Below are 72,089 nucleotides of genomic sequence, written 5' to 3'. Positions count from 1 at the left end.
CTCATCCATACTCATGTCAATTTTTCAATCAACTAGCATTAGGACTTTGAGATGTCACAGGCCAAATGGAATGAATGTATGAAGAAAGGGAATAAGATGAAGTGGGAGGGGAATGAATCAAAACACAAATTGGTCAAAGGAGGACTTTTACCAAATTAATATCATCCATTCATTTTGGGAGATGGAATGTACATTCCATCAATCCCCTAAATCCAATGATATTAATTTGACAAAGTCAAATCAACCTTGACCAAGGCCCAACAACAAGAGTCAAACATAAACAAATCATCACAATTGGTCAACAAATTTATTTGGCATTTATTCAAATTAAAAAAAAACTAAAATAGTCCATTTAAATTAAATATGGTTTGTCCAATTCCTAAAATCTCATCAAAACACCAAAGAAATGGCCATGAGATTTATCATAGTTCAAACAAAGTCAAAGGACCTTGGAGAAAAATTTTCATACTTTTCGGACAGTTAAAAATATTTTTAAACAATTAAAAACAAATGCAAAATCAATTAATTCATGAAAAATATTAATAATGATCCAAAAAATAATTTTAATTCAAAATATGAAAGAGAAAAATATTTGAAATTGTTTGGTGAAAGTCCCATATTTTTTTGGATCAATATTGAATTTAATATGAATTATTGAAAATAATACAATTAAAATGAAAATTAAAATATCAGAAAAAACGTGGACCACTTGATCTCCCTCATTAATTGAGGTGACAGATCAAGTGGCCAGAAACGCGTTATCCACGATGGACATGAGTCTGCGCGCCACAACCTTGGTATTTAACAGGGACGGTCGTGATTAAAACAAAACAAGAGGATCTTGTGGCTGTGAGACATGCCAGCGCATGGCCGGAGTTATAGCTCCGGTCTTCTTCTCCGTTGGACCTCACCGGACTGGTCCACCATCAACAATCACCAAAATTAAAAACAAGGACATGATTTCAAAGTAAAATTGGCAATGAGCTCGAATCTGACCTCAATTCACTCTAACTCCAAGTATATTGAGAGATACATGGATTTGAAATTTGAGGTACATGAATTGAGTTGCTTCGATTTGGCCTCAAAGCAACTCAATCTTCTTGCCTACATTGGTAGGACTCCAGACAACCAAAGAATCAATAAAATTGAGCAAGAATTTGAGAGAATCGAAGAGATCAATTTTTTTGGAAAATACCTTCAATTGAGGTCTGGATTCAACTGATCTTGATCTTGCTTGTGCTTGATCTCACTTCACTTGCTTGTAGAAGAAGGATTGGATGCTTACAAGGCTGTGGATTCCTAGAGATTTGAATTTCAAAACAGTGGAAATTCAGCCTCAAATTCAAATGAGTTTCTCAGGTTTATCCTTTGCAAAGTGAGGGTTTTAGATGGGGGATCAAAGCTGGCGCGAATGTCTGTTGATTGCTGAGCATAAGAGGCTCTATTTATAGCTGAAACCATTGATATTTTCACACTTGAAATCACTTTCCAAATTTGGTCATTGGTGATGCATGGGTGCATGGGCGCGCATAGGCCTATAAAATCATTGCCATAAGTCCACAAATGAATGTTAGATCGTCTGAATTCAGCTTGGATTGCAAGGCAAGTGTGCATTTAGATTTGAAGTTTGATCTTTGCCAAGTGATGTCACCATGTTCATGCCTTGTGCAGCATATGCATTCTTTGTCCAAAATGGATGAATTTAAGCTCTTTGGAAAGGTGAGATCAAGAGGAACAACTTTCATGTTCAACACTTTTTCATTTGGAGCTTGGAACTTGGAGAAATTTGAGGTGGAAGTTTGGAAATTTTTGACATATCAATTTTTTTTAAGTGTCAAGCCATATGTCTCAATATTCCACCTTGCTTAACTTTTTATATGAGCTTCAAATGATAAAAGTGTCTTCATCAAAGTTGTATCTATATCAAATACATTAAAAATGGTAACCAATTTCATGTCATTTGGATTTAAAATGATAGAGTTATGCATTTTTGAAGTTTGTAAAAATCACTTGATCAATGGTATATGTCAAAAGTGACCTATAATCTATCCTCATATCACATGCTCAAAAAAGTTGAATTAGCTCCCACTCCAAACATAAAAGTTTAAGTAGACACATTGAATTTGATTGTGAAACTTGGAAATATTTCATATCATAAAAATTGAGCAAGTTATGGCCTTGGGAAGTTGACTTTCAAATTAGGGTTTAGACAAAATGACCTATAATATTTCAGCATAGAAAATGATTTTCCAAGAAAAAATAGCTCTAGGTCTAAACATGAAAGTTGTTTTTAATGTCATTTAGAGTAAGTTTACTCTTGGGATCATTTTCATATGGTTAAAATTGTAGGAGATAGGGTCTAGGGAGACCTAGTTTTGATCAGATGAATTCATCTGGCCAACCACCATCAACCAACTTGCTAACTTCCAATCCTCTTAACTTTCTTGACTCATGGTAGATCATATATGCATAAGATGATTAATTTTTAAGTGTCCCTTGAGAAATTTGATCAATTGTTGAGATAGCTTGTTGGAGAAGTTACTCAAGATACCCAGTCAAACTAGGGTTTCCAAGGCAAATCACCTTCAAACTCTTGAAGAAAACTTGATCAATATAACATGTAGAGAATATTGGGACTCATATATGATGTTCATAACCATTCTTTAATCAATTCTTGGTTGTGCTCTTTGTTCATGAGGGTCTCAAACCCTAGATGTGAACGTGATGAATCAATGGAATCATGCCCTTCCTACAAAAGAGTTAGACAAATGCAAAAGCATATTTTTGGTATTTTGGTTAGTGAAATGATAAAATACAAGTATGATACAACCACAAAGTGCTTGGTGATCTCTCCCAAAATAAACCCAATGAAGAGGGGTAATGAGGATGCCAAGGTATGATCCCAATGCTAATGCTTAGGATGGAATTGCATGAGGGATATTAGGGTCAAAATTGGGGTCTTACAATACTGAATAAAGTATTTCAAATGCTATAGATCTTTATAGTAGAAAGTTTAACAAAGATTTGAAGAGTTTGGACAGAAAATGGAGGACAAATGTTGAAGACAAAGTGCCAGACAACTTTAAGAACATTGGTCCCTAACACAAGAGAGAAGATGAACCTAACAAAGGCAAAAGGATTCAATGTCAAGAATGTGAAGGTTTTGGTCACATTAAAGGTGAATGCCCTATAATTTTAAAGAAACAAAAAAGGGGTATGTCAATCACTTGGTCTGATTCTGATGATGAGAGTGTAGAAGAAATAGCTAACAAGGTGATGACTTTTACTAGAAAATATGAATATGGTAGTGATTCAAGTGATGAAGAAATCGATGATGAAGAATTAACTAAACCATATAGGCTGTTGTACACTTAGTGGAAGGAAGCATTCATGGTTGTAGAGAAAGAAAAGTAAACTAAATGCTCTTATTTTGGAAAAAGAGAAAATTTTAACCATTGCAGGTTTGGAAGAGGAAGTTACCTTGTTAAAGTCCAAAGTTAATAATATGATAGAGTTTGTACATATGTTGAACAATGGTTATAAAGCTCTTGATGAAATCCTGGAAGTTAGAAAGATGTCTAATGATGTGAAGGGAATAAGATTTGACTACATCTCCATGAGAAAAGAAGAAAAATTTCCCACTAATAAGTTTGCCCCCTTTAGAAGAAAATTGAGGTTATGATGTTAGACCACATGTCTCAACATCCTGCTCAACATATGTACCCTCAGTACAGAAGAAACAAGAACTCATCATGGAGATGTCACTATTGTGGAAGATATGGTCATATAAAGCCTTATTTCTATAGACTGTATGAATATCCTTAGCCCTATAGTCAACCAAGGTTCAACAGAAATAAAGGCAAGAAAACTCAAGCAAGGAAAGTGTTGAAACCCAAAGAATCGATAACTTGTCTCATAGCTCACACATCTCTTAGATTTTTCTCAAGAGAATATTGGTACTTTGATAGTGGATGTTCCAGGAACATGACTGGAGAAAAGAACTATCTAGAAGAGTTAAAATCATACTCCAATAGTTATGTTACCTTAGGTGATGGAGCAAGAGTAAAAATCAATGGTATAGGCAAACTGGTCTATCCAGGTCTTCCTAGCTTTGATGATGTGCTGCTGGTAGAAGGATTAATTGCAAACTTGATCAACATAAGTCAACTATGTGATCAAGGTTTGAATATGTGTTTCAACAAATCAGAATGCATTGTTTCCAGCAAAGATCAAGAAGTATTAATAACAAGATCAAGATCCAAAGATAACTTTTATTTGCGAGCATCTCAAAATAAAAGTCAGCCATCTACATGTTTGATATCCAAGGTAGACGAGATCAAGCTATGGCACCAAAACTTGGTCATCTTAATCTCAAGAGTATGATAAAGATTATCTATAAATATGCTATCTTGGGATTTCCAAAGCTCAAGATTGAAGAAGGAAAAATATATGGCGAATGTCAAATAGGCAAGAAAACCAAGATCTCCCACAAGAAGCTCCATCATCTTACCACCTCAAAAGTTCTAGAGTTACATCACACAAGTCTGATGGGGCTTATGCAGGTAGAAAGCCTGGGTGGGAAAAAATATGTCTTTGTGTGTGTGGATGATTTTTCAAGGTACACTTAGGTCAAATTTATTAAAGAAAAATCTGACACTTTTGATGTCTTCAAAGAGCTATGTTAATAGCTTCAAAGAGAAAAAGGGAGTGTGATAGTAACAATAAGAAGTAATCATGGAAAAGAGTTTGAAAACTCTAAATTCTCTGAGTTTTGTTCCTCTGAAGGGATTGATCATGAATTCTTAGCACCTATCTGACCTCAATAGAATGGACTTGTTAAGAGAAAGAATAGAACCTTGCAAGATTCAGCTAAAGTAATGTTGCATGCCAAGAACCTACCTTACTATTTTTGGGATGAAGCAATGAACACATCTTGTCACATTCATAATCGTGTGACCATAATATTTGGAACCAAAGTAACTCAATATGAGTCGTAGAAAGGGAAAAAACCAATTGTCAAATATTTTCATGTATTTGGTATCAAGAGCTTTATCATGACAGATCGTGAGCAAATAAGAAAGACGGATCCCAAGAGTGATGAAGAATTTTTCCTAGGATAGTCCATAAATATAAGAGAATAAATAGTATATAACAAATTGTTAGATACCCAAAAGTGCTTATTTGAGCTATCAAATATGGGCATCTTTCACTCCATTTCCTTGCTAAAGTGTTCGAAACCACCTTTGTTTTAGATGAATTGCAATACAATGATAAACGATCTTGGTACCTTTGATTTGTGTGTTATTGTGCAGGAATTAGGCATGAAATAATAGAAAATGAAGCCACAAGAAAGTTGGCAAAGGGACCAAAAAAAGGATGCATTCATCAGCTTGCTCACTAGGCGAGGGCTGTGGCAAAGAGCTCGCTAGGCGAGGACCCAGCGAGAACCCAGCGAAGAGCTCCAGTATTTTACAGTAGCAAACATCAACAAACTCGCTAGGCGAGCAGCCAGCGAAGGGTGTAGCGAACACGTCTAGACTTGGTCAAAAGCGCAACCAGCACTCACTCGCTAGGCGAGCCATTAGCGAGCTCCTAACGAATCATTAAATGAGGCGTGGGGAAGATTCAAATCCATGCTTAGGAAATGTAAAGGGCATGATTTTGATGAATTAACTCAAATCCATATTTTCAAAAATGGACTTCAACCAAATTGCAAGACTTTGTTGGATGCTACCTCGGGTGGTTCTTTATTGTCTAAAAACGCCGAAGAAGCTACATATATCATAAATCGAATGGCTCTAAATGATCTCCAAAGTCAAAGTAGAGGCAACTCTTTGAAGAAGCCGGGAGTGCTTGAACTTGGGACGAACGATGCCATTCTTGCCCAAAACAAACTCATTTCACAACAAGTGGAACTCTTAATGCAACAAATAAAAGAGTTGAGAGAACCTTCAAAAGCTAAACAAATAGCTTGTTGTGAGCTTTGCAAAGGTGAGCATGACACCGGATTTTGTCCACCTCCTGGGTTCGAAGAGGTAAACTACATGGCGAACCAACGAGACTACCAACCGAGACAACAACAACAACAACCTTATCAACCACATCCTCAAAATCAACAACAACACTTCCAAGGGAATCAAGGGTTCCAACCTAGGAGTAACTATTACCATAACCAAGGTTATGGGGGTGGTTCTTCTAGCCGTCAAAACCCTCCCCAAAATCCTTATCAACCTCAACAACCGCCGGTCGTAACTTCAAAGTTAGAAGAGACATTGACACAATTTATGCAAATGTCAATGGCTAATCAAAAGAGCAACGATGCGGCAATCAAAAATCTCGAGACTCAAGTTGGACAACTTGCTAAGCAACTAGCGGAACAACAAAAACTCGGTCCATCTTTTTTGGCGAACACGCAAACAAATCCTAAGGAGCATTGTAAAGCCATCACGACGAGAAGTGGGAGGGAGTTGATTAGTGAGAATAAAAAAAGAGATGAGAGTGAACAAAGAGAGGAAAAGAAAAAAAATGAGGAGGAAATATTGGAGGATAATATTGATGGTGAAGTGGGGGAGTGGAGTGAGGAGGAAGTTGAAAAGAACGAAAAGAATGGTGAAGTTGAAAAGAAAGAAAGTGTGGAAATTGAGAAAAATAAGAGTGATGAAGTAATGGTGGAGGAAGTGAAAAAGAAAAGAGCGAGAAGTTCTAGAGTTGCTAAAGGAAAGGAGGTAGTGAGCGCTACTCCAATCCAAAACCTTCCTTATCCACATGCTCCATCTAAAAGGGAGAATGAACGACATTACGCCCGGTTCATGGATATTTTTAAACAACTGCAAATCAACATTCCATTTGCCGAAGCATTGGAGCAAATGCCCAAGTATGCCAAATTCATGAAGGACATACTTACAAAAAAACGGAGGTATACGGAACCGGAGACCATTGTCCTAGATGCGAGCTGTAGTGCAATCATTCAAAGGACGCTTCCGAAAAAAGAGGTTGATTCGGGACGAGTTACTTTGCTGGTTAAAATTGGTGATATCTATGTCGGAAAAGGACTAATTGATTTGGGGTCAAGCATTAATCTTATACCATTGTCTATTGTAAAGAGGCTTGGCAACATTGAAATTAAGTCCATCCGGATGACGTTGCAATTGGCCGATAAGTCGACTACACATCCTCATGGCGTAGCCCAAGATGTTTTGGTTAAAGTCGAGAAATTATTTTTCCCGGTCGATTTTATTGTTATTGATATGGAAGAGGATGATGATGCTCCGCTCATTCTGGGCCGACCATTCATGAAAATCGCGCGCATGATGATAGACGTTGACGATGGTTTGATGAAGGTGAGAGTCCAAAATGAAGAAGTTACTTTCAATCTATTCGAAGCAATGAAGTATTCAAAAGATAGAAGTGATAGCTTTCGCATCGATGTGATCGAAGAGGCAATTTTGGAGGTTTCTAAGCATATTCATGAGATATCTCCTATGGAGTTAGCTCTTGATGACTCATTTGAAGTTTTCACAGTTGAAGAAGAGCAAGCTCTTGATGAATGCTTAAGGGAACTTGATAGTGTAAATGAACTACAACTGTGGGAAGTTGAGGAGGAAGACTTGAAGAAGGAGGTTGATGACGAAAAAGCGCCTATTGAATTGAAAATGTTACCTTCTACTTTGAAGTATGTATTCCTAGATGAGACCGAAGCAAAGCCGGTCATCATAAGCAAACTTTTGTCAAATGATGAAGAAGCCCGTTTGATCAATGTGCTGGAAAAAAATCAAGAAGCCATGGGTTGGACTCTTTCCGATCTCCAAGGAATTAGTCCTTCCTATTGCATGCACAAGATCTTAATGGAAGAGGATTTTAAGCTGGTAGCTCAACCACAACGCCGCTTAAATCCTACTATGAAGGAGGTTGTTAGAAAGGAAGTTGTCAAGTTGTTGGATGCGGGAATGATTTACCCGATTTCGGATAGTCCATGGGTTAGTCCTGTGCATGTGGTTCCGAAGAAAGGTGGAATTACCGTGACCCGAAATGACAAGGATGAGTTGATCCCTACTAAAGTTGCAACGGGGTGGCGAATGTGTATTGATTATAGGCGGTTGAATACCGCAACTCGAAAAGATCATTTTCCACTCCCGTTCATGGATCAAATGCTCGAAAGACTCTCGGGGCAACAATACTATTGTTTCTTGGATGGCTATTCCGGGTATAACCAAATTGCGGTTGACCCGACCGATCATGAAAAGACGGCTTTCACATGTCCGTTTGGAATTTTCGCATACCAAAAAATGCCCTTTGGGTTGTGCAATGCACCGACAACTTTCCAAAGATGTGTGCAAGCCATTTTTGCCGACCTTATTAAGAAAACAATGGAAGTCTTCATGGATGACTTCTCGGTATTTGGTGGTTCCTTTAGTTTATGCTTGGAAAACTTGAAAACGGTGCTTGAAAGATGTGTGAAGACCAATCTTGTGCTCAATTGGGAGAAGTGCCACTTCATGGTGACCGAGGGGATAGTGCTTAGCCATAAAGTCTCTTCAAGAGGGCTTGAAGTTGATCGTGCTAAGGTTGAAGTGATTGAAAAGTTACCTCCTCCGGTGAATGTGAAGGGAATCCGAAGCTTTTTGGGGCACGCCGGGTTCTATCGGCGCTTTATCAAAGACTTCTCAAAGGTAGCTAAGCCTTTGAGAAATTTGCTAGCTAAGGACCAGGTATTTCTCTTAACCGATGAACGTTTGCAAGCTTTTGAGACTTTGAAAGAAAAAATGGTTACCGGTCCAATTATAGTCGCTCCAAATTGGAATTTAAATTTTGAGCTAATGTGTGATGCGAGCGACTATGCAATCGGAGCGGTATTAGGCCAAAGAAAAGAGAAAAAATTTCATGCGATATATTACGCAAGTAAAGTTCTTAATGAGGCTCAAATTAACTATGCCACCACTGAAAAAGAATTACTTGCGATAGTGTATGCGCTTGAAAAGTTTAGGTCTTACCTTATAGGGTCTAAAGTCGTAGTGTATACCGACTACTCGGCGATTAAATATTTGCTCACCAAACCAGATTCGAAGCAAAGGCTCATCCGTTGGATCCTCTTGTTGCAAGAATTTGATGTTGAAATCAAAGACAAGAAAGGATCGGAAAATTTGGTGGCGGATCATTTATCTCGCTTAGTTAATGTGGAGGTTACCGCTTCAGAGAAGGAAATCCGGGAAGAGTTTCCTGATGAATTTTTTTTCAAAATTCAAGTTAGGCCGTGGTTTGCAGACTTTGCGAACCACAAGGCTAGTGGTTTTGTGCCTCCCGACCTAACTTCGAACCAAAAAAGGAAGTTTCTTTCGGATGCCAAGTATTACGTATGGGATGACCCGTGCTTGTTTAAGTTGGGTAGTGATAACCTTTTAAGGAGATGCGTTACTGGCGATGAAGCCCAGAGCATCCTTTGGCATTGTCACAACTCGCCTTACGGCGGACACTATAATGGGGTGAGAACGGCCACTAAAATCCTTCAGTCAGGATTTTATTGGCCCACTATTTTCAAAGACGCACATACCCATGCGCAAAGTTGTGATAGTTGCCAGAGAAGCGGTGGGATTGGTAAGAGAGACGAGATGCCTCTCCAAAACATCCAAGAGGTCGAAGTATTTGATTGTTGGGGCATCGATTTTGTAGGACCATTCCCACCCTCTTATGGTAACGAGTATATGCTTGTCGCAGTTGATTACGTTTCTAAGTGGGTTGAGGCGATTGCCTCACCTCGGGCGGATGCGAAAACGGTAATAATTTTTTTGAAGAAAAACATATTTTCCCGTTTCGGAACCCCCCGAGTGTTGATAAGTGACGGAGGGTCACACTTTTGTAATGCACCGTTGGAAAGCATTTTAAAACATTACGGTGTATCACACAGAGTGGCAACTCCGTATCACCCACAGGCGAATGGCCAAGCCGAGGTCTCTAATCGTGAGATTAAGAGAATTCTCGAAAAAACTGTGTCAAATTCGAATAAGAGTGGTCACAAAAATTGGATGAAGCGTTATGAGCATACCGTACCGCCTTTAAAGCTCCAATTGGGCTCACTCCTTTTCAATTGGTGTTTGGTAAAACTTGCCATTTGTCGGTCGAATTGGAGCACAAAGCCTTATGGGCTCTGAAATTTTTAAATTTTGAAAAGGATTTGGTCGGTGAGAAAAGGAAGGTGCAACTGCTCGAGTTGGAAGAGATGCGCAATGCCGCATATCACTCAAGTTGGTTGTACAAAGAGAAGGTAAAAAAATATCATGACAAAAAGCTTCGAAAGAAAGAATTTGTGCCCGGACAGTTGGTCCTATTGTTCAATTCCAGGTTGAAGTTATTCCCCGGAAAGTTGAAATCAAAATGGTCCGGGCCATTTCGGGTAAAAGAAGTTAGGGAGTACGGAGCTATTGTCATTGAGGACATGGAAAAGAAGGAGAGTTGGACCGTTAATGGCCAACGTTTGAAGGTTTATCTCGGCGGTCATATGGATCGCAAGAGCTGTGCTATTTCTTTGGATGCTCCTCTGTGAGCATCGCACCGTCGAGCTTATCCGACGTTAAACAAGCGCTTGTTGGGAGGCACCCCAACATTGTAAGTATTTACAGTTTTTCTGTGGTGTCGTATTGGGATTCCAATTGTTAAACCTTGCTGAATGTCCCAGGAATGCTATTTAAAAAAAAAGCAAATGTTGTCATGCTCGCTAGATGCTCGCTAGGCGAAGCAGCAGCGAGTGCTGCGTGGCAGCACTCATTTAATTCTCAGCAGGCCACTCTTTTGGGGCCCAAGTACCATTTTTCTTTTTATCACTCTGAACTGCAGAACTCACACACACTCTCACTTTCCATCTCACTCACAACCCCACCTGTTACATTGCAACCTTCATTGTCCATTCTAACTTCTACAGATCTCAAACCAGGTTTGCTCCTTCTCATTACTTTATGATTTCACATTGTAAATTTCTGAAGTATATGTCATTTAGGGTGAATTTGGGGGAATGAGTGCATTAGGTTTTGCATGTGGGTGTAGATTTGCATGTACCTTAGAACGATGCCTTTCTTGATAAATCATTTTGTTCTGAAATAGATACCATGAGACCTTGGGTTTTGCCAAAATTTCAGTGTAAACATGGCAGAACCCAAAAACCCGTAAGATTCTCTAGCAACTCGCTAGGCGTAACAGTGGCGAGCATTCGCTGCCACTTCGCTAGGCGAACCTGTAGCGAAGCTTCGCTAGGTTCTCGCTAGGCGAAGCAGCAACGACCATGACAGTAGTTGGAATTCTGGTTTTGCTTTCTAATCTGTTTTGTGTTTGTGTTGTTTCCTCTCTATGTCTTTGTAGATGGAATCCAGGTCCGGAGCTTCGAAAAAGAGAAAGGGCAGGAACACTTCCCGTCCCGTACCAATACAATTCGACACCGACAAATTTGTCGGGCCAAAGCAAGCACCAAGATATGTTGCTTTGGAAAAGCGAAAGATTTTGCCGGAAAAGAGATTTATAATCAACCCTGAAGGCACGAACCGTACATTCGCCGGGTTGATTAACAGCAAAAAGTGGGACCGGTTAATATCCCCCCTGGAGCATTACGACATCGCAACAGTGTGTGAGTTCTACGCGAACGCACTGCCGAACGACGACGAGCCATTCACATGGACGTCTAGAGTGTCCGGCCGTCCTGTTGCGTTCGATCGGGATGCAATTAACCGTGTCCTGGGTGAACCGCTCCATCTGGGAGCCAATGAGAGAGACACCTACCACCAAGATTTAAGGCTTCACCGGGATACCGATTCGATTTCTGCTGCCCTGCTTTTGGAAGGGAAATCAGTTGAGCTGAACCCATCTGGGGTTCCGATGAGATACCATAGGGAGGACATGATTCCCTTGGCTCAACTGATCCTTTTGTTGGTTCTTACAAACATCAAACCCAAGTCTCATACTTCTACCGTGCCGATCCCAGTGGCACACTTGGTACACAGCATCCTCACGAATATCCAGATTGATGTGGCGAGGATTATTGCTTTGGAGTTGAAGCCCGTGATTGAAAGCGGGCTAAAGTCGGGGGCACGAGTGAATTGTCCCCTGGCTTTCCCTTGTCTAATCATGGCTTTGTGCCAACGAGCGAGGGTGAGGCTACCCTCCAAGGGTTAAGTAAGGATCCCGCCGGCCATTGATGACCGATACGTGGCCAAGTACTGCAAACCGAAGAATGTAAGAAGTAGTTCAGCTGCTGAGGTTACCGGGGCTTCTGATGGTCCTGGTACTTTTACTCTAGGATCCGATCCTTTCCAGCAGGCTGTCTGTAACTACAACTGGGATTGGATGGCGGCAACTCAGCGCGCCATGCTCGATATGCACGATTATATGCAGCTGTTACAATTGCAGATGCGCGACCCCTCCGGTGAGCATTCTATGATGTCACGTGAGCAGTTTCTGCAGCACACTAGCTGGCCTGTGGACAGGCCTGTGTTTGGAGAGGGGGCGGGTGTTGGTGCTTCTTCTGGTGCTGCTGAAGATGATGATGATGATGATGATGAGGCTACCGGTTCTGAAGCCGGTAGTGATGAGGGTTATGAGTCCTTGGAGGGCTAAGTTTATTTTATTTTTCATATTATGTTGTATTTCTATTGTGTTTTCAGATTTGTGTATTTTGATTTTGGTTATGTACTTTTGGGGTGTTTCGTCCCCCATGAACAATTTTAAATTTTGAAGTAATGTTATTATTTATGTTTTAAATTTCGTTTGTTTTAATAAATTTTTGGTTGGTTGAGTGTCAAACCTTCTAGATTGGTTGCTCCTCAAAGAAGTATCCAATGAAGGTGCATCCGAGCTTGGATGGCAATGATAAAAATAAACAAGTGAATAATGCTAAGGTACATGGTTACCTCCGGCTAGAATTTTAGAATGCATTAAGTGAAGGAGAATTGCGGTCCAAAACGCAGCGGAAATTAAAATTTTCTCCTTTAGAGATCCTTACGAATGGTCATGATCAGTGATAGAATATTTACCTCTTATGACGATTGAAACCTTTGGTGCAGATCTCTTGTGACGATCAAAACTTTGATGCAGATCCACGAAGCGATCACGAACGTTGAACGATGACAACGTCTCTACTCAGTCCACACGAACGGGTTCCTTCAATCTCAGTGCTAGCTGGTATGAATGAAGGCTTTGAGTGAGAGAGAGAGAGTGAGAGAAAACGAAAATAATGCAACCGCAAAATGAATGCTTCTGCACAAGGGTTCTATTTATAGAACCACTTGTGTGGGCTTCAAGCTAAAAGGCCCACTTAAGTGTATTTTGGCCCATATCTTATAATATGCCCAAAATCACTTAAGCCCATGGTACCTTACCATATTTCATATTCTACTCAAGTACAATGTACCTTACGATGTTCTATAATTCACTTAAGGGCACCGTACCTTACGGTATTCCTTAGTTACTCTATCTCTCATCAATCCGTCCTTTGTGTGTGACCCTGTAGGTTTTCGTGACGTTGGCAATTATATTAAATCACGCATTTAACATAATAAACAGTGAGCGGTATCTAGCAACACATCACTGCTACCCAAGACACGAAAATATCATGTGATCTGACAAAACCTTCTGTGATAATACTTATGTGTATAATTACCCTTTTGCCCTTATGTCTATATTGAACACAAGGCATAGACCGTGTCATCCTTGTCCAGTTGAATATTGGGCCCATAGACATTTATCCTGTTATGCAGGATGGGAAAATTTCATCTAGGTCACTCATGTCCCTCAGCATGCTTCGTGGAGTACCCATCAACTGTCTTTATGGTTATCCAGTTACGGACAACGTTGGATCAGCAATAAAGCACTCGACTCCACATCTAGGGTCCATAGTGGTTTCAGGTCGAAGAGTGGTATACACCATTATCACCATGAGAATAACTTATGACACTTTGCATAACTTTCTATATAGTATTCTCATAGCGGGTCAATCCGGTATAAATATTACTCCTAACATTCATACCTATGTTTAAGACTTGATAACTCTTTATCCATGATCCATGAGATGTGATCATCAGTCTACAAACATAATAGTCTTAATGCTTTAATGTTATCCCACTTCACACTAAAGCTCGACTACGGATACTTTAAGAATAGTGTCCTTATGTTTAATGTGTTCTCATGATTAAGTCACACTTAATACATTAAACGGACTATCTATTCCAGGGACTTTATTAATCAACCATAATAAAGAAAATGCCTTTTATTATTAATAAATAATTCGATACAAGTACCAAAAAGTATTGGCCTCGAGGGCTTACACCAATAATCTCCCACTAGCACTAGAGCCAATCAGGCATACCCCGTATGCCCATTGATCTAGTATGGCCATCATGCTTCTGCTGCGCAAGAGGCTTTGTCAGTGGGCCAGCTATATTGTCAAGTGTAGGTACTTTACATATTTTCACATCTCCTCTATCTATTATCTCTCGAATGAGATGATAACGCCTGAGTATGTATTTGGATCGTCGGTGAGATCTAGGCTCCTTAGCTTGTGCGATAGCACCATTGTTATCATAATAGAGACCAATGGGATCCACAATGCTAGGGACTATGCCAAGTTCAATAATGAAATTTTTATCCAAACAACTCTCTTTTCTGCATTTGAGGTAGCAATATACTCGGCCTCGGTTGTAGAATCAGCAACTGTATCTTGCTTTGAACTTTTCAAGCTCACATCGCCACCATTTAAGCAAAACATATAACCATTGGAATCATTCATATTAAAGCGTCTCAGCACCTTGTCTATGTACTCTGACTTAGGCCAAGCATTTTATGATCTATCTCTATAGATTCTGATTCCTAATATATAGGTTGCTTCACTTAGGTCCTTCGTAGAAAAGCATTTCCCCACCCAAGACTTTACTTGTTGCAGGGTAGGGATATCGTTTCCAATAAGTAATATGTCATCTACATATAATACCAGGAATACGATCATGCTCCCACTAACCTTCTTGTAGACACAAGGCTCATCTTCGTTCTTGATGAATCCATATTGTTTTACTGTTTCATCAAAACGAAGATTCCATGAGTAGGTCACAGGCTCATCTTGATCCATGAGTAATACATCACCTTGATCCATATATCTCAGGTAGGTGACGTATCCTGCCTGACATACGCTGGTCTTGTTCTACTTGAGCAGGTTGCTCTTACACAACTACTTGTGTTTCCTGCTCTAATTCCTCCATAGGTGTATCAATGCTTTGTGATTCTTGAATTTCTTCAAGCTCTACTTTCCTCCCACTGGTTCCTTTTGAAATAAAATCCCTTTCCAGGAAAACTCCAGTTCGAGCGACAAACACTTTGCCCTCAGAAGGATTGTAGAAATAATACCCTCTTGTTTCTTTAGGATACCCCACAAATAAGCAATTTTCAGATTTGGGCTCAAGCTTAGTTAAAATTTGTCGTTTCACATAAACCTCGCAACCCTAAATCTTTATGTAAGACATATGTGGTTTCTTACCACTCCATATCTCATATGGTGTCTTCTCAACCCTTTTGGATGGAACACGGTTAAGTGTGTAAGCTGCTGTCAATAGTGCATGTCCCCAAAAGGACTTTGGAAGATCGGCGTGACTCATCATGGATCGGACCATGTCCAACAGGGTTCGATTTCTTCTCTCAGACACACCATTCCATTAGGGTGTTCCAGGAGGAGTGAGTTGGGATAGAATCCCACACTCTTTCAGATGGTCATCAAACTCTAGGCTTAAATATTCACCACCTCGATCTGATCGAAGAGTTTTAATATTCTTACCTAGTTGATTTTGTACTTCATTCTTGAATTCCTTGAACTTTTCAAAGGACTCCGATTTGAGTTTCATTAGATACACATAACTGTATTTACTGAAATCATCGGTAAATGAAGTACTGAAAACCTCCTCTGGCTGGTATGTTCAGTGGTCCACATACATCAGTATGTATGAGGGCCAAAAGATCATCAGCTCTTTCACCTTCTCCTGTGAATGGAGATTTTGTCATCTTCCAAGTACTTTGGGCAGTTTCTCTTCCAGTGTCCGGTCTTACCGCAATGGAAGCAGGTGCCTGCCTTTGCTATGCCTCCACTAGGATTCAAAGCAGCAACAGTGGGTCTGGGTTTGGCAACTTCCTTGCCTTTCCCTTTATCACCCTGCTTGGTGGGCCTTTTGTTATGTCTCTTTCCATTTCCGATCATCAGAATGGACTTTCCTTTTGACTTCAGATTCTGCTCGGCAGTTCTTAACATGGCGAGCAGTTCAGGAAGAGATTTGTCCATATCAATCATATTGAAATTTAGGACGAATTGACTGAAACTATCTGGCAACGATTTCAAGATCAAATCAGTCGCAAGTTCCTTTTCGAGGGGAAAACCCAATCTCTCAAGGTTTTCCACATACCCAATCATCTTGAGTATATGGGGACCTATAGGGGCTCCCTCAGCTAACTTGCTTTGAAAAAGGGCTTTTGAAACTTCAAGCCTTTCATGCCTTGCTTGCTCTTGATAGAGCATCTTCTTGTGTTCGATCATATCGAACGCTGTCTTGTTCTCATGTTGCTTTTGCAACTCTGAGTTCATGACATCCAGCATGAGACAAGCAGTTTCATTGGCATCATCGACATGCTTCTTATAAGCATCTCTTTCTGCCTTAGGTGCAGAACTAGGAGGTTCCTCTTCAGGAACAGGTGTCTCCAAGACATACAACTTTCTATTATGTTTGAGGACAATCCTCAGGTTTCGGTGCCAATCCAGAAAATTTGTCCCAGACAATTTTTCCTTATCAAGGATTGATCGGAAGATGTTGTTAGAGGTGTTTGCTGTCATGGTTATCTACATAAGGATTAATGAAAATATAAGTATCATGGACATATTTAATTAGGCCTTTTAATTAAATATGCTCCCACTATTTTACTCAAAACAAATGACCCTCATCATTTGATTCGGAAAATCCTGTTGGAAGATTTTCTAGTGGGTCGAGATCCATATTTCACTTCGTTCTAAGTCCGCGTAGGCGGATTACACAAAACTAGGTTATTTAGGTAGGGACTCCTTCCAATTGTATCTCAAACAACTCTCGAAAATTTCAGTTGGGTGAATAACTCCTTACTCCAATCCATCATATGGATCATTCCCAACTCTTGCTTCTAAACATATACAAGAAAATTATAATTAAGTTTGACTCATCGTTTTAGCAGTTGGATATTACAATTATCCCATCGCACCTTAACTAATACAAAACATGCACCTCGCGTAGGCGAAACCTACATTATTCGATACCAGTCTTGATGAGTGCTAAAACTTGGAAAGCAAACATATAATATTCTCATAATTTGTTTAGTTAAGTTTGACCCATTGTTTTAGCAGTTGGATATTACAATTATCCCATCGCACCTTACTAATATATAGATCATGCACCTCGCGTAGGCGAAACCTACATTATCCGATACTAGTCTTGATGAGTGCTAAAACTTGGAAAGCATAAACTTAATATTTAATTTGAGGGAATTGTAATTGTTATGATCTCACCGGCTTATTTATCATATAAATCGTCTCTCACATGCATCAACATACATTCACATGCATCAACATACATTCACATGCATCAACATACATACAAACAAAATGAAACAGTTATGGCCCCTAGCGCAATTGTTCTCCCAAGCCAATGAGAGAACCTAAGCTAACCTACTAACTATCTAAGCTTCTCCAAGCAAGATCTTCAAGGTTGTCCTCCTTTGATCTTCAAGGTTGTCCTCCTTTGATCTTCAAGGTTGTCCTCCTTTGATATTGAAATCTTCTCTTTCTTCATAACATTGTCTTCTTCTCTTTCTTCATAACTTTACAGAAGAAACTCGTTTTACATACGAGGGATTGAGATGAGAAAAGAAGTTACATTAAGAGATTAAAAGGAGAGGCACGACACGCAGGTCGTATTTAAAATCCAAAACAAAGTAAAGGAAGACTAAGGCCATAACTGATCACAACAAGGCAATAATAACAAACACATTATTATTATTAATTTTTAATTCCTTTAATTAATTAAAATCAAATTAAATTTCGGCGACCGATCACACTACGCAGAGTTGTCCAAAATTTTAATGAACAATTCATTTGAAATGGACATTGTTTTGCATCAACACAACCCTTGCGTAGTCACAAAACAGAAACCCCAAAATTTTGACTCTGTGAGTGTGACGACCGTCACAAGCATGTTACGACCGTCACAAGCTTGTTACGACCGTCACAGGCATGTTACGACCGTCACGCGGCCAGAAACAGAAATGCCTAGACTTTTGGATCTGTGAGTGTGACGACCGTCACAAGGCATGTGGCGACCGTCACGTCCAACTTGTTACGCTCGTCACATGTCCATTACGACCGTCACGCCCAGTTTGTTACGCTCGTCACGAGCTTCACGCGGCCAAAATAACAGAACTTTGAAACAGTCTTCAGACCTCTTCCAAAAAGCCCTAAATTCACAACTCTTTGACGGCACAACCCTTGCGCCGTCACTAACCCTAATGCGCCAATTTCAGACCGTCAAACACACCTCGATTGTTGATTCAGTATGATTGATCAACGAGTCATTGCTTCACCATACTAATGTCGGATTCCAAAGCAAATGACCATTGATCGCTCAAAGGAAAACAACCACTTAGTGTTTGAATGAACGAAACAGAAATAGCATATCACATATACCATACTTTGCATTAGGATTACTTATATCATATATAAGTTGATCGGTCTCAATTGCGTAACCTATGGACGACCGATGTATCGCTGCTTCACCATACTAATGTCGGTACCAAAGCATAGTCAACATCAATCATCCAACTCGTACACTCATGATGCCAAATTTAATTACCCGTTTAATTAATTGATTCATTCTGTCTTTTAATCATATTAATACAGAAACTAAACAGCTATCCGATTCATGGTTTCGTAAGTGGCTCTGATACCACTGAAGGAGAATTGCGGTCCAAAACGCAGCGGAAATTAAATTTTTCTCCTTTAGAGATCCTTACGAATGGTCATGATCAGTGATAGAATATTTACCTCTTATGACGATTGAAACCTTTGGTGCAGATCTCTTGTGACGATCAAAACTTTGATGCAGATCCACGAAGCGATCACGAACATTGAACGATGACAACGTCTCTACTCAGTCCACACGAACGGGTTCCTTCAATCACAGTGCTAGCTGGTACGAATGAAGGCTTTGAGTGAGAGAGAGAGAGTGAGAGAAAACGAAAATAATGCAACCGCAAAATGAATGCTTCTGCACAAGGGTTCTATTTATAGAACCACTTGTGTGGGCTTCAAGCTAAAAGGCCCACTTAAGTGTATTTTGGCCCATATCTTATAATATGCCCAAAATCACTTAAGCCCATGGTACCTTACCATATTTCGTATTCTACTCAAGTACAATGTACCTTACGATGTTCTATAATTCACTTAAGGGCACCGTACCTTACGGTATTCCTTAGTTACTCTATCTCTCATCAATCCGTCCTTTGTGTGTGACCCTGTAGGTTTTCGTGACGTTGGCAATTATATTAAATCACGCATTTAACATAATAAATAGTGAGCGGTATCTAGCAACACATCACTGCTACCCAAGACACGAAAATGTCATGTGATCTGACAAAACCTTCTTTGATAATACTTATGTGTATAATTACCCTTTTGCCCTTATGTCTATATTGAACACAAGGCATAGACCGTGTCATCCTTGTCCAGTTTAATATTGGGCCCATAGACATTTATCCTGTTATGCAGGATGGGCAAATTCCATCTAGGTCACTCATGTCCCTCAGCATGCTTCGTGGAGTACCCATCAACTGTCTTTATGGTTATCCAGTTACGGACAACGTTGGATCAGCAATAAAGCACTCGACTCCACATCTAGGGTCCATAGTGGTTTCAGGTCGAAGAGTGGTATACACCATTATCACCATGAGAATAACTTATGACACTTTGCATAACTTTCTATATAGTATTCTCATAGCGGGTCAATCCGGTATAAATATTACTCCTAACATTCATACCTATGTTTAAGACTTGATAACTCTTTATCCATGATCCATGAGATGTGATCATCAGTCTACAAACATAATAGTCTTAATGCTTTAATGTTATCCCACTTCACACTAAAGCTCGACTACGGATACTTTAAGAATAGTGTCCTTATGTTTAATGTGTTCTCATGATTAAGTCACACTTAATACATTAAACGGACTATCTATTCCAGGGACTTTATTAATCAACCATAATAAAGAAAATGCCTTTTATTATTAATAAATAATTTGATACAAGTACCAAAAAATATTGGCCTCTAGGGCTTACACCAACATTAAGAACTATACTCTTTTTTGTAATTGAATATTGTCTTTTTGCAACATAATTGAATGAATGTTTCATCTAGGACTTAAAACCACAAATTGTGAGGAAACCTCCATTTGTACACTTAAATGCTGGATTCTAATAAGCTTTGTTGATTCATTTGATTCATGCTTTGTCTTTTATTATTGTGAATATGTGGAAGCAATTAGAAATGATCAAGGCACTTGTTTTCTATCGAGCACAACCAGTTCCAAATACAACTTACCTGTGAGCAGAGAGAGTATTCGTTAACCCCTTTGAGCTTAAACAGTTGAATCTCAGCTTGAAATAAAGCGAGATTTCAAAAATCTTTTTTTCTTGAAACCCGGAAAATTTTGATAATTGTTCTTTTGCCGTAAAAAGTCAAGAGCATTCACTTAGGGTGAGTAAGAAATAAGTTGGGGAGAACGAAAATGAGAATCGGTAAGTGCCACAACTCTTGAAAAACCGAGCAAGCATAAAAAAAAATATATAAAATATAGAAAAGAGAAACATCTCTTTTGTAAATATGATGTGAAAGAAAGAAAAAAATAGAGAAAATGAAAATGAATGCTTGCTTGGAAGAAAAATAGTGAAAAACAAAAATTGAGTTGTGAAATAAGAGTTGTGAAGGTTTCAAATGAGAAATAAATGGAACGAAGTTGAGATGTGTGAATAATGTACAGTGAATGTCTCTTTTGCATCGGCAATTTCGTTTTCAATGGCCTTAGAAATGACCCTTGTTTGTTAACCTAACCAAGCTTCAACCGAAAAGTCCTTAGTGATCTTCGTGCTTCCACATTACCATTTATAATTGTTAGACATTGTATGAATTGAATTGATTTCTTCATTGTTTGTTGGAGAGTGAGATTATTCCCGCGGTTGCAAACGCGTAATTTCTTCAATCCTTATTCGAAGAGGAGAGATAGGGTGATTCATTCAAGATAATATTGTTGTGGATAGATACATATTTCGCATTGCTACTAAGTTTTAGTTCTTGTGTATTATTTTATTCTAACCGTTGGAAATTTGTATCTGCTGATTCGCTTGTGTTTGAGCCGTTTTATCCGATTTCGGAGAAACATTTTTCTTAATGCAAATCCTCTTTTCCTTCAAGAGGCATACTTTGCTTGAGGACAAGCAAGAATCTAGTTGGGGAGAGTTGTTAGATACCCAAAAATGCTTATTTGAGCTATCAAATATGGGCATCTTTCACTCCATTTCCTTGCTAAAGTGTTCGAAACCACCTTTGTTTTAGATGAATTGCAATACAATGATAAACGATCTTGGTACCTTTGATTTGTGTGTTATTGTGCAGGAATTAGGCATGAAATAATAGAAAATGAAGCCATAAGAAAGTTGGCAAAGGGACCAAAAAAAGGATGCATTCATCAGCTTGCTCGCTAGGCGAGGGCTGTGGCGAAGAGCTCGCTAGGCGAGCACCCAGTGAGAATCCAGCGAAGAGCTCCAGTATTTTACAGTAGCAAACATCAACAAACTCGCTAGGCGAGCAGCCAACGAAGGGTGTAGCGAACACATCCAGACTTGGTCAAAAGCGCAGCCAGCACTCACTCGCTAGGCGAGCCATTAGCGAGCTCCCAGCGAGCAATTCCAGTAGCAAAACCTCCTAAGCTCGCTGGAGCGAAGGGTGAAGCGTGGGCTTCGCCTAGCGAAGGTTTTGTTTGCCTAGCAAACATGCCAATCTGGAAAAGGATATTTCTTTGGGTGCAGGTGCCTCAGGTGCCTCATTTTGGGGCTCGCTAGGCGAGCCATTCTGCTCGCCTAGCGAGCATGACAGCTCAGTAGCAGCACTATAAGTAGCAGGGGCTACTTTTTGGAGCCATACCTTACACCTCCATACTTTTGTACTTTTGAGATATTTTTCCAGCATTGCTCTAGAGATACTTTGTGACCTAGAAATCATTTCTCTTCATCTCTTAACAATCTTTCACAAAAAGAAGGTGGATTCCCATCCAATCTCGATTATTCGACTCGGATGTTGATCAACCTTCTTCTGAAACTTGTTGACCAAGCTACCATGAAAATGAGTAGCTAAGTTCTTCATCTTGTCAAGGTTAGATGTAGATGGTCATAAGCTTTGTGTGTATATGAGATGATCTTCATTTGTAAACTCTTTAATGATGAATATATGGTGAAAACTTTGTTTTATTGAAAACTCTTTGTGTTGGTTTATGATCGAGAGATGTTTACCAACTCTTTACCTAGGTTTTCATCCAATCTTGTTTGTTAGCTAGAGATAGTAATGAATGATTTTGTTCACCATAAGGTTGAACCAAAAAGTTGTCATTTTGATAGATTGTGTTAGAGATAAACAATGGATCAAAATGGGAAAACTCACAATGTGTGTTAGAGATAAACACATTGGGGGGACTTTGTGAAATAGTTTATCATCTAAAGGAGTTTATAAGTTTTGTTGATCGAACATATACATGCAAAGTGATCGTCGAACCCTAACTTTGGCAATATTTCTCAAATATTAAAACCAAATCTTTTACCGCATTTTCTTACACTTTTATGCAAGATACCGTGACTAAAACCAAAAACCCGACACTTAAAAACTCATTCAACACAAATGTACCAAGACTATGATGAAATTAATAAATATTGTCATTGATGATACTTATAAAGATAAGAAAGAAGACGAAAATGAAGATGATGTTTCTCCTCAACAGACTGGTGCCCCAACAGATGTCCTACCCAAGGTGTTTAAAATTGAGCTTGAAAGCACAATTTATAAATATCCACAAATCAACAAGGGACCATTAAACAAAAATCAAAAGGATCATCCCATTAAAATTTCATAGGAAATTTGAATGAATAAGTTATTACCAGATCCAGAGAGATGACTGCTAACACATGTTTTATTTTAAAGATTTAACCTAAGAACATCAAGGAAGCTTTGATTGGTGAATTCTGGATCAATGTTATGCAAGAAGAACTGTGTCAGTTCAAAAAGAAAAAAGTTTGGGAATTAGTTCCTAGACCCGAAGATATGAATGTCATTGGTAACAAATGGATTTTCAAGAAAAAAATCTGATGAAAGTGGTAATGTGATAAGGAACAAGGCACATTTAGTTGCTCAAGGGCACACTCAATTAGAAGCAGTATATTTTGATGAGTCATTTGCTCCATTTTCTAGACTTGAGTCCATTAGATTATTACTTGGAATTTCCTATATGATGAAATTTATATTATATCAAATGGATGTTAAAAATGCCTTTTTGAATAGATATCTTAATGAAGAAGTTTATGTTGAACAACCAAAGGGATTCATTGTTCCTAGCTTTCTAAAACAAGTGTACAAGCTGAAGAAATCACTATATGGATTAAAGCATGCTCCAAGAGCTTGGTATGAGAGGTTAATTGAAATTGCTAATCAATAATGCGTACAATAGAAGACGAAAAGATAAAACTCTATTTGTGAAGAATGATGGAGAAAAACTCATGATAACCCATATTTATGTTGATGACATAGTCTTTGGTGGGATGTCAGACAAGATGGTGGAACATTTTGTTAAACAAATGGAGTCTGAGTTTGAGATGAGTCTTGTAAGAGAAACCACTTACTTTATAGGTCTTCAAGTATAGCAAATGGAAGATAACATTTTTATATCCCAAAGTAAGTATGCAAAGAGTATAGTGAAGAAATTTAGTCTTGACAAGGTTAACCAGAAGAGAATTCCAGCTGCAACTCATGCGAAGTTATCAAAAGATGAAAATTGAGTTTACGTAGATCAAAGTCTCTATAGAAGTATGATATGAAGTCTTTTATATCATACATCAAGCTGACATGACATCACTTTTGCTATAGGAGTATATGCAAGATACCAAGCTAAACCCAAAGCCACTCATCTGAATCAAGTGAAAAGAATCATGAAGTACATAAGTGGAACCTGTGACTATGAAATTCTATATTCTCATGATACCAATTCAATATTGGTAGGGTATTGTGATGCAGATTGGGCTGGGAGTCCTGATGATAGAAAGAGCACATCCGATAGATGTTTCTTTCTTGGCAACAATTTAATCTCATCATTCAACAAGAAGCATAATCGTGTCTTGTTATCTACTGTAGAAGCTTAATGCATTGTTGTAGGAATTAGTTGCACTCAAATACTCTGGATGAAATAAATGTTGAAGGAGTACAATGTCGAATAAATGTCATGACATTATTATGTGAGTGATATTGTGTTCTCTGATAAATTAGTGATTTCAGAGGATATGGAAGACATGGGTACTCATTTGACTTGAAAATGGTATATTGGTAGGTTTGTGGGGAACTCTTGTGCTTTTTTTAGAATGACTCGAGAACCCTATTATGCATCTAAGCAGATAGCGCCCTGAGTATCTTCGGTCTCCTTTTAGTGTATTCTTGTTGTTTTGGTGGTGATTGATTGTTGTTTTTTTTGTCTCTTAACGAAGAGATCTAACCTATGTTTTTTTTATTGTTGTTTCTGTTTCTGATATTAGTTATTTTCTCTTTTGTAGTTTAGCTATTGACTTTGTTTTGGGTAGTGTTTGTTCTTTAGTTGTATTTTCTTTCTTTCGATTCTTTTTTCTTGATTTTTAGTCCCTCTTATGCTATTATCAATCTCATTTTTTTCTCATCTAGTTTGATCTTAGTACTTTTTTTCATTATAGATAATATAATATTATATATGCCTCTAAAAAAACACTAAATAATTGGACGGTAGATAAATATAGATAATCATCATAAAATAAAACAATATCGATGCACTTATTAAAAAAAATCTTCCATTACTTTTTGTCACTTCAGAAAACCATGCACCGGGCTGTTTTCAATATGACCGTACATCTGTACCCAAAACCGGGAGCCTAAAACTTCCGTTTAACCATGTTTGGCACATTGCTCCCTGCTTCCATACTCCAAAAATGTTTATACTTAAGAAACATAACATTTCATATATTACAATCTTTTATTAATACTACTAGTTTTTAATATATTTAGAACAAGTATTTTAATGCTAGAATGTTTAGTTTACTACTAGTACTCCTTTATCTAATTAAAATATAACACGTGAAATAAAAAATTTCAAACAAGATTCAATGATTAAATATATTAATAAAAAAATACTATAAATCATTTTCTCCATTATTTATTCAATCAATAGAGTTATCCCCTATTCTGCTGTCTTTAGAATATTATTGTTTTCCTTTCTTCCACGCGCACACTCATTCCAATATCGCTTTTAATATAATATTCAAATAATTATATTAAAATCGAATAATCAAAATAACAAATAGACAACTTGGCCAAATAATTTTAACAGGAAATTAGAAAAATACCAATAATTAATTATAATCAGCCACATAAATTATAAATTTTAATTTAACTAACAAAACCCGATATTATTAAGTTGATAGTCAACTGCATGAGAACTAATACAGAAAAATATTTATAATAATTAAATAATAGTTAAATAGGACTTATATTTCTTTTCATAATTAAATTTTGACTAATCTATATAGGACTTTGATTAATCTATACAGAAAAATTGAGACGGCACTAATCAGAATTCAAACTTGATTATCATAATTATAGGTGTAAATTTTATCACCATTTTGTTTACTAATATAAAATAAAAACAAGTACATTACTACAACCAAATTATGCTAAATATTCTAAATAGGTTAAAGAACTAAACCTTAAAATAGAGTACTATATTTAATAATTAACTGATGACTCACATGTAGGTAGTTAAACTTATAAATACTAATTAAAACTTAAGCAACAAAATTAATCACCATAATGATCAACACTACGAGCTTGATAAGGTTTAGGCAATGAAACAGGGAACCCTATCCCAGAACCAGCAACAGTCCTGTTATTGTTGGCATGTTCCTGCAATGTCTTCAACTGTGTCTTGAGAAATTTAACATAATGAATAGCTTCATCCAACATTGATGCAGTATCCATCTTCGTTCCACCGGGCACCATTCTCTGGAGTATTCTTATTTTCTCGCTTATTCTTTCTCTTCTGTGTCTTGCTGCTACGCTCTGAGGATCCTTTGAGATCTTCACGTTCCTTCTCTTTGGCGGTTTTACTGATTCCGGGTCTATGTAAATCGGTTGCATCGCTGCTATTCGGAATATCATCTCCCTCATCGCGGCCATCGAGGTTCTCTTCTCAGCCGCACCGTAACGGTTCGGATTCGTAACAGCGTCGGTGTTGTTCGCGTTCGAAAACATTAACGGTGGGGTTTGTTGCTGCTGCTGAAGGATTAACGGAGTAGTGGAGTTGTTATTAGTGAAAGAGATATTGTTTGTTGATTGTAAGGGTAGTGATGAAGATGAAGATGATGACCAAGGGAATGGATTTGGAGGGTTATCGATTAAATCTGAAAGAGGACGTGTGTTATAGAAGTCTTGATCTGACGGTGGAAATTCATTGTTGTTGTTGGATGAAGAGAATTCAGGGAGTTGCATCATCATCATCAACATCATGTCAATCTGTTCCTCTGATGATGAGGAGGAAGATTTCAAATGGTTATTACAGTCCATTTTTGTGATGTGAAGAGAATAAAGATAGAAACAAAAGGTGAAGATGGAGGGAAAGGAGAAAAAGATGGACAAGTATTTAAAGGGTAACTGAAAAAACAGAGAAAAAACAGAAGATGAGCAGAGGAAAGAGAGAGAGGGAATTGATATCAGACTGTGAAGTTGGAGTGAGTGAAGGCTTGTGATAGATAGATTGGTGAGAATGAAGAGAGAATAGTGAAAAAATGAATAAAATAGTGATGTTGGGAATGGACAATAGTAAAGTCACACTTTTGAGGCGGTGACTTTTTACATGAAAATTTTGTATATATCATCTCATCATGTATGACAATAAATTATTTACCTAAATATATTAAAAAAAAATTGTAGAATAGTTTATACTCATCTTACTCAAGTTGTGTATACGGTTGTTTATTTAATGCAATTAAAGAAAAATAATAATTGAAATTTACATATGGTACAGATTAAAACAAAATCACCTGAGCAATTAAAAAAAGGAAAACCATATGGATAGGTGAAGCTTTATCCTTTCTTTTATCATCACAAAGTAGTTGAGCTTTTAATTCTAGTGGTTTATAGTTTAAGTTTCCTATTTAGGAAAGATCTTGATTCCAAATTAGAAAAGAGACTCACATGGTACTATTGATAATTGTAACAAGATTCGCTACGTGCCACTTAGTTGAAAAAGCCGTATTATTATTATTATTAATAATAATTTTAATTCTAATTCTAAAGACTAGTATTTTTTTCTATAAAGATTATCATTATCTAAATTGCATCTACTAGAATGTTATTGGGTTGCACTATTGATGTAGTTTTTATTTTTTTTATTGGATTTCAACTGACGCCGCATTAGTTTTTTTTTATTTTCTAATATATATTTTAGAAACATTAGGATACAATTTAACTTTGAAATACAACATTAAATTTGGGGTATGAGATGGAAGAGGCTCCACTCATATCATATGCACCAATGAAGTTGAAAAAAATAGCAAGAATAATTAGCTTTTCATGTGGTGCATGAATGATTTTTGCAGAGCAGAAATATTTTAGGTTATAAAATACATTGAGTGGAATTATGAGAATGCTAACTTTGCCCTAAAATTACTTTCTTCTATGAACTCCAAAGCCCCACATGCACGTGCCAGGTGTCAGAAATTTTACCATACCCTTTTAAATGAGTAGAGTCTTAGTTGGAGGTGGGGGAGCCGTTTGATGCAAAGTAAGTTGAGCGCGTCGCTAAAGGACAGTTGATCATTGATTTTTTGTAATAATGATTGGTGTAGTCTATTATCCTTTGTGTGCTGCAGCTACAGCCTAAAATATCTTGCTAGTATTCTTCCGTTGATAAAAATGGAACGCTTTTCGAGATGGATCAGAGTCTGATTGCTTCATATGGTGGATTTGTTAACGAACTTACCATGCAGCAATACTGAAACTACCTTGGATTTATTTTGAGTTTCAGCCCTATGTGGGAAAGCTATGGTGAGTTTTATAGTTTTCACCTTTTACCCTTCACCAACTTCATTTGCATTCATTGATCATCTTAGGTAAGAGTTTAAGTTTAGTTTATCATATATATTCTAACAGATTTACATCAGCTGCAGTATATCAATACTTAAGTCTAACACTGAATAATATTTTTATTTTTATTTTTATAATTAAAAAAATATTTATAAAAGATATTTTTATTTTTAAAATTATTTTTATATTGTGATTAGTCAATTTTATTATTGTATTAAATATAAAATATAGATTATTAACCATATATTTTACTTATAATTTATTAGTTAAATTTACTATTCCATTAATCATAAATTCCATAACATTAACCAAGTTCTGACTTTAAAATATGAAATATAATAGAGTTTAAAGATTGATTATTATATTTCATATTGTAATGTCAGAACATCATTAATATTATGACATTTATTGATTAATGAAGTAGTCAATTTAATTAATGAATTTTAAAGAAAATATGTGTTCATAACTTATATTTTTGTAGTTAATACAATAATAAAATTAGTTAATCATAATTTGTAAATTTATGTTATAAAAATAATTTTAAAAATAAAAATATTTTTTATACGTATTATTTTTTACTTATAAAAAAATAAAAAAGTACTATTTACCGTAAGAATAAGTGAATAGTTTTGATGCAAGTATTAGTCTACATAATATAATTATATTATGGGTATAAGAATAACATTCCTTATATTGCAACAGATATACTATGTTGACACCAACATTACACCAAATTTTAACACCATATGTGTTGTTCACCCTATTTATAAGGTGAACAATATTTTTAAAAAATAAAATAATATACTTTTATGAATAATATATGAACAGTGTAAGGTGAACAATGTTCTTACACAATGCATGGATATTGAATTTTTTGTAATAAAATAAAGTTGGTTAATAAAATATAAAAAATTGATTAACGAAATGATAAAATTGATTAATAAATGGTAAGATATTAAAAATAATTTTCAGTAATAAAATAAAGTTGATCAACAAAAAAAAATAGTTAATAAAGTGATGAAATTTGTTAATTATCGTTCAGATATTAAAAATAATATTTAATAGTAAAATAAAGTTGATTAATAATACGTAAAATATTGGTTAATGAAATTATAAAATTAATTAATCATACAATTTTATATCTGTAATTTTTAATTTCAAAAAGAATCTTTTAAAAAATATTAAGAAAATATTAAAAAAGAAATTTATTATTATAATATTTCAGTATTTACGGTAATGTAAATGTAACTTTTAGTGTTAAAATAACATTTTTGATATTGCAATAATGAGAATTTTTTACTTGAGAACCACATTTTACAAACTTTATACATTCCTATTAGAATTTATTTTAAAATAACAGATATTTAAATTAAGAAAAAAAGTGAAATTTGTCAATAGTTTCCTAGCTAATGGTTAGAAAGGAAAATTTTAATGACTAAATTTTATCTTTTTAATTTTATTGCTATTTTAATTTTTTCTAATTATATATACTCCTTTCTCTCAAAATAAAAGTTTTTTTTAATGTTAAAATACATATTAAAAAAAGTAATGAATAAATAAATAAATCTAACAATTTTATAATTTTTTATAATTATTATTGGTTATTATTCATTATCATAAATGATTTTTTTTAAAATAACCAACTATTTCAAAAATAATTCTAAAATAACAAAATTTTTAATTTTTTTTCCTCCAAAATAACCACATTTAAAAGAGGATGCGCCAGATAAACCGGCGCATCTCTTAAACATCAAGAGGAGGCGCCCAAGCCATTGGCGCCTACATTGGGCTCATCATGAGGAGGCGCCAATGCTCTTGGCGCATGCATTGACCCTCATGAGGAGGCGTCAATGCCTCTAGCGCCTGCATGGTGCCTTAAGTGGAGACACTAATGCCTCGGGCACCTGCATGTTATTGACATGTTGGGCGCCTAGCATCTTGGTGCATGCATTTTATGTCTTCTCTGTATAAATACCACGTCTTGGATGCAATATTTTTCACACAAAATCATCCCCTACTACCATATTTTCTCTAATTCAACTCCACTCTCCTTCAAGTTTTTGTGTTTTAACCATGTCTGCATACATTCAGAAGCGAATTACCGAAGTAATATTTTCCGTCGTTGCGGCTCCGATACAGATTCGTCTCTGGAACACATATACGTTTGAACGTCTTAATCGGACGTTGTATAGTTGATTAGAGGGAGAAATTAGAGATGGTGAAAGGATTAGAAGAATACAATGGTTTGTGTCCACGTTTAAGCAAAATGGAGAAGTGCACGAATTGGTGGATATTAAGACCGACCAAGATGCTCGTAGAATGATGCATTACATGTTCAAAATTGTTTTGATGGTTGTAATCGCATAGTTCTTGTATTCTAGTTGTTTTAATTGTTTGTGTTATTGTTTATGTAATAGTATTTTCATCACAGGCGTCTAATATAAAATAAATTTAGTTTTTCATATATTGCAACAGAGGTACATGTGAACTTATCTGGTTGTGCTCGTTCCAACACTAGGACAGTTATTACGATTGTGACTTGGCTGACGGCATGAACTACATAATCTAACCATTGTGTTCGTCATATCCATTTCGGTTCGAATTCGGGTGCTATTTGGGCGACCATTTTTCTTCCTTCGCATAACTTTGTTGTGCTAGACGATGTCCCCTTGATATTCTGGCCAGTAATCCTCTTTTGCCACTTTAGAAAAACTAATTTTATAAACATTTGATAGGCTGGTGACTTTGTAAACTTCAGATAGCAAGTAGGATGTATCCCTTAGAACCTTTGAGCATGCCGCAATGACATTGAAGCAGGGCGTACGAAAGGCTTGGAACTTTCCGCAGTCGCACCAACCTCTATCTAGTTCGACTCTGTACTGTCTCATCGGCATGCCCTCATTGTGATACATGGACTCGGCAACACTATACCAACCTTTAGTGCGGTCAAACATCGTGACTACATGTGTGTTTGCTTTGGCAGCTTCATGTCTAATGAATTTGATTGAAGCATCACTAAATAATTGGCCAAATTGCAACACTGAACTCCATTTGGTACGTCTGCTCTCAAATAGCGCCCCTAGCCTGAAATATGTTGCCTGCACCAAAGCGGTTATAGGTAGGTTACAGATGCCTTTGAAGACAGAACTCATTGATTCCACAAGATTTGTTGTCATGTGGCCCCAATGTTGACCGTTTTCGTATGCCCTAGTCCACTTCTCCAATGGAATACTATCGATCCACCATACTGCATCTTCGTTTGACAATCTTATTTCTTCGTGGTAGTGTTTGAAAGAAGGTTCTGATAATGTGTAACCAGCATTGACAACCTTCTTCTGCAACGTCTTATCTTTGATTTCCCGCATGAAATTCTGAGCAATATGTCTAATACAGAAGACATGCGTCGAAGGAGGATTTTGCCAGCCATTATCAATGTTATTATATGCACGGATGATTGAAGGGTGTCTACGGAGATTAAACATAAGTTACGCTGAGGTGCAACGTGCAATCAGAGATTTCTTAGGAAAGAACTCCATCCCTCAATAGTCTCCCCTTCAACTAGGGCAAAGGCGATTGGAAAAATGTTGTTGTTTCCATCTTGTGCCACTGCCATCAATAACGCTCCTTTGTATTTCTTGTACAACCATGTACCATCAATTTGTATAATTGGTTTAAAGAAAGAAAAACTTATGATGCATGGTTGATATGCCCAGAAGAGACGGTGGAATATTCCATTTCCAACAGCACACGTCCCGTCTGGTGTATACGCGGGCAACATTTCCAACTTGACAATAGTCCCTGGAGCATATTGTTTTAGAGCCAACATGTATTTTGGAAGGTGTTTGTAAGACTCCTCCCAATTGCCAAACACTTTTTCAACAGCCTTTGTCCTAGCTATCCATGCCTTCCTATATGATGAAGTGTACTCGTACTCTGCCCTAATATTCGAGATTATTGTACTCACCTTTAACGACGGATTGTCGTCAATGACAGATAATATTTCATCGCATATTAGTTGAGAGCTTAATTTCCAATGATCCTGCATTGGGTTTATCAGCATGCATGTGTGATCTGGACCCATGGATCCAATCTCCCAAGACTCGCTCCTTTTCTGGTACGAAGCTGACAACCTAAAAAGGCAGTGCTCATTCGGACAATAAATTTTGTACCTCAACGCGTTAGTTCTGTCAACTCTGAAATCAACTGATAGTTGCATGTGAAATTTTTTAATGATTTTTACACATTCCTCTTTTATGTGAAATGTGTCTCCTTGTTTCAAAGATCCTTGCATTTGCACATAAGGATTGTACCATATATCTAATGAAGGTTCATCGGAACCCAAATTCAACTTTGTCATGTGTTGGGGTGGACAATATACATGACTAGCTGGTATTGGCTCTTCTTCCTCATCAGCGTTCACCATTGAATCAACCATGATCTCGGCTTCTTCTTCTTCGTCATCTGGAACATTCACCTCAACTTGCTCGTCATTAGTTTCACAAAACACTTGTGATTGATCAATAAACTGAAAAACTTGTTGTTGATGTGGTAATATATACAACTCTATATTGTTATATCCAGATTGTTCGTGACTGACAAACAAATGCTGAACATCGTCATCATCTCGAATCTTCTTCTGATAAAACTTCACCTGGTTTTCTGCAAACCAAACCAGATTTTTATAGATGATTTGGCCCACATTACTACACTTCAATTTCTTTTCTATTCTTTGTTTCAGATGTGAAAAATTTGATCGTCGATTTATTATAAACCAAGTTACCTCTGTGTTACGAAAATAAAAACCGAACAATTGATGATCAAATATTTCACCTTCGATATGGGCACTGATCATGTAATGTTGTGAGGAAGACAGTTTTTTAAAATCTAACTTTCTTTTCTATATTGAAATTGAATGCATTGCTAAGTTGTTCATCTGCACAGACTTAAATAGCATAAACGTTGAATGCATTGATCACTCGATTCGTCTGCATAGACTTAACCATGCATGCAGTGAAAAGAATACACATGCAGTGACAAGAATGACAAGAACATACATGCACCCAAGGAATCTCTGTGGCAAGGAATCTCACAAGAGAATCCCTTCTCTAATAATCCAAACAGGCGCCCATTCCCTAGGCGCATAAAGCAACATAGGCGCCAAGAGAAAGGGCGCCCCATCTATACAAGTACTCCTAGGCGCCAAGAGGAAGGGTGCCTCTTCCTTGCATGTGACTATTCACATGCAGGCGCCAAGAGCAAGGGTGCCTCTTCCTTACATGTTAATATTTACATGCATGCGCCTAAGACTATGGATACTCTACTTTTGTCATTGCATGCAACCAATCACATGTTTCGTAGGTTGCAAACCTAGTAACTCACTCATCTATAAATAGGCTTTAAATCACAATATCAAATCATCTCCAACACTACTCATCTATACTCTTTCTTTACCATACTATTTCTCTGTCACACTCAAGCTCCGCAACATCAAATTATGTCTCTGTTGACTATGGGTGATGAACACAGAGGAACACTCGAGAATATCTCGACATTTATATGTTATCACTCTCTTTTTACTTATTCCATTTTTAAGTCATATACCTTTGATATCTATGTTTGTATTATATATTATTCCTTCTTATTGTATTTCTTACTTATGTGTTATTATGATCCAAAGCGTTTTCGATGTCGTGTACATGAGTATGTACCCCATGATCCTTTGATAGAACCATATATTAGAGGATGTGGATTTGGAAATCTCCTCAACATTGTCTCGTACTCGGTGGAATACAAGTTCATTCTTGCTTTGTTGGAGAGGTGGAGACCCGAGACTCACACATTTCACCTTCCTATCGGTGAGTGTACCAACACACTTGAGGACGTATACATGTTATTAGGTCTCCGTATAGATGGAAAGGTCGTGAATGGTAGAGTTAACCAAGACAACTCTATCTGCAACGAATTATTGGGTGCCCCTTTGTGCGACGACCAAACTGAGGGATAGTCATCCGGTCAAGCAAGGGGGCAAGGTATAAATTTAAAATACCTTAAACAATATTATGCGAGTATAATATTGTTCGAAGAATCAACCGAGTACGAGAAAATAATTAAAGCTCGGTGTTATATTATGATTTTATTTGGTAATTTTTTATTTCCAGAAAGTACAGGTGATTTAGTAAATATTATGTATTTATCTTTGTTACGCAACATTAATAAGGTAAGCACATATAGTTGGGGTTCAGTTGTGTTGGCCCATCTATATAGTGCAATGTGTAAAACTAAAAAAAATAATACTTGTACGGTTTTTTCATGTCCGTATTTGCTACAAGCATGGGGTTGGTCAAGAATGCCGTCACTCGCCCCGATAAACGAGAACTCATTCATGTTCCCGTTTGCAATAAAGTAAGTCTAACACTTTACCATTTAATTAATTATATTTTATATTAAAATTAAATGACCACTCAAACATCCCATCATCAAAACACACAACCATTGTTTAACTATAGTACGCCCTAGGAACCATTGCTTCATTTCCAAAATGATTCAATGTCCCAATTTGGGAAACTATACCGTACCCAATCCACCCAACCCCATCAACCTAACTACGATGACATGGGCATCAAACTCCATTACGGAAGCGTCGTTGGCCAGAACCCCTCTGGATATTGGGAACAAATGATGATACATCTGTCAAATACAGCTGGAACTTCCGTCGGACCTTCACACCAGCCATCATTCGATCAAGTCAACACACAAAGACCTCAAACACCTCAAGAAAATCATGGAAGACCTCGGTGACAAACTAACGCACCTGGATGTGGAACGGGGGGCGTTTCGATCGGGCTGGTCATTAAATTTTTGTCAACCCATGTAACAATTATTACCACATGAATAATTTTTTTTACATTATTCTTTTTTATTTGATAAATAAAAAAAATTAAAAATTAAAAAAAAAATTAAAAAAAATTAAAATTAAAAAAATAAAATAAAATAATACAAGGGTGTATGCGCCAGATGAATTGACGCATACACCACATGCATCATGCAAGCGCCAGAGGCATTGGCGCCTCCTCATGAGGGCCAATGCATGCGCCAAGAGCATTGGCGCCTCCTCATGAGGAGCCCAATGCAGGCGCCAATGCCTTGGTGCCTTCTCTTGATGTTTAAGGGATGCGCCGGTTCATCTGGCGCATCCTCTTCTAAATGTGGTTATTTTGGTATTTTTTTTTTGAAATAATTGTTATTTTTGAATAATTTTTTAAAAAGTTGGTTATTTTTAAAAAAATCTCATAAATGTATATATTAGGGAATAAATTGAATCAGTAAGTGGAATATGAATGGAAACCGACTTATTGTAAGAGTTGTAATAAGGTAGGACACGTATGTAAAGAAAAAAGACAACAAGATAAAAAAATGGACAACAATAACTAACAAGGTACCTGAACAAGAAGTTGATAAGGTACCAACACAACCAGAAGGTGAATTGTACGAAGTAAGAAGAAATGAACGAAAAGTAGTGGGATCCTCCAACAAAAATAGAGGAAAAGAAACATGGATAGAAGGCACATCTAACGGAGAGAAGAAATAGTAGTAGGATGCAAAAATGGATTTGAGGTTCTTGGGATGCATGTATACACTATGAAGTTTAAAGTGAGTTCAGATTAATATCTACATTGTGAAGTTCTTAACACAAATGGGGAAAGATCTCACTAGATGACTGTGATATATGCACATAACCAATTAACACAGATAAAAGATCTATGCAGGGATATCAAAAGAATTGCTACTACTATCCAAAGGTTCTTAGATGGTGGTTGGATATTTTAACAATGTTTTAAAAATAAATGATAGAACAGGAGGGAACCATGTCCAAGAAGTTAAAGTGAGAGATCTAGAAGAAATGATGGAAGAGGTAGGCTTGTATGAACATGAAACTAAAGGGGAACATTATACCTGGTTAAACAGACACCTAAATGGTACAATATACTCTCGAATTGAAAGAGCAATCATCAACAGATAATGGTTTGTTGATTTCCCAAATTGTAACATAGAAATTCTGCATGCTCATATTTTTTTATCACAACCCTCTCAAGGTTAACCTACTAGGACATAAAGTTGAGATAAGAAGAGCATTTGCCTTCAAATTTTTGAATTGTGTGGTTGACAACCCCGAGTTCATGGAGGAGGTAAAAAAGGATTAGAATAGAGATCAAAATGGTAGGCCCATGTATAATGTCTAGAGAAAATTGATTAGACTCTAACCAATATTACATAGGCTGAATAAATAGGTGACAAACACAGTAAAAAATATACCAGATATCAGGTTGCAATTGGAAAAATATCAATAGGATAGCATATGATATGTTCAACACATATCATATCAAAGAAGTTCAACATTAGACTGGAAATCTTATACAATTCACTTAGATAGAAGAACAAATTCGGGTGTAGAAGCCAAAGTTAAACTGGTCGAAGCTTGGAGATAGAAATACATCATACTTGCATGCTACCATTAAAAGGAAAAACAAAAAATCTAGAATGTACAAGCTAGAGGATCCCAATAATAACAAAGAGATTAAAAAAGAAGTCATGAGATTTTACAGAGAGTTAATTGGTACAGTTGTTCAAAGAACCAAACAGATAGATATTGTTGCTTCAAAAGATGGAGCTCAACTTCAAGATATACATAGAAATCCTTATCCAACTTGTTACTGACCAGGAGATATGGACAATCTTGAAGGGGATTGGTGATACAAAAGCACCTGGAATTGATGAGTATAATGATAAACTCTTCAAGAAAACTTGGAATATTAGTGATGGTGATGTGAAGTAAGCTATACAAGATTTCTTTCTCAACAATAGGTTGTACCCTGTAGTAAACTGTGTATTGGTAACCCTCATTCCTAAGAAGTCTGGTGAAATAACAATGAAGGATATGAGACATATAGCATGTTGCAATACTGTGTATAAAATCATATCAAAGGTCTTAACATCAAGATTGAGTAAGGTGATTAATATAGTGGTTGATGAAAGCTAATCTTCCTTTGTTCGAGGTAAAGTGATTCATGAAAATATTATCATTGCTCATGAATTATTGAGAGGGTACAATAGAAAGCATATATATCCTAGATGTACCAATCAAATGGACTTACAAAATGCCTATGATACAGTGGAATGAAGTTCTCTAGAAGGAATCATAAGAGAAATGAACTTTCCCCCTTATCTCATTAGGTGGATTATGGTATGTATTAGCTATGTATGTTATAAATACATGATTAATGGGCAATATAGTGCCTTTCTGAAAGCAAGAGGAGGCTTAAGGAAGGGGGATCTGTCATACCCTAATTTTTAACCATAACAACCCACATATCATTTGCATCCTTGCATATAAACAAGATCACATCTTTGTCCTCTCCCTCTCATATTTGGGGTTTGCCTTGTACAAGGATTGTCAAGCACCTCTTTTGTTAGTGTTTTACCTTTGTGTTTATATGTTTATTGATTATCTAACCACTAATCAAAATAGCAAAAATATGTCTTGTTTTCTTTAAGTTTATTGTGCAAGGTAGGGTTTTTCATCAAGAGCATCAAGCATGGTTCCTCAGCTAGGGTTTGTGTTGATTCCTCAAGTCAAAATGTGTTCAATAATTGATTCTCAATGGGCTATCTCTCAAAACATGACCTCTAAGGATCTCAAGCATCTTTCAAGCTCATTTTGGTCAAGAATACCTCAAAGTTTGGTTGCTTATTTCTCAAGAGAAGTCAAAGGTTCATGTGTTTATTTCCATGCCTTCTTCAACAAGTTACCTCAAACTTTGAGAAATTTAATTAAGATATATTCAAGGAAACTTATTTTGAGTTCATATGATCATCCATGCACCTTGGAATGCAAGAAAAGTTCAAGTGCACAAGTTTATTCCAAGAGGTTTGACCAAAAAGTCAATATTTTGAAGTCCAAGTTCAAAGGATCACAAACCCTTCAATTCTCAACATTTTAGAATGCTTCCTTTTGAGTAAGACTATTCTCAATATACTCTATAAATTCTCTTTACATGACAAGAGACAATTATGCTTGGAGGATCATCAAAAGTTTGAAGACATTATAGGTTATTTGTTGACTTGGTGAAATTTGACCTATTTTCAAGTGACTTTTTCTCAACTTTCAAGGATTATAACTTCTTTAATTTTTAACATTTGAGGCTTATTTTTTTTTCATAATATCATTTATGATGCCTTCTACAAGTTTGCTTCAAGGATCAAAGTTAAACTATGCTTGGAAGGCAATGAAATTCTTTGAGACATTACAGGTCATTCTCAACCATTTGGAACTTAGAATTTTCTAAGTTACATTACCAGTTTTTCGTGCCAACTTCAACATATCATAACTTTGTGCTCAAGCACCCAAGTGCAACCTTTCTTAGAATATTGTGATCTTTGATATTATGACAACAAATTGCAAGAAGAATGGGATCAAAAAGCCTCTTGAGCAAGATGCCCCATTGAGTTGAACATGGTGACTTGGAATTGAAGAAGTCACAATGATCTGAAATTTGAACTTCACTAATCTCAATTTCAAGCCAAATTACCACACGTTTGGGACCTAAACATGTTTAATCAAGTCTCCAGAAGTTAATTGACTCTTAAAACACATGATTTGGATGAGTTTCGATGGATTGAAATCACATTTTCCACACATTCTGATCAAATTCGTTTTGCACGAATTGAGCGTCATTATACACGTATTTGGATCCTAACACATTTCCTATAAATAGAGGAAGCTACAATATTCATTTCCAAGCTTTTGAGAGCCAAGAAACCCCTGCTTAAGTCTGAAATTTTTCTAGATAATTGAGCTATCGTGTTTTAAATTCCAACTTGTTTCAAACCAATTTCTTGATTCCATTAGCATCTTCAGTCTTCTCTAAAGCTTTTGTAACAATTCCCAAGCTCTAGGACCTTTTGAAGCGCTTTGACCAGATCGAGCTTTATCAACTTTTGATCATCATTTGGACAAGGTAGTTCTGAGCATCATTTGAACTCAAACAAGTTACCATAATGTAATCCTTCACTCTATGATGTTTTCCCCTAACTTATCTAGTGTTGATTGATCGTATTCATCATTTAGTTTTATTTTTCGTGGCTTTCTTGCTTTTGAAACATCTCTGAAATTCCCCATGCTCGGTTTAGATAAATGAATTTGGAGCATGAAGTTGAATTCGTGATGAGAAGGTGATCACATTGGTTGTGGTCTCGTGTTCTAAATTTGACAAACAATGAAACTCCAGTGAGGGATCACCGAGGAAGATGACCGAAGTTTATCTCAGGTCATCTGAGTTTGCTTACATGTTCGACATTTGAAATATTCTAATTGGTCCAATTTAAATGCAATCCCGTGTTTCATTTTTGCTAATTTCCTTTGTGCGTCCTAGCTCGAGCGTTGTTGGATCTGCCACATCAATTAATGAGGCCAAATCCAACGCTCTATGTTTTGTCTGATTTTATTTCTTTTTCTTTTTTCATTTTAAATTGCATTTTCTTTTAAAATTCATAGAAATTTCATTTTACATCCAAAAAATCGCAAAATAATTTTGTAAAATTCTCTTTTATTTTTCTTCATTAGATTTTTATTTTTTCATATTTTATTTTATTGATTTTCTATTTTTTATTGATTTTATATTTTCTCCTTTACTTTAATTGGTTTAAAAATACTTTTATGCATTTTAAAATTCTGAAAATTTTATTTTATGCTTCTTATTTTATTTCCAACCTTCCATAATTTTCTTAGCCATTTATTTGGTGTTTTGAAGGGCTTTATGGATTTTCTCTTTTATTTCCCTTTTAAAATTCATTTTAAAAATATTTTTGATGCATTTTATTTTAACTTTTTGCATTTTATATTTGTTTGACCTTTATTGACTTCTGTTGGCCTTGGATCTTAGTTGATTTGATCATAAGTCTCATCAAACTCAATTGATCTTGGATGTTGATGGGGTGAAAACCCTAATCCACCAAAATGGATGAGTGATTTTGATGATGACTTGATCAAGCTTTTGATCCAATTTGGGTGTGATCTCTCTCGTCCTCTTTTTCTTTATCTCTTTCTTTTCCTCTTGATCAATTGGATGACTTGTGTCCATCTTGTTCATGATGTGTGGATTGGTGCTTGATGAAATTTCATCATTTCAAATCTACCTCCTGACTGATCATGTATCATTTAAGGTACTCTGGATTGATGCATAAGTTTGCCCTAAGCATCATGAAATATGGATTAATGTAATATGACACTCTCATAGCCTTTGTGCTTGATCTGTCCTTTTTTCTTTTTGCGTGGTGTAGCTTTAGGAGAATGATTTACATATAATTTCTCTAGCATGTATTAACACAAACATTATTATTGACCGACCTCAGATAGTTGTGACTTCTACATAAGTCTAATTACGATTGCTTAACATAGCCCTAAATTTGTCCTGAAAGTAATTCATTTTCATAAGTGAGATTGTAAGTCTCCTACTCATCATGGTATTGTGTGAAAAGTATTGTTTCCTTTTCACCTAAGAGAGCTAGTGGCATACTTGTTAATTTTATCCAAGTTAGAGTCCTTCTTATAGGTGATGTAAAGGTTCATTTTTCATACTTTTGGGTGAATAATTGAGTGTTCTCTAAAAAATGACCAAATTATATTTCATTTTTTATTACTAACATAAGTTACTAACATATTATTGTATTAACTTTACTTTAATGTCATTTATCTTATACTTTTATTTCTTGCTATTTACTTTATGCTTTTATTTTAGCATCTCATATCATATTATTTATTTAGCTTATGCTATTTGCTCTTTGTCCATTTGGACTTCTTTTTATTTATTTCAAAGACATTAATAAAGGAAAAACTTAAAAAAAATTGGTTCTCTTGATTCATGGACTTAAGGTTACTATCCTTGGCACTGTTGTGGAATTATGGACTTAGAATTAGGATCTTGACCCTTGCTTTGGGAGTTTGAGATTTGAGACCTTGGGATTCATCTGATACCTTTGACTTTGGACTTATTTTGAAGACTTGGCTTGATTATTTTGGTTTCGTCTGAGACATGAATTATTTATTTGCTTATTTGGCTTGCTTGAGGCTTAATCCAAAGAAGGGAATTATCTTTTGACTTATGTCATAAAGCTTAATATCTCTTGGTTAAACTTTTCCTCCCTAGATTTTACTTTATGCTCTAGGATAGCTCTTCGGCTCCCCCTCTTATTTAATTTTCAAAATCTTCTCTCTTCTTTTTCAAAAACCTTCTTGTTTTCAAACTTGAACCACTTTCTCAATAAACCTTGACTTTTGTCAAGTGATTTTCAAAATATCTTCTTAATAAATGCTAATACATCTTAAGCATATTCAAACCAATTTTAAAAGACTTGAAAAAATACATAACTCATTCAAACTATTTTTTTCTCTTTGTGCACTTTTAATTTTAAAACCTTTTTTCTCAAAGCTTAGACATGATTCATTTTCACAGTTGAGATGTAATTCTCCTATCCCCATAATATTGATGATAATTCATTCCCACCTAAGAGAGCTAGTGGTATACTTTCTGATCTTTATCCAAGTTGAAGCCCTTCTTAGTGGTGATGCAAAGTTCTCATATTTGTGGGTGGCTAGTTAAGTGTTCTCCTTAATTTGAAAAAATGTATTCTTATTAAAAATGAATCAAAACAAGCATCTTTGTTATTTTTACCACGAACTACGAGGTTTTGAACCTCCATGTCATTTTATGGGTATGTAGGCACGAGGCTCATTAAGTCTTAGTAAACACAAAAATTATAAAAACATTTCTCTTCTCATCTCCCTAAATCATTTGCAAACAACACCATTTAAAGCCAAAATATACAAATTTTTCAAAGAGGTTCCTAAAGAGCACTATAGATGTTTAGGATTCTAATACCTTCCCTTTGCATAACCAACCCTGAGACCCTTATCTCTATTTTTATTAGTTTTGTTTTTAAAACTTCTTTGGGGTTTGTTAGTTCTTTTTCCCTTTCCTTTGGAAATAATAAAAGTGTGGTGACAACTTTTGCATTGTGAGTTAAGTTAATCAATAGCTTAATCTTTTTTTTTTACCGTTATAGTAAAGTGGCGACTCTACTGGGGAGTAATCCTTAGTGGATTTAGACTATCTTTATTTATATGTGTATATTATGTTTGTTATTGTTTATTCTGTCTGGTGCTTGGTGATCTTTGTAAGGTGAGATAATTCATATGCCCGAACTTGAGTGCTCTTATAATAGGAAGGTGGTATAGTCTTGTTTGGCTTATGTGGAGTTAATCCTTAATGAGCTGACTTGAGATCCCCCGCTCAGTGGAAGGCTGGAAGCCCCTTTGGGATTACTGATGTGTTATGAGTAATCGTGATTGACATTAATTTTTCCAACCTGAGAGCCTGAGAAGCTGAGGACCTTAGAACTATTAACCCATCTTGTCCTTTTAGGACGTAGTGCAGTGGCTATTCAGATGCAGTCTTGAATTAGTTATTATGTGATACTACACTCGGACGAGTTTCTCTTGAAAATATTATTGGTTGGCAAGTAGTCGTTTAAGCCAATAATATTCAAAAAATGAAATTATGATTTTGGGAACCTTTTTAGAACCTTGTTCTATAGGTGATTATTGTTGGTGTAAGCCCTAGAGGCCAATACTTTTAGTACTTGTATCAAATTATTTATTAATAATAAAAGGCTTTTTCTTTATTATGTTTGTTTAATAAAGTCCCTAGAATAGTTAGTCCATTTAATGTATCAAGTGTGACTTAATCATGAGATTCCATTAAACATAAGGACAATATTCTTAAAGTATCTGTAGTCGAGTTTTGTTGTAAAGTGGGAAAACATTAAAGCATTAAGACTATTATGTATCTAGACTGATGATCATATCTCATGGATCATGGATAAGGAGTTATCAAGTCTTAAACATAGGTATGAATATTAAGAGTAATATTTATACTGAATTGACCCGCAATGAGAATACTATATAGAATGTTATGCAAAGTGTCATAAGTTATTCTCATGGTGATAGTGGTGTATACCACCCTTCAACCTGAAACCACTATGGACCCTAGATGTAGAGTCGAGTGCCTTATTGTTGATCAAACGTTCTCCGTAATTGGGTGACCATAAAGACAGTTGATGGATACTCCACGAAGCATGCTGAGGGACACCCATCCTACGTAACAGGATAAATGTCTACGGGCCCAATATTGAACTGGACAAGGATGACACGGTCTATGCCTTGTGTTCAATATAGACATAAGGGCAAAAGGATAATTATTCACATAAGTATTGTCACAAAAGGATTTGTCAGATCACATGAAATTTTCGTGTCTTGGGTAGCAGTGATGTGTTGCTAGATACCTCTCACTGTTTATTATGTTAAATACGTGATTTAATATAATTGCTAATGTCGCGAAAACCTACAAGGTCACACACAAAAGGACGGATTGATGAGAGATAGAGTAACTAAGGAACACCGTAAGGTACGGTACACTTAAGTGAATTGTAGAACATCGTAAGGTACGGTGCACTTAAGTAGAATAGGAAATATGGTAAGGTACCACACGCTTAAGTAATTTTGGCATATCATAAGATATGAGCCAGATACACTTAAGTGGGTTTTTTAACTTGCAGCCCACACAAGTGGTTCTATAAATAGAACCCTTGTGTAGAAGCATTTGTGCAGTTGCAATTTCGTTTCTCTCTCTCTGTCTTTCTCACTCAAAGCCTTCATTTGTAGCAGCTAGCACTGAGATTGAAGGAATCCGTTCGTGTGGACTGAGTAGAGGCGTTGTCACCATTCAACGTTCGTGATCACTTCGTAGATCTGCATCAAAGGTTTCAATCGCCACAAGAGGTAACGATTCTATCACTAATCATGCTCATTCGTAAGGATCACTAAAGGAGAATTTTTTTAAATTCTGCTGCATTTTGGATCTCTCTTCTCCTTCAGTGGTATCAGAGCCACTTATGAAACCATGCATCTGATAGCTATTTATTTTTTGTATTTTCTGTACTAATATGATTAAAAGACAGAATGAATCAAAGAATAAACGAGTAATTAAATTTGGCATCATGTGTGTACGATTTGGATGATTGATGTTGACTATGTTTCGGAATCCAACGTTAGTATGGTGAAGCAGCGATACATCGATCGTCCATAGGTTACCTAATTGAGATAAATCAAGTTATATATATGATATAAGTAATTCTGATGCAAAATATGGTATATATGATATATTGTTTCTATTTCGTTCATTCAAACACTTAATGGTTGTTTTCCTTTGAGTGATCAATGGTCATTTGCTTCTTGATCCGACATTAGTATGGTGAAGCAATGACGTGTTAATCAATCATACTGAACTAACAATCGAGGTATGTTTGACGGTCTGAAATTAGTGCATTAGGGTTCATGACGGCACAAGGGTTGTGCTGTCAAAGAGTTATGCGATTAGGATTGTGACTGCGCAAGATTTGTGCTTTAAAGTATCAAGTGTTGATGCGAAAAACAAAATTTAATTTGGTTAACTCTGCGTAGTGTGATCGGTCGCCGAAATTTAATTTTGTTTTAATTAATTAACAAAATTTAAATTAATAATAATAATGTGTTTATTATTATTGTCTTGTGGTGATCGGTTATGGCCTTAGTTTTCCTTTATTTTGTTTTGGGATTTTAAAATACGACTTTTGTGTCGTGCCTCTCTTTTAATCTCTTAATGTAACTTCTTTTCTCATCTCACTCCCTCGTATGTAAAACGAGTTTCTTTTATGTAATGTAATGTTATGAAGAAAGAGAAGAATACAATATCAAAGGAGGACAACCTTGAAGATCTTGCTTGGAGAAGCTTAGATCGTTATTAGGTTAGCTTAGGTTCTCTCATTGGCTTGGGAGAACAATTGCGCTAGGGGCCATAGCTGTTTCATTATGTATGTTTATGCATGTGAATGTATGTTGTTGTATGTGAGAGACGATTTATATGATAAATAAGCCGGTGAGATCATTTTTTTTGTAAATTCCCTCAAATTAAATATTAAGTTTATGCTTTCTGTCATACCCCGATTTTGGTCCTGAATTTTTTTCATTTTCATTTTTCTTTTTTTTAGTATTGTCTTGATTTAAAAAGTTGGATGAATCAACTATTCCATTTTAACATGAAAGATAAAGACAATAAGTCTTAACTCTAGATCTTTGATCCACTCTATCATTGCTAGTAAGTAGGTTTTTTCACCATGAACCACTAAAAAATAGTTTATAAAACAGACATCACATAATGTCTGAAATTAAATCATTGTTATGACACACTTCATAGCACTGGCGCTGTTGTATGCTATTTAAAACAAACATATCAAAAACTTAGGTGGTGAATACGTGACACTGTCATGAATTGTTAGATAAAGACCAAAGTTTCAAAATTGACTCAATAATTCAAAACAGTATAAACCTTAACAGTTTGAAAGCTTTATCCTACAAATACTTCATACAACAAATAATGGAAGAAAGTAAAACATGGCAACAAAATTGTTCTCTTAAAATAAACCGAGTTCAAGACAAAGTGCCACTTGGTGGAGTTTAAGCCCTCTTCTTGCTAGAAGCCAACTGGGTCTCAGGCTCCTTCTTGACAGGTTCTTCCTTTTCAGATAGTACCAACTCTATGTGGCATGGGGATGACATGTAAGGGTTGATTCTTCCATGAGCTCTGTATGTTCGGCGTCTTTGCTTTTGTGCTTGATTGACTTGGATATGAGAAATATATAGAGCATCAACATCCAATCCTTTGACTTCGGCATTGCTCTCTGCATTCTTGAGCAAATCAAGGATGAATTTAGCAGATTTGGCAGGCCACCTTCCTTGTCCATTGGAGTGTCTGCTCTTGGCCTGGGCTGTTCTCCCAACACCGCCAACAAAGTTGCAAAACTACAACCTGCAAAACAACAGCACCCCACACATATACAAAAGCATCCAAAAACAGTGTTGTCAATTTATCTAGGGAAGATTCAATATAAGATATATTAGATTTCCGGATTGGTTGGACCATCATCAATGCCAAACGTGATCTGCAACATGGACGTTGATTGTGGAAAACTTCCTGTCCAAAACAGATCCAACATCTATCCATCTAACCTCCAACAGCATGATTCAAAGCCACAACCTGAATTCACCCTTACTAATTGGTTGGTTGACCTCCATTCAAAGCCACAATGTTGTGCTATAGCTGGTATCACAGAGTAGAAGAAGAAATCTATAAACCGAAGTTGCTCATGCTTTTACTAAATATTCACTGCAGTAAAAGATAAGGCAATTAGCCAAGGCAGTTAAAATTCGAAAATCCCAAAATGGAATGGAGACAAAATTCGAAGAAAAAGCACAGGTTCAAATTGCCTTTTCCAAGTCCAAGCATCAAAGAGACCGATCCAAACTGAGTCCACCAAAAGGACTTCGCAGAGATGCTTGTTTTAATCTACCTTACAACAACCCTAAACCCTAATCTGCAAGATATAAAAAGGGAGGTGAGGATGAAAAATGGGGAGGCGGACGAGAGACTAAAAAAACCCTAAATTCGGAGGCGAGAAAAAAACCCAGAAGAGAAACGAAAAACTCAGAGGCTTGCAAGCTCACCGCCACCGCAGGAATCATCATCGAAGGTGAGTTTCTATCCGTTTAAATCTCGTTAAAGCTTTTGTTCCTGGTTGCATGTAGAGTGAAGGTTTGAGGTTGGGTTGGAGAGACGGAAAGATTCGAGGCGCGATTGGGAAGGAGAGACGCGTTTGAGAGTTTTGGGTGAGATTAGTGTGAGCGATTGAGATTTAGTGAGAGTGATTGGGATTTGGTGAGAGCGAAAGGTTGAGGACGAGTGTTTGAGAGACGGAATGGTGAGCGAAGATTGGAGATGAACGATTGAGAAGAGAGAGAACGGGATTGAGGACGATGAAGGATTATTTCTGTTACTGTACATATTGTATTTTCTCATTTTATTTTTTAAACAAAACAAACATTTAAACCATTAAAAAGTTCACGTTTAGTCTTCCCTTGGTTTTTTTTATTAAATAGTATACATTAGTGTATTTGCTTTCCCAATTCATAATCCATTGGAAAACCCAACAGCCAGGCGGCTAGGGTTCATTTTTGATTCCTCCATCGTTTAATTAGTAGTCCAACATACCATTTTATTTTTTCTTTAATTTTGGTTTTAACCTATTCTGGTTTATATATTCCAGTTGTTATTAAAATTATAAATAATCATGAATGGCCTAGTGGAGAGAGAGTACTTTCATGGCCTTTAGTGGAGTGGGTTCGATACTTCGGGATAGCAAATCTTCATGTTTCTATTTTGTTATGCTTACTATTTTATTTAATTTTGTATATAACTTCTACTATTTATTTTATTTTAAATTTTTATCAATATTTAGTTGTTTGTATCTTTAAATGTTTACCTTTTAGATTTAGTTAATGGTTGAATTTCCGATATTTTTTTATTCGATTAGTCGATTTTTGTGTGTTAACTAATTTAGTTAGGTTATTAGTACCCATATCTATACTTTTACACGTGTAAATAATCATACTCAAATTTCATTCGATTTCAAAATCAATTTCCACTTTCCTCAATTTTAAAATACATTCCAAAAATAAATGTGAATCATTTCAAGATCATTTCACAAATCAAACATAATATTCAAACCCTTTTCTAAAACGTGAAGAAAAAGATTATCCTGGATGGAATATCCAGTTATAATCCCAAATATTAGGCTCAAGCTGTAAGAGCTTGCAAGCCGTAAATATTCATCTTCTCTTCCACACTTCAATATTCAAATCTTTTCTAAGTAAAACGTGAAGAAAAAGATTATCCTGGATGGAATATCCAGTTATAATCCCAAATATTAGGCTCAAGCTGTAAGAGCTTGCAAGCCGTGAATATTCGTCTTCTCTTCCACACTCCGATATTCAAATCTATTTTTAAAATAAAATGTGAAGAAAAGGATTATCCTGGATGGAATATCCAGTTATAATCCCGAATATTGGGCTCAAGCTGTAAGAGCTTGTAAGCGATAGATATTCGTCTTCCCTCCAAAACATCCGTAAATGTTCGAATCATTTTCTTAATAAAATGGGAAAGAAACAGACTGCCTGGGTGGAAGTCCAGACGTAGTCCCGAGTATTAGACTCAAGCTGTAAGAGCTTGCAAGTCACAAGTATTCGTCTTTCAAACTCCAAAATACCTAATTCCGATCTTAACCTCTTTCAATAAAGATGGAAATGGAACATGGTGTATACCGTGCACTCCTGAGATTAAGATTCGAGGTGGATGCCTCGCCTATCCTAGCTCTCGCCATCGCTTAAAATCGTCAATGCGGTTTCTTCAAACCCTTTCTCAATCAAACCTAAAAATACTTAATCTCTATTAAATACTTTTGCCAATGAAGATGGAAATGGAACATGGTGTATACCGTGCACTCCTGAGGCCAGGATTCGAGATGTATATCTCGCTCATCCAAGCTCTCGCCATCACTCAAAATACATCCAACCAATCAAACTCTTTTTCGCTGATGTGCGACTAATCAAAGAACCTTTTTCATAAATGAAAGATATATTGTCTTAAGTGATACAAAACAATGTTTCGGCCACGATTATTGAGTCGAGATAAGTGACGCTTTTCTGAATGTAGATTTATAAATCCGTTCGATGTGTGGTATGCGTCCACTCCTCATCTATTTTGGGTAAAACAATGTTTTCGTCGATTAATACAGTATAGCTTTCGCTAAAATCGACAAACAAACAAACATTTTTCTACCCAGAACTACGTAAGCCTTGATTTCTCTTTTGAGATACGTAGGAGCAGGATTTGTAAATCTTGTGAGGCCCATTAATAAAAAACTTAGGTTTAGTCCTTCGTTAAAAATCCAAAAACATTTCTTCTCTCTTCTATTCTTTCTCTCCCTCATTATAACTTGAGAAGACTAACATAAGCTAACATTCAAAACGAAACTAACTTAATGGTTCCCGTTGAGTACAACGGACGTGAGGGGTGCTAATACCTTCCCCTTGCGTAATCGACTCCCGAACCCTGATATTGGTTGCGACGACCATAATCATTGTCGTTCTGTCTTGGGTTTTATCGATATTTACCCTTTCCTTTTTAGGAATAAATAAAGTTCGGTGGCGACTCTGTTCAGTCCATCATTGCGAGCGTGCGATTGCGCTTCGCTTAAAGTCGTGCTCTCATTTTTCGAGGTGCGACACTTTCCATGTTTTAACACTCATCAAGACTAGTATCGAATAATGTAGGTTTCGCCTACGCGAGGTGCATGTTCTATATTAGTAAGGTGCGATGGGATAATTGTAATATCCAATTGCTAAAAGAATGGGTCAAACTTAACTAAACAAATTATAATAGGATTATATATGTTTAGAAGCAAGAGTTGGAAAAGATCCATGTGATGGATTGGAATAAGGAGTTATTCATCCAACTAAAATATTCGAGAGTTGTATTAGATACAATTGGAAGAAGTCCCTACCCAAATAACCTAGTTTTGTGTGATCCGCCTACGCGGACTTAAAACAAAGTGAAATGTGGATCTCGACCCACTAGAAAATCTTCCAACGGGATTTTCCGAATCAAATGGTGAGGGTCATTTATTTTGAGTAAAATAGTGGGAGCATATTTAATTAAAGGCCTAATTAAATATGTTATTGATACTTATATTTTCATTATTTTCATATAGATTACCATGACAACAAACACCTCTAACAACATTTTACGATCAATCCTTGATAAGGAAAAATTGTCTGGGGAAAATTTTCTGGATTGACACCGAAATTTGAGGATTGTCCTCAAACATGATAGAAAGTTGTATGTCTTGGAGAAACCTGTTCCTGAAGAGGAACCTCCTAGTTCTGCACCTAAGGCAGAAATATATTCTTATAAGAAGCATATCGATGATGCCAATGAAACTGCTTGCCTCATGCTAGCTACTATGAACTCAGAGTTGCAAAAGTAACATGAGAACATGGCAGCGTTCGATATGATCGATCACATGAAGATGCTCTATCAAGAGTAGGCAAGGCATGAAAGGTTTGAAGTTTCAAAAGCCCTTTTTCAAGGCAAGTTAGCTGAGGGAGCCCCTATAGGTCCCCATGTGCTCAAGATGATTGGGTATGTGGAAAACCTTGAGAGGTTGGGTTTTCCCATCGGAAAGAAACTTGCGACTGATTTGATCTTGCAATCGTTTCCAGATAGATTCAGTCAATTTGTCCTTAATTTCAATATGAATGATATGGAAAAATCTCTTCCTAAACTGGTAGCCATGTTAAGAACTGCTGAGCAGAATCTGAAGTCAAAAGGGAAGTCCATTCTGATGATCGGAAATGGAAAGAGATAGAACAAAAGACCCACCAAGCAGGCTGATAAAGGGAAAGGCAAGGAAGTTGCCAAACCCAAACCCACTGCTCCTGCTTTAAAGCCTAGTGGAGGCATAGCAAAGGAAAACACCTGCTTCCATTGCGGTAAGACCGGATAGTGGAAGAGAAACTGCCCAAAGTACATGGAAGATAAGAAGAATGGAGTAGAGACTTCAACTTCAGGTATTTTTGTTATTGAAATTAATTTATCTACTTCTGCATATGGGTATTAGATACTGGACGCGGTTCTCACATTTGTACCAATGTGCAAGGGCTAAAAAGGAGTAGAGATTTGGCAAAAGGTGAAGTTGACCTACGAGTTGGCAATGGAGCAAAGGTTGTTGCTTTAGCCGTAGGAACTTATGTATTGACTTTACCTAGTTGTTTAATAATTCAGTTAGAGAACTGTTATTATGTACCTGCAATTAGCAGAAATATTATTTTTGTTTCTTGTTTAGACAAGTTTGGTTTTTCATTTATAATAAAGAACAATTGTTGCTCAATTTATTTGAATGATATATTCTATGCTACTGCACAAATGAACAATGGACTATATGTCCTTGATCTTGAAATGCCTATTTATAACATTAATACTAAAAGGATGAAACCTAATGAGTTAAATCCAACTTACCTTTGGCATTGTCGATTAGGCCACATAAATGAGAAATGCATTTCCAAACTCCATAAAGATGGATTCTTGGACTCTTTTGATTATGAATCATATGAGACATGCAGATCTTTTTTAATTGGAAAGATGACAAAGTCTCCATTCACAGGAAAAGGTGAAAGAGCTAATGATATTTTGGCCCTCATACATACTGATGTATGTGGACCACTGAACATACCAGCTAGAGGAGGTTTTCAGTACTTTATCACATTTACTGATGATTTCAGTACATATGATTATGTGTATTTAATGAAACACAAATCAGAGTCCTTTGAAAAGTTCAAGGAATTCAAGAATGAAGTACAAAACCAACTAGGTAAGAATATTAAAACTCTTCGATCAGATCGAGGTGGTGAGTATTTAAGCCTAGAGTTTGATGACCATCTGAAAGAGTGTGGGTACCTATCCCAACTTACTCCTCCTGGAACACCCCAATGGAACGGTGTATCTGAGAGAAGAAATCGAACCTTGTTAGACATGGTCCGATCCATGATGAGTCACGCCGATCTTCCAAACTCCTTTTGGGGACATGCACTATTGACAACAGCTTACACACTTAACCGTGTTCCATCCAAAAAGGTTGAGAAGACACCATATGAGATATGGAGTGGTAAGAAACCACATATGTCTTACATGAAGATTTGGGGTTGCGAAGTTTATGTGAAACGACAAATTTCAACTAAGCTTGAGCCTAAATCTGAGAAATGCTTATTTGTGGGGTATCCTAAAGAAACAAGAGGGTATTACTTCTACAATCCTTTTGAGGGCAAAGTGTTTGTCGCTCGTTTTCCTAGAAAAGGATTTTATTTCCAAAGGAATTAGTGGGAAGAAAGTAGAGCTTGAAGAAATTCAAGAATCACAAAGCATTGATACACCTATGGAGGAATTAGAGCAGGAAACACAAGTAGTTAAGGAAGAGCAACCTGCTCAAGTAGAACAAGACCAACGTAGGTCAAGCAGGATACATCATCTACCTGAGAGATATGGATATCTCATAACTGATCAAGGTGATGTATTACTCATGGATCAAGATGAGCATGTGACCTACCAAGAGGTCGTAACTAGTCCCGAGTCTGAGAAGTGGCTAGAAGCCATGAAATCTGAAATGGATTCCATGTACACAAACCAAGTTTGGACCTTGGTAGAGCCTCCTGTAGGAGTTAACCATATAGGATGCAAGTGGGTCTTCAAAAAGAAGACTGACATGGATGGTAAGGTACATACCTATAAGGCAAGACTGGTTGCAAAAGGATATAAACAAATTCATGGGGTTGACTATGATGAAACCTTTTCACCAGTTGCAATGCTTAAATCTGTTCGGATTTTACTTGCTATTATAACACCCCAAATTTAATTAATTGATTAATTTGAATTATTTAGATTTTATATGATTAATTGGTGTTTTAAATTAATTGTGTATGATTGTGGGGGTAGGTATCCTTGAAATAGAAGTATGGAGGGAGTAAGAGTTTGATAGAGTTGTTGATAATTAATTAGAATTTTAATTAGTGATTGAAATAAATAGTGTTTTATTCGAATTAATAATTAAATAATAAAATAACTAGAATATGAGCATCTTAATTAAATAATGAAATTTAGTTATTTTACTTATTTAATGGGGATAATGAGAATTTTTAATAATTAGCCTATAACTATTTTATTTAATTGGTTGGAATAAAATAGAAGAGTAGAAATAGTAGGGAAAAAAAGAAGAATATTATTAGTATTATTTTATTAAAAGAATATTAGAGTCAATAGGGGTATGATGATAAGTGAGAGCAATGATGGAAGTTCCTAATTGAGGGGGATTAGGTTAATGATAAAAAAGTTAGTAAGAGAGTTAAAGGGTTTTCCGTAAAATCGAATTTTATGGTGAGAAGAGGAAAGGGTTAGGGCTAAAAGAAATATCCATTGTTAGAGCTTGAAGTGTGCATCTTGTAAAAATCTAAGGTAAGGGTGAGAACTTGTTCCAATAGTAAAGGGTATGATAGAAAGATAGAATGGAGGAACCTTTAACCTCCTTAGGGTTAGGTGTTTTGATTCATAATTTTGAACTGAGATTCTATGATGGTTATTATGTGATGATTATATGATGGATTTCATGTGCATTATATGCGTGTATTTTTGTATTTTGATGATTGAATCTATATTCACCATTGTTGCAATTTCGAAGGTTTTAGGCATAATCTTAAAAATGTAATTAAATAATTTAAGTGTGTTAAAACTGTAAATTAACTTTAGATAACTGTAGTATTACATGAGTTGCAATTTTCTGAACGTTTGTATTTTTACGGAATCTAAATCGGAGGTCCAGAAGGCCTCCAACAATGAAAAACGCAGAAAATACTGCATTATGTCCGTCACAATCGCGAGCTCTTTTTTTATGTTTTCCGGTCGAAATCGTTTTGGCCATAACATTTGATCCGTAAGTCCAAATCGAGTGTCGTTTGAAGCGTTGAATATCTGAAATTGAGGGCTATAACTTTGGTTCAGGGATAAAATAATTTTGGTGATTATTTCATGTATGTTTTTGGGGTTGAAGAAGATGTAAATTATGTTGGAAGTTTTAGAAAACAACGACTTTTTAGTAACGCCTTTGTACACGGTTTTGATCATAACTTTCAACTCGTGAATCATTTTGGGTTGGAATTTGAAGCATTATAAAGATGAATCTAATAGATATAATATGATGGTGATAAGTGAATTAATTGGGTATTATTTCTATGCCTACTGTGTTGGTGAAGTTTTTGTTCATACGTTCGGTTGAAGAATTGTCGGCACATCCCGACGATTTTAGATCATAACTTTCATTTCGTAAGTCCGATTTTGATGGAGTTTGAAGCGTTAGAAATCTAACGCTCATACCTAAAACATGGTAGTGATTGTTGAGATGTTTTAATAATATTCACATGCCTACTGTATTAATAAATATATTGGTTTATACGCTTGGTTGATGAATCATTGCATTGTTGTAATATCATTGTGTGATAATTATGTTGTTATGTAGATGATGTTAAGATGTTGATGAGTTGCTATTGTTTGTTGATATTATTCATGTGGTAACATGAATTGGTTGTTGCATAATGAATGGTGTGATGCATAAATGATGAGATATGTGTGGGGATCCTTTAGGTGAACCTTATTGTGTTAATGCATGTTATTTGAGAGTCATGCATCTTGATGTATGGGCTTCAGTCCAATTTTGGTGAGCCTCGATTCTATTATGATGAATCGGGTGCGAGTAGCTAATTCCTATTATGGGGGATTAGTGAAGCTTTACCTATGGTGATGGTAGCGATTTTGGTGTTCTCCGGTTCCAAGAGGGAATCGATCCTATGATGGGGATCATGGAGTGAGATGAACCTGGGTGTTCATATTTGGTACCACATGCATGTCGAGTCGGTGTTGAGTACATTGCATAAGTGTTGCATGTGTATTGATTGTTATTGATGTGTTGTTGGATGAGATGTTGTTGCATATGATGTTAATGATAATTGATATATGGTTTTGTATGATGTTGATGATAATTGAGATGATGTCGTGTATGATGTTGATTATGATTTGGATGTAAGAATGTGATATATTGTTGTGCATGATTGTGTAGATGTTGTAGTATATTCTTCATTATATATCTTTATTATTGAAATGAATTCTCACCCCTTCTGTTTGAATGTTGCCTTTTACATGGGCATCGTGCAGATACTCAAGAGTAGTATTGCTAAAGTAAGTGGAAGGTAGCTCTTGGATTACTTCTTTATTTTGTCGCTTTTACTAGTGGTACCTTGCTCTGATCATGTAACATCGGGTTGGGTTAAACACTAATTTATTCCTTATGTTTGATCATGTTGAAGTCATAAGACTAATTTTGTTGTTGAGAATTCTTAAGATGTTGAGTTGATTGATTAGAACTCTCTTATTTTGTTATTGCAATTGAAGTTGAGACTAGATGTTATTACTTGCTTTATCTTCCATAATTGTGATAATAATTCCGCTGTGATGATACTTTAAAATGGAAGTGAGCATGCAGTGACAAGTTATGAATGTCTTATTTGGTGAATATATAATACCGATCAGATGAGAAGGATGTCTTGTAAACATCCCAGGTATGATTCAGATAAGTAGGATGTTGTGTAAACATCCTTGTTATAAATGTGTGTATTTAAATTTACTATTGAAACCCATGTTACGGAGCAGGTCATGTGTGTTATGAATGTGTGACACCCTACGTGGTTTTATTTTATATTTAATTTATACGATAAATTATGTGCGGGGTTTAGGGTGTTACAACTATCACTGCATATCATGATTATGAAATATGGCAGATGGATGTCAAAACTGCTTTCCTTAATGGGAATCTTCTTGAGGATGTGTACATGACACAGCCTGAAGGATTTGACATACCAGAAGAAGTCCAAAAGATATGTAAGTTACAAAGATCAATCTATGGATTGAAGCAAGCTTCCAGAAGCTGGAATCTTTGTTTTGATGAATCAGTAAAATAATATGGATTCATCAAGAACAAAGATGAGCCTTGTGTCTACAAGAAGGTTAGTGGGAGCATGATCGTTTTCCTAGTATTATATGTAGATGACATATTACTCATTGGAAACGATGTCTCTACCCTGCAACAAGTAAAGTATTGGTTGGGGAAATGCTTTTCTATGAAGGACCTAGGTGAAGCATCCTATATATTAGGAATCAGGATCTATAGAGATAGATCACAAAAACTGCTTGGCCTATGTCATAGTACATACATAGACAAAGTGCTGAGACACTTTAATATGCATGATTCCAAGAAAGGATTCATACCTATGCAACATGGCTTATGTCTATCAAAAACACAATACCCTTCAACTAAGGAAGAAAGGGATCGCATGAATTAGATTCCATATGCATCTGCAATAGGATCTATCATGTATGCCATGTTATGTACTTGACCAAATGTCTCGTATGCTTTAAGTGCAACGAGTAGGTACCAATCTGATCCCGGTGATGCTCTGATGACACTGAAATTCACCGTATTTTCGACTCCGATTTCGCATGCATTTTAGTTGTTTTATTATTATTTTGTTATGTCATTACTATGTTTTTCTTTGTTTTCAGGTTTTCAGTCTAATCGGAGCCCCAATCGAGAAAAGGAGTGAAAATGAGCTAAAAAGACTAAAATTCAGCATTTTGCACTTGTGGCTGGCGCTATGGGTCCAGCCATGACGTGTCATAGCTCAACTTCCCTCAACTGCCACATCTCCCACTATCTCCACTTGGGCGCCACAATTTACCCTTGTGGCGGGCGCCATGGTGGTGTGGCGGGCGCCACAAGAAGAAAGTTTTTCCCTCCCAATTTCAAACTAAAGGGCATCCTTGTCATTTCCATTATTTTCCTTGCCTATAAATAGAGACTCGATTTCATTTGTTTCATCATCCAGACTTAGAGCAAACTTAGTTTCACTTAGGCATATTTTCAGTATTTTAAAAGTGGTAATCGCTTCACATCGAGGTGTTGCCACAATTGCGTAATCGAGTCTGTGATCGAGTTTGTAATCGAGTTTGTAATCGAGTTTGGAGCACTTTGGAAGGAAGTTAATCCTGCCGCCATTTTCATTTCCGTTTCGCATTTTATTCAACCCTCCGATTGGAGCAGGTTTTTATTACTATGCCTTTATCTACTTTACTTTCCCGCACTGTCTTTACTTTATTTATTTCCCACATTGTCTTTACTTTATATATTTCCCGCACTGTCTTTACTTTTATTTATTTCCCGCACTCGCACTACTTTTATTTATTTCCCGCACTCGTACTACTTTTATTTATTTCTCGCACTCGCACTACTTTCATTTATTTCTCGCACTCGCACTACTTTCATTTATTTCTCGCACTCGCACTACTTTCATTTATTTCTAGCACTCGCACTACTTTCATTTATTTCTCGCACTCGCACTACTTTTATTTACTTTCCGCACTCGCACTACTTTTATTTAAGTTAAAATGCACCTTTACTTTACCATGTCTAGCTAAAGCTATAAAGGTTAGAATGTAAGGACCGTAATTGAACCGATAATCCGTACAATTGTTCGTAGAAACACTTAAGGGCTATTTTGACTTTCAACTTAAGTTTTCCCGCACTTAATTTCTGTTGGGTAAGATCGAAAGCCGTCCAACGTCCTTTTAAACTTAGTTGTTTTTAACTATTTCAAATACAGCGAAAGCGCTTTGTTTAGTTCATTAGGAGATTTTAACTTAAGAAGAAAAGTGATTTTAAAACTGTTTTCGGACGCGTTTATAAGTTTAGAGTCTGGTTCGTGAGAACCTCTTTTGGCTAAGAAATCCAGGTCAAAATACTTTTCAACTTAGTCAAGATACTATATTTCTTAAAGAGAGGTTTACTACTCTAACGCAATGCGCGCCTTTTTATAAGTGACAATAAGAGGGTTTGATTAGGGAGTACAACTCGGTTCTAAATACGCAAAAGCGACAGTTCCTGTTAAATTGGTTCTTTTCAAAGTCGGAAACACTGCCCATAAGTAGTTCTATTAGCAAGCACTTGGATTATTAATTGATTATGTGAATTACATTCGAGCCTATCTTTATTAATTGAATTCTATTTAATACTTTATTTTTCATTGTACACTCAAAAAACCCCTATTTCGATTACCTTAGACAAATACCATAACAATAGATAACGATAGATTGACACTTGATCTCTGTGGATTCGACAATCTTTTATATTACTCTGACGCGTTCGTATACTTGCGAAAAGCACGCATCAAGTTTTTGGCGCCGTTGCCGGGGACCAATTTCGTCAAATTTCGTACCCTGTTGTTATATCGTTTAGATTTAGGTTATTACCCGCCGGTCAATGCGAAGAACTCGCAGCATCAGAAACTTAGTATACCCCCTGGAGGAACCTGAACGTTACGCTCGCGCACGTTTATTCTTCCATAGAATCAGGAAAGCTATGGCCGAAGATCAAAACCAAAGACCTCTTAAAGATTTCGCCCAACCATCGAACGAAGAACCTAGTTCTAGTATAGTAAACTCAACCATCCCAGCTAATAATTTCAAACTTAAACCCTCCCTGTTGCAACTAGTGCAACAGAGACAATTCGCAGGTCTCGCTACTGAGAACCCAAACCAACATTTAAAAATATTTCTCCAATTAGCAGACACTTTTAAAACCAATGGAGCTTCTCCTGAGGCAATCCGTTTAAGATTATTCCCTTTCTCCCTCAGGGATAAAGCCCTATCATGGTTAGATTCCCTTCCACCTTACAACTTGGGATAACCTTAGAAGAGTATTCCTTGCTAGATACTTTCCCCCAAGTAAGACCGCCGTTCTTCAAAACCACATAACTAGATTTACCCAGAACCAAGGAGAATCGTTGTTCGAAGCTTGGGAGAGATATAAAGAGCTGTTAAGAGCATGCCCACATCATGGTCTAGAAAATTGGTTAATCATTCAGACCTTCTATAATGGACTTCACTATAACACTAAGATGACCATCGACGCTGCCGCAGGCAGTGCGCTGATGAACAAACCTTATCCTGAAGCTAGTGCCCTCATCGAGGATATGGCTCAAAACCATCAATCATGGGGAGTCGAACGAGCGACAATTGACAAGAAGGAAGCCCAAGGAGGAGTACATGAACTAAGATCTATAGACATGAGGCAAGCAAAAATGGACGCATTAGCCCTCAAGGTCGAGCATATGTGTATAAACCCGAATATTGCAGCCGCAGTTTCGTCGGATTGTGAGATATGTGGAACCAAAGGACACCAATCTACAGAATGCAGTCTATTAAAAGAAACCCACTATGAACAAGTGAACTACACCCAAGGGAACCCATATTCAAATACCTATAACCCTGGATGGAGGAATCACCCAAACTTCTCCTATAAGAACAATAACCCTATCCAAAATAATGCACCTCCGAGACAACCAGGTTACCAAGCCCCAAGACCAAATCAACCTATGCAACCTGTGCCACCAAAGCCGAGCCTTGAGAAAATTATGGAAAATTTTATCACTGCTCAAACCCAACAAAACAAAGAGGTCATGAACCAAAATATTCACGCTAATGAACTGATTACCCAGTTAGGAACCAAGGTTGACCATATAGTTACTCACACTAAGATGCTTAAAACCCAGATCTCTCAGGTAGCTTTAAACCAAGCCCCCCAGACCACACCTGGAGGACAGTTCCCTGGACAACCTCAACAGAATCCGAGAGGGCAAGCCAATGCCATTACCCTACGAAGTGGGAACGCTTATGATGAGCCACCAAACCCAAGATTGAGTGAACCCAAAACTTCTAAGGAATATACCGAACCCATGGACAAAGCAAAGGAACCAGAGGAATCTGAAAACCAGGAAGGTCAAGAAAAAGGAGAAGAACCTAAAGATAAAACTTATGTAGCACCCCCGCCATAAAAACCACCGATACCATATCCGTAAAGACTCAAACAAACCCAGATCAATAACCGATATCAGAAACTCATCAAGGTTATAGAAAAACTTCATGTAGAAATCCCTTTCACAGAAGCCATCACCCAAATACCTTCTTATGCAAAGTTTCTCAAAGACATCCTTACCAACAAACGTAGACTCGACGATCCGAAACCCTTGGAATGCAATTCTATTTCCGAGAATAAATTAGCCAAAAAGGATAAAGATCCTGGAAATTTCTCCATTCCTTGTCTTTTGGGAAGTCATGTCATCGAAAAATCTTTTCTAGACTTAGGAGCTAGTGTGAGCTTAATGCCTTTAGCAGTTTGTGAGAGGTTAAACTTAGGAGAATTACAGCCTACTAAGATGTCATTTCAGTTAGCCGATAGATCTGTTAAGTATCCGATAGGCATTTTAGAAGATGTCCCTGTTAGGATAGGTCAGTTATTTATCCCTACTGATTTTGTTGTGATGGACATCAAAGAGGACAATGATATACCAATCCTTTTAGGTAGACCATTCTTATCAACTGCAGGAGCCATAATAGATGTCAAGAGAGGAAAGTTAACCTTTGAGGTAGGTGACGAGAAGATAAAATTTATACTTTCAAAATTTCTTATGGCACCTGTGATGGGAGACACATGTTATGCCTTAGATATCATTGATGAGTGCGTTAGGGAATTAGAACAAGAAGAAATCATAAAAACAATTAAGTTGCCATCAACTCTCATATTGGAAGATGATGACTTTAGGAAACCCTACATCGATGATAACCTTTACGAATGTTTATCCCTTACCCCAGATCCTATGCCATGCCCTAAGAAACCAACCTTAGAACTTAAGGAACTGCCTAAGAACCTGAGATATGAGTTCCTCGATGAAGAGATGAACCGTCCAGTTATAGTCAGTGCTACCTTGAGCCAAGAGGAAACATACCAACTTTTAGACGTTTTACAAAGATATCCCTCAGCCTTAGGATATAATATCTCTGACCTGAAAGGTATAAGCCCATCCGTATGCATACATCGGATTTCGCTCGAAGAAGATTCAAAACCTTCCAGAGAACATCAGAGAAGAATAAACCCTATAATGAGTGATGTTGTTAAAAAAGAAGTTCTTAAGTTACTTGAGGCAGGTATAATATACCAGATCTCGGATAGTAAGTGGGTGAGCCCTGTGCATGTAGGACCTAAAAAGGGAGGCATCACAATTGTACAAAACGATAAAGGCGAACATGTAGCAAAACGGATGGAAGGAGGATGGCGGATGTGTATAGAATACAAAAAATTAAATAAAGCAACCAGGAAGGATTATTTCCCTTTACCATTTATAGACCAGATGTTGGAGCGTCTAGCCAGACACTCTTACTTCTTCTATCTAGATGGATACTCAGGATTCTTCCAAATACCTATCCACCCCGAAGATCAAGAAAAAACTACCTTTACATGCCCTTATGGAACTTTTGCCTACAAACGAATGCCATTCGGCCTCTGTAACGCCCCAACTACCTTCCAACGCTGCATGATGTCAATCTTTGCAGATTACCTAGATGGTATCATGGAAGTATTTATGGATGATTTCTCGGTCTGCGGATTTGATTTCCACAATTGTCTTGCTAACCTTGAAAAAATCCTGGAGAGATGCGTGGAGGTGAACCTTGTACTAAATTGGGAAAAGTGTCATTTCATGGTGACCGAAGGGATTGTTTTAGGACATATAGTTTACGAAAAAGGTATAAAGGTAGATAGAGCTAAGATAGAAGTTATAGAGAACCTAAAACCACCCAAAACTATCAGAGAAGTCCTAAGTTTCCTTGGACATGCTGGATTCTACCAGCGTTTTATCAAGGACTTCTCCAAAATAACCAAACCTTTAACTGGCCTTTTAATGAAAGATGTTGAATTCATTTTCGATAGAAAATGTAATGAAGCATTTAATCTTTTAAAGCAAGCGTTAATATCTGCACCTATTATGAAACCCCCTGATTGGTCAAAACCTTTTGAGATAATGTGCGACGCTAGTGATTATGCCGTTGGAGCCGTTCTAGGACAAAGGAAAGATAAAAAATTACATGTGATTTATTATGCCAATAGAACCCTAGACGCTGCCCAACTTAACTACGCAACAACTGAAAAGGAATTACTCGCTGTAGTTTTTGCTATAGACAAATTTAGATCTTATCTAGTAGGAGCCAAAATTATAGTTTACACCGATCATGCTGCCATTCGTTACCTATTAAGTAAAAAAGATGTCAAGCCCAGCTTACTCCGATGAATTCTGTTACTACAAGAGTTTGATTTAGATATCAGAGATAAAAAAGGCACTGAAAATGTAGTAGCTGATCACCTTTCTAGGCTAGAACATCTAAAACCAGACTTAGTACCCATAAATGATGATTTTGCCTATGATAGACTGATAGCTAGACTAGAAACCATTGAAGATAATAGCCTAGGCCCTCATGAGCACTTCCAAAAATCCCTAGCAGTAAGTAACGTACCATGGTATGCAGACTTTGTTAATTACCTAGCTGTTGATATCGTACCCCCTGATCTTGACTACCACCGTAAGAAGAAGTTCTTCAACGATGTGAGAAACTTTTATTGGGACGAACCGCTCCTTTTCAAAAGGGGTAAAGATGGCATTTTTCGCCATTGTGTTCCTGATGAGGAGGGACACGACACCGATGAAGAATATAATCGGAGAGAACAATCTCCCGTACCTCATGTGTCCCCCCATCACCCTTCACCATCACACACCGCACCATCTTCTTCTTTTGTAGGTTTTGCTCCTGACTTCTATATTACAGAGGAGATGTGGCGCGACCACATGGCTAGAGAGCAGAGGCGTGATGACCTACTCTCTACCATTCAGCAACAACTGGCGGATAACATGAGCTTCATGCAAGAATCGCAGCGGAGGACAGATAGATCCTATGAGACTGTTGTACAGTCCCTACTTACAATCACAAACGAGCAATCCCGTCAGCAGCACTACCACCGTCAACATTCTGCACTGATAGAGGCCACTCAGGGTTCCATTTTAAGTAACCTTCGAGAGGTGAGGACTGCTCAGGATGCCTTACAGGCCGGGATGGATCAGAGAGACCGTCGTCGCAGCCGAACCCGTCGTCCACCTCAGGATGGCGAAGGTACCAGTGGTCAGCAGTAGGATGTCAGGTTACTCTCCCTCCTTAGAATATTTCGAAACATTGGGGACAATGTTCGATTTAAGTGTGGGAGGAGATTTTATCGCTTTCTATTTTTCTTTGCTGTTTTTAGTTAGACTGTTTATTTTTATTGCTTTTTAGTTGTTCACTTTGCTTCATTTTGCTTTTAGTTTGAGTGTTTTAGATAATGCATGAGTCTGACGAGTCACCAGTATAGTGTATCTTTAGTACAGTCTAATCTCCCCATTCCTTTAGCCCTAACAATTTTTTTTTGCAAAAGAAAACGGTGTTATTCTGAAAGTTTTTGGGTTTTAAGACGGGTTTGAGTAAGGATGTGGTGACTTGGGAGAACTTTTTGAAACATCAGTATTATTTTAGCACCATAGACTTCTTGAATATAGGAATCACTCCCGAAACCCCATATACCATTGCCTTAATCATCATTTTAGTATAAGTCCTCAGTAGTTTATTCCTGCAGTCAGCTCCGACCTACGCATCCTCTACGTAGGGGATCGATGAACATAAGTGAATGATCCAGTGAAATAAATAAAAGAAAGCAAAAAGGAAACTCTAGTATAGGTGACCCTCACAAAGTCATTTAAACCAAAAAGTTGTAGAAAATTTCTACAAAAGAAAAAGAAAATGAAAAACTCACCCGTTGTTAGTTGGTTCAGAGGTATCTGGCGCTGAACTCGGTAGGGCGGACTACGATCCGATCCCCCACAACTGCAGTTGGGTCAAATAAAAGGGTTTACACAAATTTATGTGTCAGGAACCCCATGTTTGGATCATAATCACTAACAGGTCACTCTGCTATGAAGCATGTACGGATAACGGCCTTAATGTGATTGCGCCTGAATGAAAAAGACACAAAAAGAGATGAAGAGGCAGGCCTAAGTATTGTGGGATAATATGGATTGGTTAATATAGGAATGGAGTTTGTGTCCGTATCTGCGGATAAGTGTCATCATGATACCCTTAGTTCACTCAGTTAGTACCTATCACTGCATCCCGACTTGAACTTAGAAGCCTTTCTAGCCCGAATCACTCGTTGACACCAGTTTTTCTTCTATGAGCTTTTTAGTGTTTTGCTTGAGGACAAGCAAGGGTTTAAGTGTGGGAAAATTTGATGACACTGAAATTCACCGTATTTTTGACTCCGATTTCGCATGCATTTTAGTTTTTTTTTTTTTTTTATTTTGTTATGTTATTACTATGTTTTTTTTTTGTTTTCAGGTTTTCAGTCTAATCGGAGCCCCGGTCGAGAAAAGGAGTGAAAATGAGCTAAAAAGACTAAAATTCAGCATTTTGCACTTGTGGCTCAACTGTGGCAGGCGCCATGGGTCCAGCCATGACGTGTCATAGCTCAACTTCCCTCAACTGCCACATCTCCCACTATCTCCACTTGGGCGCCATAATTTACCCTTATGGCGGGCGCCATAGTGGTGTGGCGGGCGCCACAAGAAGAAAGTTTATCCCTCCCAATTTCAAACTGAAGGGCATCCTTGTCATTTCCATTATTTTCCTTGCCTATAAATAGAGACTCGATTTCATTTGTTTCATCATCCAAACTTAGAGCAAACTTAGTTTCACTTAGGCATATATTCAGTATTTTAAAAGTGGTAATTGCTTCACATCGAGGTGTTGCCACAATTGCGTAATCGAGTATGTGATCGAGTCTGTAATCATGTTTGTAATCGAGTTTGGAGCACTTTGGAAGGAAGTTAATCCTGCCGCCATTTTCATTTCCGTTTCGCATTTTATTCAACCCTCCGATTGGAGCAGGTTTTTATTACTTTGCCTTTATCTACTTTACTTTCCCGCACTGTCTTTACTTTATTTATTTCCCGCACTGTCTTTACTTTATTTATTTCCTGCACTCGCACTACTTTTATTTATTTCCCGCACTCACACTACTTTCATTTATTTCTCGCATTCGCACTACTTTCATTTATTTCTCGCACTCGCACTACTTTCATTTATTTCTCGCACTCGCACTACTTTTATTTACTTTCCGCACTCGCACTACTTTTATTTAAGTTAAAATTCACCTTTACTTTACCATGTGTAGCTAAACCTATAAAGGTTAGAATGTAAGGACCGTAATTGAACCGATAATCCGTACAATTGTTCGTAGAAACACTTAATGGCTATTTTGACTTTCAACTTATGTTTTCCCGCACTTAATTTCCATTGGGTAAGATCGAAAGCCGTCCAACGTCCTTTTAAACTTAGTTGCTTTTAACTTTTTCAAATACAGTGAAAGCGCTTTGTTTAGTTCATTAGGAGTTTTTAACTTAAGAAGAAAAGTGATTTTAAAACTATTTTCGGACGCGTTTATAAGTTTAGAGTCTGGTTCATGAGAACCTCTTTTGGTTAAGAAATCCAGGTCAAAATACTTTTCAACTTAGTCAAGATACTATATTTCTTAAAAATAGGTTTACTATTCTAACGTAATGCGCCCCTTTTTATAAGTGACAATAAGAGGGTTTGATTAGGGAGTACAACTCGGTTCTGAATACGCAAAAGCGACAGTTCCTGTTAAATTGGTTCTTTTCAAAGTAGGAAACACTGCCCATAAGTAGTTCTATTAGCACGTGCTTGGATTATTAATTGATTATGTGAATTACATTCGAGCCTGTATTTATTAATTGGATTCTATTTAATACTTTATTTTTCATTGTACACTCAAAAAACCCTATTTTGATTACCTTAGATAAACACCATAACAATAGATAACGATAGATTGACACTTGGTCTCTGTGGATTCGACAATCTTTTATATTACTTTGACGCATTCGTATACTTGCGAAAAGCACGCATCTTGCTCATTGGGTAGCTGTCAAGAATATCCTTAAGTATTTGAGAAGGACTAAGGACTCATTCTTGATATATGGAGGTCAGGAAGAGCTTGTTGTAATTGGATACACCGATGCTAGCTTCCAGACAGATAAGGATGACTTTAGATCGCAATCTGGTTATGTGTTTTGCTTAAATGGTGGCGCTGTGAGCTGGAAAATTTCAAAGCAAGATACAGTTGTTGATTCTAAAACCGAGGTCGAGTATATTGCTGTCTCAAGTGCAACAAAGGAAGTTGTTTGGATCAAAAAGTTCATTAGTGAACTTGGCATAGTTCCTAGTATTGTAGATCCCATTGGTCTCTATTATGATAACAATGGTGCTATCGCACAAGCTAAGGAGCCTAGATCCACCAATGATCCAAACACATACTTAGGCGTTCTCACCTCATTCCAGAGATAATAGACAGAGGATATGTGAAAATGTGCAGAGTACCTACACTTGACAATATTGCTGACCCACTGACGAAGCCTCTTGCGCAACAGAAGCATGATGGCCATACTAGATCTATGGGTATTAGGGGTATGCCTGATTGGCTCTAGTGCAAGTGGGAGATTGTTGGTGTAAGCCCTAGAGGCCAATACTTTCGGTACTTATATCGAATTATTTATTAATAATAAAAGACTTTTTCTTTATTATGTTTGTTTAATAAAGTCCCTAGAATAGTTAGTCTGTTTAATGTATCAAGTGTGACTTAATCATGAGATCCCATTAAGCATAGGGACAATATTCTTAAAGTATTCGTAGTCGAGCTTTGTTGTAAAATGGGATAACATTAAAGCATTAAGACTATTATATATATAGACTGATGATCACATCTCATGGATCATGGATAAGGAGTTATCAAGTCTTAAACATAGGTATGAATATTAAGAGTAATATTTATACTGGATTGACCCGTAATGAGAATACTATATAGAATGTTATGCAAAGTGTCATAAGTTATTCTCATGGTGACAGTGGTGTATACCACCCTTCGACCTGAAACCACTATGGACCCTAAATGTAGAGTCGAGTGCCTTATTTTTTTATCAAACGTTGTTCGTAACTGGATGATCATAAAAATAGTTGATGGGTACTCCACGAAGCATGATGAGGGACATGAGTGACCAAGATGGAATTTGCCCATCCTGCGTAACAGGATAAATGTCTACGGGCCCAATATTGAATTGGACAAGGATAACACGGTCTATGCCTTGTGTTCAATATAGACATAAGGGCAAAAGGGTAATTATACACATAAGTATTATCACAAAAGGATTTGTCAGATCACGTGACATTTTCGTGTCTTGGGTAGCAGTGACGTGTTGCTAGATACCACTCATTGTTTATTATGTTAAATACGTGATTTAATATAATTGCTAATGTCACGAAAACCTACAGGGTCACACACAAAAGGACGAATTGATTAGAGATAGAGTAACTAAGGAACACCGTAAGGTACGATGCACTTAAGTGAATTGTAGAACATCGTAAGGTACAGTGTACTTAAGTAGAATACGAAATATGGTAAGGTACCACACACTTAAGTGATTTTGGCATATCATAAGATATGGGCCACATACACTTAAGTGGGATTTTTAGCTTGCAACCCACACAAGTGGTTCTATAAATAGAACCCTTGTGTAGAAGCATTTGTGTAGTTGCAATTTCGTTTCTCTCTCTCTCTCTCTCACACACACTCAAAGCCTTCATTCGTAGCAGCTAGCACTAAGATTGAAGGAATCCGTTCGTGTGGACTGAGTAGAGGCGTTGTCACCATTAAATGTTCGTGATCGCTCCGTAGATCTGCATCAAAGGTTTCAATCGCCACAAGAGGTAACGATTCTATCACTGATCATGCCCATTCGTAAGGATCACTAAAGGATTTTTTTTTAATTCCGCTGCGTTTTGGATCACTCTTCTCCTTCAATTATACCCTTAGTACATACATTGTGGGATGGTTCTTACCCTTGGCTCCATTCTCATGACTCCAAAGCTATGGACCTTGTTTGTGTGCCTTGTGTGATCTTGTTTATGGTTGTTGCATCATGCATTCATGAGCATTTTTCTCAGTTTTTAAGGAACTTAGAGATTCTCTTTGCAAACATCACATATATTTTGGCCATGGACATTGGGAGAAAGAATACTCGGAAGTACAAATTCAGATGTCCTGATCTTAAAGAATTAAGAAAGTTAACATCTTTTGTGGATGATCCTAAGGATTACAGAGACTGTTTTGGAAGACTTTTTTCTGTTATGTCTACTGATGTTGAAGATGGTCTTCTTTGTACTCCGTTTCAGTTCTACAATCCCATCTACCAGTGCTTCACTTTCCGTGATTATCAGTTGTTACCCACCATGGAGGAGTATGCTTATCTTTTGGGTATACCAGTTTTTGATAGGGTTCCTTTTTGTCGTTTGGAATGGATTCTAGAGTCTCAAGTTATTACAGAAGCTATTCACTTGAAGAAATCTGAAGTCGATGCTAATATCACTGTCAAAGAAGGTATCAGAGGGTTGACTTCAAAATTTATGATCGAGAGAGCTTTTTCTTTTGCTAATGCTAATAGCACGGTGGCCTTTGAAGCTATTATTGGCTTACTCATCTATGGTTTGGTCTTGTTTCCTAACATTGACAATTTTGTTGATGTTAATTCCATTAGGATCTTTTTGGTTAGGAATCATGTTCCAAATTTGCTTGGTGACACCTATTTCTCCATTCATCATATGACTTCTAAGGGAAACATAGCTATTGTCTGTTGTGCACCTTTGTTGTACAAGTGGTCTATTTCGCACTTTCTGCACTCTCCTATCTTTAAAGAAAACAAGGGTTGTTTAAGGTGGTCTCAAAGACTTATTTCTCTCATTAATGATGACATCACTTGGTATTCTTTTGTTTACGACAACGTCAAGATTATTGATATTTGTGGGGAATTCTCTAATGTGCCTCTTCTTGGTACACTAGGAGGAATCGACTATAATCCGACTTTGGTAAGACGTCAATTTGGGTTCGCTATGAAGGACAAACCTAATAACATTTTGTTAGAAGGTTTATTTTTTCAAGAAGGGAAAGAAACTCAAGGATTGAAGGCTAGGATGGTGCATGCTTGGAACAATATTCATAGGAAAGGAAAAGGTGAGCTTGGATTGAAGAATTGTGTAGCTTTGTAGCCTTACACTAGTTGGGTGAAGAGTAGAGCAAAAGAATTCAAGATGCATTACGCTTATGAGAGACCTATGTCTTTAGTAGTGGTCAAATCATCCACTATTCATATTAAAGACATAGAGGAGTTGAAATTATCCTTGGATAGGATGAAACAAGAGAAGGATGCTTAGGAAAACGAGTTTCACACTACAAACTTCGAGAAGATAGAATTGCATAAGCAGTTGGAAGAAAAGGATGACTTGATAGAGTTGCTTGAGCATCGTGCTATGAAAGAGGTCAAGGAACCAAGATGATTTATTTTCCTCTAACATTTCATCATCTACTCATCTTCCTAATTCTAGTGTTTGGAAAGGCATTGTAGATCATCTCGTGATAGAGAAGGACGCCATGAAGAGCAACTATGAAAGGGAGATCAAAAGACTTCGCAAGAAGTATCAGCTTGGAGTTGGGTCATCATCAGATATGATTCAATAAAACTAATTTCTTTCCTCTTATGTTTTAGGATTATTGAGATTGTATTTCAAATTATAATCCTTTCCATTATTAATATAATGAGATTTTTAGAATTTCAAAATTTGTTATTTCCTTTATGATGTTTGCAATTTGCTTTATATCTTGAAGTTCCTTGAAAACTTTGCATCTACATTTGCATATCATGCATCATGTTGCATCTGGGTCTTGCTTTGAGTAAGTTTGCCAGGTGTATTATTTCTTCTTTTTCTTGGTCTTCATTTAGACAAGTTGTCTCACCAGTACAATACTCGTGCGAAGCAACTGAAAAAGATGGATCGTATAGAGCAAGATAATCTTGAACTCTGCAAAGAAGTGACTACTTTAAGGGATAGTTTCAAAAGGATCAGTGCTATGATGGAAGCTCTGGTAGCTACTAAGAATCATCATCCTCATCCTCAAACTCCGCTTCAGAGGACTGTGATTTCTGAAATCACTTATGTGCCCATTTGTGTGGCTTCGATCGGTGCTCCGCATCACCAAATGCCTCATGGTTTCCCTTGGGGTATGCCTTCTAACTTTATACCAAAGGGATATCAACCAGTTGTTGAAGTTCTCGCTGCTCAACCTGTTATGTCTGTACCATTTCCCGTGGTCCATGTTGCTCATTATGTGGAAGAACCTATTTTCCATGCTGATCAGAGTGAAAGTGTTGGGGTCAATGAAAGGATGGATGAATTTCAAGATCAGTTTCAAGCTATGCAGAAAGAGATTCAAGCTCTGAGGAGAAGATAATTGTTTGGAAAGAATGCTCATAATCTTTGTTCCTAATGTGAAGATACCTCATAAGTTCAAAGTTCCTGATTTCAAGAAATATAAGGGTAACTCTTGTCCTTTGAGTCATTTGGTGATGTATGCTCACAAGATGTCGACTCAGACTGATAACCATCAACTGTTGATTCATTACTTTTAAGATAGTTTGACTGGTGCTTCTTTGAAGTGGTATATGGTACTTGATAGCACCCAAATCCATACTTTCAACGACCTATGTGAAGCTTTTATTTGTTAGTACAAGTATAATGTTGACATGGAGCCGAACCGAGATCAACTACGTGCTATGTCCCAAAAGGATAAGGAAACTTTTAAAGAGTATGCATAGAGTAGCGCGAGATTGCAGCACAAGTCAGTTCTCCGTTAGAAGAGAAAGAGATGACAAAGCTTTTCTTGAAGACCTTAAGTCCGTTTTACTATGACCGAATAGTTGCAAGTGCTCCCAGTGATTTTACCGAGATGGTATATATGGGGATGAGACTAGAAGAATGTGTCCGTGAGGGACGATTGGTGAAAGAGAGTGGTTCATGTGGTAGTTCTAAGAGATATGGGAATAGTTTTCCCAAGAAGAAGGAGCATGATGCTAATTCTATTTCTCATGAAAGGCATACGAGATCTCCGAGAAGCAATCAACGTCATCAGCATGTGGCGCCATTTACCCCGATTATTAATCCTGCTTTTGTTGCTTAAGTAACACTAAATTATCAACCATGTTTTCAACAACATACACATTAATAGAAAATCATAAGCATAACCGTTGTAAGTTAGGAATGAGCCTAAGAGGGGGGTGAATTAGGACTTTAGAAAATTTATTCTGATTTGGTGTATAAAGGTTCTTTTCTTTTCTGGATTGATAAGATGATGAAAGCGGTAAAAAACGGAAAGTAAAGAACACCAGGAATTATACTGGTTCCCCTTACAACTTGAGAGTACTCAAGTCCCCTTACAGTGTGTAAGAGATTTTATTATTGTTAGATCTCCTAAAGCAAGCCTCTAACTAAGTGATCAAGAAGAATCCTCTTGAAAACTTAACTCACAAGAAAAGAAAACAGTCCTTTATTTTCTTGACACTTATATCCAACAATCCTGGATAATAAGCAACACACCTAAAACCAAACAATCCTTGGTACTTAGGATTTTACAAAGTAATTTTGAAAGAATATAAATAATTATATTGGACAAGACTTTAATCAATTGATTAGAATCTTCTTCTCTTTCAATATAAAGGTTCAAGAAAAAATAATCTCTAAATGCTCAAGAATACTTTTGAACAAAATGATATGAAAATTTTATTTCAAAAGTATATGAATATGAAAATATAGATGAAAATGAATGTAGAGAGATTTTGTAAATTGATTTGAAAGAGGTGAATTTGAAATGAAAATATAAAGAGTATTTATAGTATGAATGCATCCCTTCAATCATAACATGGAAATGGTTAAAAGAGAGATCTGAGAATTGTTGATGAAAAGATGTAAGGTTTTGCCATGAAGAATTATGATGAATTGGTACAAAGAGTGGTGAAACAAAATTTCAGATTTTTCAAAAATATCCCTGCAAAAATTGATTGACTCTCATGACCAATCGATTGACATAAACCAAAAACTGAAAAATAGACTAAGATTAATAAATTGACATACAACACCAATTGAT

General features: G+C 36.7%; 2 protein-coding genes and 1 non-coding gene across 3 annotated transcripts; all 3 read right to left on the bottom strand.

The window, feature by feature from the left end:
• Window positions 1–26,059: 26,059 nt before the first annotated feature.
• Window positions 26,060–27,182, bottom strand: LOC127088125 (transcription factor HEC2). The gene has a single exon (XM_051029039.1). It carries the CDS (start codon window positions 26,919–26,921, stop codon window positions 26,157–26,159), a length of 765 nt encoding a protein of 254 aa, XP_050884996.1. The 5' UTR covers window positions 26,922–27,182; the 3' UTR covers window positions 26,060–26,156.
• Window positions 27,183–45,872: 18,690 nt separating this feature from the next.
• Window positions 45,873–46,611, bottom strand: LOC127079126 (60S ribosomal protein L17-2). Its single transcript, XM_051019550.1, has 2 exons — window positions 46,528–46,611; window positions 45,873–46,392 (listed from the first exon to the last, which is right to left on the bottom strand). Exons 1-2 carry the CDS (start codon window positions 46,609–46,611, stop codon window positions 46,048–46,050), a joined length of 429 nt encoding a protein of 142 aa, XP_050875507.1. The 3' UTR covers window positions 45,873–46,047.
• Window positions 46,612–58,869: 12,258 nt separating this feature from the next.
• LOC127089116 (small nucleolar RNA R71) lies at window positions 58,870–58,976 on the bottom strand. The gene has a single exon (XR_007790892.1). It is a non-coding gene; the product is annotated as a small nucleolar RNA R71 (small nucleolar RNA).
• Window positions 58,977–72,089: the final 13,113 nt, after the last annotated feature.

This window comes from Lathyrus oleraceus, chromosome 5, assembly GCF_024323335.1.
Source record: "Lathyrus oleraceus cultivar Zhongwan6 chromosome 5, CAAS_Psat_ZW6_1.0, whole genome shotgun sequence".
NCBI lineage: Eukaryota > Viridiplantae > Streptophyta > Magnoliopsida > Fabales > Fabaceae > Lathyrus > Lathyrus oleraceus.
The sequence above is the reverse complement of the archived record's forward strand: the minus strand, read 5'-3'. Positions and strand labels throughout refer to the sequence as shown.

What these genes read in the sequence shown, in the direction of transcription:
- LOC127079126 (XM_051019550.1), bottom strand. Translation starts at nt 46,611, where the DNA reads ATGCTGTTGGAGGTTAGATGGATAGATGTTGGATCTGTTTTGGACAGG. An exon ending in ACGTCCATGTTGCAGATCAC is followed by an intron (nt 46,393 to 46,527) that starts GTTTGGCATTGA and finishes TGCAGGTTGTAG; the next exon opens with TTTTGCAACTTTGTTGGCGG.
- LOC127088125 (XM_051029039.1), bottom strand. Translation starts at nt 26,921, where the DNA reads ATGGACTGTAATAACCATTTGAAATCTTCCTCCTCATCATCAGAGGAA.